Source organism: Lupinus angustifolius, chromosome LG16 (assembly GCF_001865875.1).
Source record: "Lupinus angustifolius cultivar Tanjil chromosome LG16, LupAngTanjil_v1.0, whole genome shotgun sequence".
NCBI classification, from domain to species: domain Eukaryota; kingdom Viridiplantae; phylum Streptophyta; class Magnoliopsida; order Fabales; family Fabaceae; genus Lupinus; species Lupinus angustifolius.
This window is the reverse complement of record NC_032024.1, coordinates 2,124,431-2,194,479: the sequence shown is the minus strand read 5'-3', so window position 1 is coordinate 2,194,479 and position 70,049 is coordinate 2,124,431. Positions and strand designations below refer to the sequence as shown.

General features: G+C 31.3%; 9 protein-coding genes across 21 annotated transcripts in view; 6 read left to right on the top strand and 3 right to left on the bottom strand.

Moving 5' to 3' along the window:
* LOC109330365 (ADP-ribosylation factor GTPase-activating protein AGD12-like) lies at window positions 318-4,708 on the bottom strand. 4 transcript variants are annotated; one of them, XM_019564536.1, is made up of 9 exons: window positions 4,587-4,708; window positions 4,025-4,094; window positions 3,236-3,317; window positions 2,974-3,049; window positions 2,287-2,450; window positions 1,889-2,021; window positions 1,469-1,585; window positions 1,233-1,328; window positions 318-775 (listed from the first exon to the last, which is right to left on the bottom strand). In XM_019564536.1, the coding sequence occupies exons 2-9, from the start codon at window positions 4,059-4,061 to the stop codon at window positions 494-496; spliced, it is 987 nt and encodes a 328-aa protein (XP_019420081.1). In that variant the 5' UTR covers window positions 4,062-4,094; window positions 4,587-4,708; the 3' UTR covers window positions 318-493. The 4 variants fall into 4 exon arrangements, with proteins under 4 accessions (XP_019420081.1, XP_019420083.1, XP_019420082.1 ...); XM_019564538.1 differs by having other exon boundaries at window positions 4,025-4,078; window positions 4,587-4,705; XM_019564537.1 differs by lacking the exon at window positions 4,587-4,708 and adding an exon at window positions 4,402-4,509.
* On the top strand, window positions 9,770-14,975 carry LOC109330316 (WPP domain-associated protein-like). Of its 4 annotated transcripts, none has more exons than XM_019564468.1 (6): window positions 9,773-10,167; window positions 10,270-12,627; window positions 13,312-13,438; window positions 13,626-13,727; window positions 14,429-14,504; window positions 14,710-14,975. In XM_019564468.1, the coding sequence occupies exons 2-5, from the start codon at window positions 10,358-10,360 to the stop codon at window positions 14,489-14,491; spliced, it is 2,562 nt and encodes an 853-aa protein (XP_019420013.1). In that variant the 5' UTR covers window positions 9,773-10,167; window positions 10,270-10,357; the 3' UTR covers window positions 14,492-14,504; window positions 14,710-14,975. The 4 variants fall into 4 exon arrangements, with proteins under 4 accessions (XP_019420014.1, XP_019420013.1, XP_019420011.1 ...); XM_019564466.1 differs by having other exon boundaries at window positions 14,429-14,508; window positions 14,708-14,975; XM_019564467.1 differs by having other exon boundaries at window positions 14,429-14,508; window positions 14,714-14,811.
* LOC109330254 (obg-like ATPase 1) lies at window positions 16,424-23,909 on the top strand. The gene is made up of 13 exons (XM_019564378.1): window positions 16,424-16,482; window positions 16,519-16,633; window positions 17,185-17,352; window positions 17,445-17,568; window positions 17,661-17,752; window positions 17,946-18,044; window positions 18,727-18,840; window positions 19,281-19,345; window positions 20,427-20,543; window positions 21,817-21,892; window positions 22,822-22,914; window positions 23,501-23,551; window positions 23,658-23,909. Exons 2-13 carry the CDS (start codon window positions 16,547-16,549, stop codon window positions 23,754-23,756), a joined length of 1,185 nt encoding a protein of 394 aa, XP_019419923.1. The 5' UTR covers window positions 16,424-16,482; window positions 16,519-16,546; the 3' UTR covers window positions 23,757-23,909.
* LOC109330331 (probable LRR receptor-like serine/threonine-protein kinase At4g20940) lies at window positions 25,208-30,307 on the top strand. The gene is made up of 5 exons (XM_019564496.1): window positions 25,208-25,429; window positions 25,756-27,055; window positions 27,178-28,728; window positions 29,331-29,916; window positions 30,115-30,307. Exons 2-4 carry the CDS (start codon window positions 25,993-25,995, stop codon window positions 29,912-29,914), a joined length of 3,198 nt encoding a protein of 1,065 aa, XP_019420041.1. The 5' UTR covers window positions 25,208-25,429; window positions 25,756-25,992; the 3' UTR covers window positions 29,915-29,916; window positions 30,115-30,307.
* LOC109329771 (protein KRI1 homolog) lies at window positions 31,090-34,259 on the top strand. 2 transcript variants are annotated; one of them, XM_019563582.1, is made up of 3 exons: window positions 31,090-31,226; window positions 31,722-33,777; window positions 33,961-34,259. In XM_019563582.1, exon 2 carries the CDS (start codon window positions 31,794-31,796, stop codon window positions 33,753-33,755), a length of 1,962 nt encoding a protein of 653 aa, XP_019419127.1. In that variant the 5' UTR covers window positions 31,090-31,226; window positions 31,722-31,793; the 3' UTR covers window positions 33,756-33,777; window positions 33,961-34,259. The 2 variants fall into 2 exon arrangements, with proteins under 2 accessions (XP_019419127.1, XP_019419128.1); XM_019563583.1 differs by having other exon boundaries at window positions 31,722-33,796; window positions 33,977-34,259.
* Window positions 36,811-39,361, top strand: LOC109329772. The gene is made up of 4 exons (XM_019563584.1): window positions 36,811-36,828; window positions 37,392-38,216; window positions 38,449-38,607; window positions 38,918-39,361. Exons 1-4 carry the CDS (start codon window positions 36,826-36,828, stop codon window positions 39,152-39,154), a joined length of 1,224 nt encoding a protein of 407 aa, XP_019419129.1. The 5' UTR covers window positions 36,811-36,825; the 3' UTR covers window positions 39,155-39,361.
* LOC109329770 (endoribonuclease Dicer homolog 2-like) lies at window positions 39,435-49,551 on the bottom strand. Of its 3 annotated transcripts, none has more exons than XM_019563580.1 (24): window positions 49,273-49,551; window positions 49,026-49,136; window positions 48,755-48,932; window positions 48,501-48,614; window positions 48,054-48,188; window positions 47,223-47,307; window positions 47,039-47,103; window positions 46,553-46,690; window positions 46,134-46,262; window positions 45,931-46,051; window positions 45,722-45,821; window positions 45,166-45,361; window positions 44,926-45,086; window positions 44,554-44,766; window positions 44,173-44,387; window positions 43,771-44,042; window positions 43,266-43,675; window positions 43,083-43,186; window positions 42,529-42,722; window positions 41,504-41,713; window positions 40,762-41,172; window positions 40,232-40,510; window positions 39,623-39,985; window positions 39,435-39,538 (listed from the first exon to the last, which is right to left on the bottom strand). In XM_019563580.1, exons 2-23 carry the CDS (start codon window positions 49,130-49,132, stop codon window positions 39,638-39,640), a joined length of 4,185 nt encoding a protein of 1,394 aa, XP_019419125.1. In that variant the 5' UTR covers window positions 49,133-49,136; window positions 49,273-49,551; the 3' UTR covers window positions 39,435-39,538; window positions 39,623-39,637. The 3 variants fall into 3 exon arrangements, with proteins under 3 accessions (XP_019419125.1, XP_019419126.1, XP_019419124.1); XM_019563581.1 differs by having other exon boundaries at window positions 49,299-49,363; XM_019563579.1 differs by lacking the exon at window positions 49,273-49,551 and having other exon boundaries at window positions 49,026-49,210.
* Window positions 62,069-67,441, bottom strand: LOC109330274. 4 transcript variants are annotated; one of them, XM_019564409.1, is made up of 11 exons: window positions 67,352-67,441; window positions 67,182-67,259; window positions 65,936-66,031; window positions 65,759-65,834; window positions 65,575-65,670; window positions 65,359-65,426; window positions 65,156-65,263; window positions 64,924-65,061; window positions 63,332-63,437; window positions 62,920-63,128; window positions 62,069-62,419 (listed from the first exon to the last, which is right to left on the bottom strand). In XM_019564409.1, the coding sequence occupies exons 1-11, from the start codon at window positions 67,418-67,420 to the stop codon at window positions 62,351-62,353; spliced, it is 1,113 nt and encodes a 370-aa protein (XP_019419954.1). In that variant the 5' UTR covers window positions 67,421-67,441; the 3' UTR covers window positions 62,069-62,350. The 4 variants fall into 4 exon arrangements, with proteins under 4 accessions (XP_019419954.1, XP_019419955.1, XP_019419956.1 ...); XM_019564410.1 differs by having other exon boundaries at window positions 67,188-67,259; XM_019564411.1 differs by having other exon boundaries at window positions 67,358-67,441.
* LOC109329169 (homeobox-leucine zipper protein ROC8-like) overlaps window positions 68,714-70,049 on the top strand; it is a 6,172-nt gene continuing 4,836 nt past the window's right edge. Inside the window, exons 1-2 of the mRNA XM_019562844.1 lie at window positions 68,714-68,913; window positions 69,524-69,641. Coding sequence (XP_019418389.1) covers window positions 68,795-68,913; window positions 69,524-69,641 — 237 coding nt within the window. The 5' untranslated portion in view covers window positions 68,714-68,794. The remainder of the gene's footprint in view (window positions 68,914-69,523; window positions 69,642-70,049) is intronic.

Here is a 70,049-nt window from a genome sequence, read left to right as displayed (position 1 = left end):
CATAAAGTTTCGGTATTCGTTTATGTAACTTCAGATACAACTTTAATTTAATCAAGATGCATGATTATTGATACAAAAGGGGTATTTTCATGAATACGGGTAAAATATTTATGCATTGTGAGTATACAGATTTATACATAATATAAAAAACTTACATTGTCTATACATAGTTTTTTCTCGATATAAATAGTCATTTTAATGCAAATATATTCTAAAATTAAACCATCTTATGTACACATGAAAACTGGATTTTGCACACAAAAGCAAATCTATGGTGATCTAACATATTAGCAAAGTTATATGTTCTTCTCTCTTTGTTTTCATGACAGAGAATTTACTTAAGTTTTTGTCAAATGATTTTACAGTAATAAAATTAAATATCATTTTATCATTTATTTATTCCTCTATAGGATGATGACCCAAAAGCTAAAGATAAGAAATTACAGACATTTCTTCAATAAAATGGATAGATTAACAGCAGTTAACTACTACCCTATTGATCAAGAGGAATCCATTCCAGTTCTAAGTCTAATTCTCCAGATTCGACATTCTGGAGCTTGATTGTCATCACTTGTTTAACCGCACCGTCAACGATATTGACTGTGCTATCTTCGATAAGTGCATTGTCATTAGATTTCAGCCACTTTCCTATCTGCATATTGCCAAACATTCCAGCATCTCCAAATGCTGTAGCAGATGTTATCAGAGGCTGAAGATCAATGTCTGCATCTCCCATTATATCATCAGCAGAAAACGTGTCGTGATCAAATACTTTCTGCAATGTGCAGCCAGTTCATAAGATAAAGAAGTGACGGATTCTTAAATCGAAAGGAAGAAACAATACACACATGGCTAATGCATAACTCATAAACATCCGAACACAGCTAACCTACCCCTTAACACGCCTAGAGATTTGTAACACAACTTTAACACTAAAAGATAACTAACGCGGATGAGATTTGCATTTCACAAAAGCCAGAGACGAAACAGAGGAAACGGAAAAGATGCAGTAGTGAGAATTCTCCCATTTTCCTCCGTTTCTATCTTAAACTCATTAAACATGATGTAGAGTCTAAACCTCGTAGAATTAGAATTCTACATGCAACTGTAATAACGCTTTGTTCTTGAGTCAATATGTATGCTAAATAATTTTCTTTTTCGAAATTGTGGGTCCATATAATAGGATTTGCGCAGAAGATTCTGTTATACACAACATTAAAGTTCGACCATACCAATTTAAGTGGTCCATATTGTTCGGGAACAGACAGCATATGTTCCTCATTCCAGACTGGATTCAAGTTACTCCTGATTATAGATGTCTGCACAGTCTGTCGACAATAGCGCCAAATCAGTTTCAGAAGCAAAACTAACAAATCAGTTTCAGAAGGAAAACTAACAACATTCATAAATGCACCACTACAAATAAAAGATAAAGAACAATAGTTTCTGAATAACAAGAGCAACCAACCTGTTGGCCAAGATTCAAAACAACATACGGGTCACTTGACTTGATATCTCTGATAGCCAAATTTATGCCTTTAATCACTTTCACCTTCAACATTCCGATAAATTCTACCATACCTTCCTGTTGTTACCACTAATATCAGTCACACACCAAGGAAATCACTCATGAGATAAACTGCATTGCCGTTGCAGCCAACTTAGCAAAGTTGGATGATGCAACTTGCCCATCTAATTATATTAAATTCTGTTTAGAAGACTGTCATCTAGATGCAACAATAGTTGACTCAGTAGAAATGTAGCTCACAAAAATATGCTTACTCAACATGATCAAAACTCAAAATTTCTCCACAATCATGTCATCCAACTTCGACTAAATCATAAAAGTAGTCAGAAACAGAAGGAACTAATACATAAATCAGATTACCATATTTTGTGAACTAGTACTAGTAGTTCGAAAACCATCCAGGAAACTTTTGGAAGAGCTTGATCCTATACTGCTTTTTCCGGACACAATGCGCAAACTAGGTTTCAAAAATTCTTGATGCTCATACTTTGATCTGCAGTACATAATTAAAATGGCAGTCAAGTTACTGGAACATTTACCTAACTGGATGAAAAGAACATCACAAAGTCAAGAAAATAAATGGCTAGGCAAAGGTGTCAAACAAATATCAGATGAAGAGAATCCACAGCCTACAGCATTAGGTTACTTTATGATGACAGCAGATATAAGATTTTCAAAATGAACCATGATGCAAAGAACAGAATATACATGGTTCATTGTGTAACCGTATAAACTTTGCCCGTATAAACATGTCTAACCGTATAAACTTTGCCCGGTGCTGGTGACTAGCATCTGGTCCCGGTTTGGTACATCCTTCAGGAATATAAGCCTCATAAATAGAATTAGCAGAGGAGTTTCCCCCAACTTCAATCATTGCATCTATTTCATCATCTGACCATTCATCCAATGTCACAGACAAAACCTGAAAGTAAAAAATAATAATGCCAGCTAACAAATAAATTAAGCATTCATACCGCCCTTGGCTAGTCATAAAAACTTAGTTTTTTGGTAAAAAAAATTATATTAGAAGATTACATACAGAGAAAATTTAAGGTTATTAGCTTTAAAAATGTGTTCTCATCATAAAATTTAATAGTTTAGGCTAGTCATGCTTGAGTGAAAACAAGCTTCACCCGCAATTTCTCAAGAAAAAAAATGGAGTGTTTTAATCTCTATTCTGTTTTCTCTATATCATGCCAAATCCATTTCTTACACAAGTTCTGGAGAACATATGAAGTATTTGTCTTTTAGTTTGTTGAAGCAAGAAATGACGAAGATGCTCTGTTCAAATTTCTAATACTCAGTTAGAAGGAAAATATAACTTCTTGAGTAAAGTAGATGCAATACGAAGGAAAACATATATATCAAGTTGATATGTCATGCTTAGTAAGTTGTGCTTGAGCAACTAGCAACCTTCGACAACAAGACAACCTATGAATGTTTACCTTTGATATATGAGTACCAAGGCTTCGGTGCACACCACAGCATTTTAAGCATATAAAAACTCCAATATTGGCTGACCTGAAATTCAGTTGGCAAAGTGAATTCAATTTAAAGAGTATTCTTCATTATCGCTTAAAGGATATCACATTCATTAACCATCCACGGGAAAAAAACTTATCGCTCAAAGCTCGTGTTTTTGTATGATATCGGCCATTAATATAAACCACAAACAAACATCATGAGACCAAAGGTGAGTACGCTTACGCCCATTTAGGATCTGTAGCATTACAATCGGCACAGAAGTGATTATCTTTTTGAAGCAATAAATCTTTCAATCTTCTTCTACCTGTAAAAGACTTGTCAATCATTCAACTTCTCAAGAAAAACAAATGAAAATAACCCAGCAATAACCCCCTTCTTTATATTTCAGAGATACTATTAACAGTATTAAGATTCTATGCTTAAGTTCAAGCTCTTTAAGAGCTCAATAAATTGAAAGCCGGACAGAGTATTTCCTAATAAAGTATGCAATTCTTAACCAGAGAGAGTTGAAAGTCATAACCATGTAGTCATTTTCTGGAACCCTTTCTGAACTACATGTGTTTGGGACATAAAACACCATCAGAGAGCAAAAAAAAAAGGTGCAAATATAAGGAAAGTAGTAGAGTTTTTCGCCAATTTCTTTATAGTTTAGTTAGCACGCTTATTCACTATTCGATAGATGAATGTTTCCAGCCAATTTATTTTATGCAACCACCCTTGAATCTAGTCGAATTCTATCGAAACTCTGGTCCATTTTTTCAAGCTGTATAACATTACTCAATATAAAAGGTCATCACCAGAGAGCATTGAATTGAAATAACTACTAAGTACCATATAAGAACACTGAAAATGTCTAAGCATCACAGAAACTATCATTTTTATACTATATTAAGACCAATTAAATCAAATTTTTTGAACATGCCATCAATAGAATGTGACTATTATTCTAAGGCAGATATAATGTTTGACCAAGTTGATACCTGATTAATATATATTATCACATTACATTACCTGATGCAGGCCTTCCAAGATGATTATTCACTGACATTGCTTAAAGCCTGCAACCTCTATAATATTCAACCTGAAGAGCAAGAAAGAGTTACATGTTTATGCTACCTAAAACCTCATCAAATCATCTCATTATAAAAATTCTTCGCTCAATTAACTCTTACACGAAAAATGGATGTATGCCCCGACATTGTAAGAGTTTTTTATATAATAAATCATATACCATTCATATTTAATCATAGAATTAATTATACACCCAGAGACAAAAGAAGAGTTGGATAATTATACAAAATTCAGGTGCAAAATCACATAATAATATCAAGGAAAAAACATGCATAAATAGAACAAGAGAGAGAGACAAATACATAAAATAACTCAACCTTTTGAGGTTATTTGCAGATACCCATGTTGTTTTTTCTTACATATATAAAATACTATGTTTGTACAGATTACAACAACATAAGAAACATATAAAAAAATGAAAATGTTATGAGTATGAAATCAATGATATTGAAAATAAAAATGAAGGGAGTTTAGATTTGAGATGAGAAAGAGAAGAAGTTACCTTGGTAGGGATGAAAGAAATGAAGAGGATAGAGAAATGAATAATGAATAATCAACAATATAGGCGAGGATGGTGGTAATAATAACTACAAAACTCTCCTATCTCTATGTTTTCAACGTCCAACTTGGAAAATGCATATAACAATAATTACTTACGTTTCTATAAATATGCTTATCAATGTTCGTAATAAGAATATTTTTATTTTGTTTTTCATCGTATCATTGTTATTTCTTCATTTTTATTTTTAAATAAAAAACAATTTTTTATTGTTTTTAGTAAGAGAAAAGTGGATTTTGTGGGAAAAAATAAATGTTGTGAAACCAAAATAAAAATGATGTTTATAATTGTGAAAAAAATAAATGTTGTTTTTATTTTATAAGAAGTTATAATAAATTATAAAATAATATGTTAGAATTAAATAAGAATAAGGATTTTGTTTGCTGATGGAATAATTATGGAAATAATTTTCAACTATTTGCTAAATCCATCTTTCTAATTTCTTAATGGATACTTCATCTCATTATGTCAACTACCCTTTGACTAAAATGAAAATCACACAACTATATTACATTGTTTAGAGTTTTTTATTGATTAGAATTTGGCAGCATCCTCTACAAAAATTGACAGGAGAGTTTAATATTTTAAAATTAATTTTAGAATGTGTTTCTTTTAGAGTTGGAGTTGTGAGAAGTACAACTAAGACATAAGTGGAATTGAGTTGATATATGTTTAGCTCAGGAATGATTCAAATTTGATATGAGTTTTTTTAGTTCGAATTTGACTTAATTTGAGTTTGCATACTATTTAGTATGATTCGTTAGCTTGAATTAGTTTAGTTTATTATGGAAGTTCCTGAATTGTTTAATTCAACTCATTTGCTCGATTAATTCACTTTATCAATTTAATTATTAACATTTACTTAATATGTATAAATTTAAAGATTATAATAAGTTGAAGTGGTTGATTTTGACTCGTTTATTTAACAAAATTAATTTATTATTCAATTTTAATTTGTTTGGTTTATAAAGCTAAATAAATAGTGGGGTTTCAAATAAATATTCTACTTCCTTCATTATAAGTCTGGAAGTATCATTAAGGATAACTTATTGTAATAATGCAGTTAATTGTGTAATTAGTAATCTCTTCTTAATATATTTTCAGACTTTTTATTTGTTTCAAATTATTACTATTTTAGAATTTTAAGGTTTTGTGAAATTTTTTAATTCCATTCTCAATCAACAAATATGCTTTAATCAAATTAATGATATTTTAATCAAAGCACACTAATCTTTAATGATTTTTTAATCTGTATATCAAATTTTATGAATACAAATATTTATTGGAGGAGGTAATTTTTAAGCTAATTTAATTGCTTGAAACTTAACTTAAGTATGAGTTTGGTAAACTTATACACCAAGTAATTAGAATAAACAGACTTTAAAACAGAATTATTATGAAAAATTGTATATTTAATGAATAAGAAATGTCTATTTAGTTTTTTAATACATATTTATTACTCATGTTTAATCATCTTATATGTCCATTGTATAGATTTAAAAAAAAAACTTAATACACGAGTTGAGATTTTTTAACAACATAGCTAAAATTGAAAGTTTACCAAAATTCGTTGGTTAAACAATAAATTAATTTCCTTCTCCAACAACGGGTTCAATGTGATAGTATGACCCAATAATAAAACTAAATTTGCCTTTTCCCTTATTTAGTTGAGAAATAAGTTTTGATACTATTTATTAATATACCCATAGGCCTTTTTTTTAACCCTGTGTTAACTTATGGGGAAAATATATGTTGAGAAATCAATAAAAAAACAAGTTGGTGTTGATGTTAGAAAAATGTAGAATCCAGAAGAACTCAACCCTTTGTTTCATCCTAGGTAGATGAAATTATTGTGTGCCAATATAGAAGTGTCACAAAGTGGTACTAATGATAAATTGACATTTCGAGTCATATATATCACTAGGGTGAACATGTATTAATTAAAATTTGGCTCTTATCCGATTCTAAATATTGGTTTGATTATTTTTTTGAACTTAAACCTGATGTTCGATCTTAAGTTAACTCGATCCTAAATGCTTATCAGATCAACCTTTGAACTCAAACTCCACCCTAAACTCAATTAAATATATTGTATATCATTTTCAGATAAAGTTTTCTCAATATTATGGATAATTGATTTGACATATGAAATAATATATATATATATTTTTTGATAATCATGCATAAGGGTCAAAAAGATATGATTACTATGTACCTCATTATCTCTTACCTAACCGTAAATATTTATCGAGTTTAATTGTTGAAAATGAATCTAATCCTAAACATGATGAAACTGGTCATATTTATAGGTAAACCGAGTAACTGATTGGGTCAGGTTATATTTATCCGTATGCATCATAGAGCTACCAAAAGGGCGAGGGCTAGGGCTAGCCTGCTTGGACACCAAAACATGAAATTCATGAGATCTTAATATTTTACTACGTATTTTCTTATCAAATTTGGGATAAGATGTTTTATAATTTGTATTGTTTTGGAAGGACATGTTTTCTTAGTCTTCAATTGGTACTTTAATATTGTTAGATACATAAAAGACTTGGAAAAGTGGGAGAGAAAGTCAAGACCACAATACTTAATGGGGTTAGAAGGCTTTGATTCTAGAGTCTCACTTTATTACATACGTAGAATTATGATATATAATAAAAACAAATTTTAAATGATGTGAATTTTTACTTTTTAAATTAAATATTTTATAAAACATCTTATCTCATATTTTTATTATTAGAGAGTCCGGTACTTAAGAGAAATCCATTTCTCCCTATAAACTACTACATGATGCTCAAGCATGTTTAACTACATGAGGAAAATGAGAATGTATAGTACCACTTCCACAACCAATGTTGCAGCCATATATCATATCTGCAGCCATGGATGAGTACACTCTTCTTATCTGTTTTTCGGTATAACCAAGGTTTCTGCACTTTATGGTTAACAAACTAATCTGTTTCAAGTACGTGAATGTTTTTTCTAACAAATATTATTAAAAAGGAATCAAATCTTTAACTTTTTAATCAATTTATTATTGAGTGATTGCAATTATTTGCACTTTCTTCTAACAAAACTTTGTTTGTGCTTTAATTATTAGTTCTAAACTTCTAAATTAGTTGGCATGGAAGTGGACCATTAAGCTTTAATCTAAATCTTTGAATTCATACTTTGCCAATTACTTTATTAGCCAAAGTATTATCTTAAAGATTAGTCTCACACTTATATTTATAGGGGTAACATGGTCCAATAACATTCTTTGCCCTGCCCTTTAAGTTTTCTTGAAGCATAAAGTAAAATTAATAGGACAAAGCAAAAGGGAAAGGTTTATGGAAGAACATCTAACATGCATGCAATTAAAAACTTATTGTATTATTATTTTCTAGATTAAAAAAAATACAAACATGTATTAAACTAAATCCACTTGAGCCTACACTCCAATTTTTTTATACTGGCTACACTCTAATTTATTGTAACAGCGGTTGTGACTATTAACATTTTGAATTGTGTAGACACTCTCTATTTATCAAAGAAAACATCAAATACTAACATGTGTTAGTTAAAGTGTTACATACTTGATTTCGCTTAAACAAAGTTTCGGGTTCGAGATTTGTAGATCAAAAAATATCCGTTGAGAAAATTATCCTCACATACATGTAGATATTCCGACTCGGACAAGATTACCTCCAATACTTATTGAAAAAAAAACAAAACATCAAATATTTTTTGTAAACATTATACTTCAACATCAAAAACTACTTCATTTATATTTACAAAAAGACGGAGCATAGTATGTATTCTTATGTTTGGAACTGTATTTTTATATTTTCATATATTAATTTTATATTTTTTTCACCGATAAGAATGATCAACTACATGAAATGATATACATATTGGAATAGAAAATGTGATCTAAAAAACACATCGTCACAAATATTTGATTTATATTAATTCCATGATAACTTATTATCTTATGGGAGAACCTCTTTAATGGATATAACTACTTTTATAGGTGCTCTATGAGTCATGGATGCACCCTATTTTTAATTAGCCCCCGGATTTAACTTACTTAAATTTTATTCAATAAAAAATTATGAAAAATTAAATACAAGATAATCTTTAATTGAATTCCAAACTTTGCAAAAGATGAAATTATTGAAAGAGAAGTCAAAAGGCAAAGAAGACATAGGACCTTGGTTATCATGAACATGATTGCTAAACAAATAAATGATGTGGGGGCAATTAGTTCCTTGGTGAATTTTTTAATTGCTATATAATATTATTTTCCTTCTAATGTTTTAACTATATAAGTGATATGTCATACCTTTTTTGTTGTTGAAGAGAATAAGTTACACCTTCAATTAAGAGAGCTTTTATTAGATAATTTTTATCACAATCAAATAATTATAAACACTATTATATAATTAGTTATAATAATATTATATCATGTTTACTTATGTATTAGTGTTAGGATATTGTATTATAACAATTCTTCTGTTAAGATCTACAAAAACACTTCTCATGGCTATAACATTCTAAAATTATTTCAAGATAACATTAGTATTGATTGATGCACATATTGATCTAATCACAACACATAATTTTCTTGTTTGCTAACTTAATTAACTAATAAAAAACTATTTAGTGTACTAAATATCTTATTTCCTAAACTAACATTGTTAAGTGTATTAAATAAAGTAAACTTACAACTTTTTAAGTTTTTTTGTACTACGAAGGATATCTTATCACCATTTTGGGTAAGGTACTAATCCCTTTCAGGGTTGTAGATGCCCCTCCCAACAAGTGTCGTTCACAAAAATCGAACTATTTATCTTTTGATCAATCATCTTAGGGATATAGTAAAATATTACACCACTAGACTAACACTTTGTTGGTTTTTTCACTTGTTTAGCCCCAGGCTAACATTTTTATATTTTATAAACTAATATGTTAAATATTAATTCATGGGGTTAAAGTTAATTCCTAATTAAAATCAATAGCTTTTGGGGCAATATTATAGTTAGTTAATTTAATTTAATTTAATCAATAAATCCGTAAAGGGTGCTCCGGTAATTTTGTTCCCCCTCTCCCGCTCACACCGAATCTCTCTCACTCTTTTCATGTTCTCTTCTGCTAAACCCTAAAAATCACATTTTTAACATTAATTTATCAGAAAAATTCAAATTCAAATTCAAAGATTCGTATGTTCCTGATGCAGTTTAAATTAGCATTTTTCTTTTAAGGTTTTGAAGTTATTGTTGAAGCTTCAATCTTCATTGGAACTTCAACTATATCGCCTTCAACTTCCTTTCAAGCTTGAATTTTTAGACCCTCCTTTGCATTTCAGCTCATTAGTCACTCTTCTACTAAACAAAGTTGTTAGGAAGGGAAAAAAGTTAAAGGGTTTGTTCAATTATGTTGATTTCCGCTTCAATGATTTTTTGGAAGTGAACAAAGTGGAAGCACATAGTAAAGTTTGGAACTTTTTTCTTTTTAGCCTAACCCCTTTTGTTTAATTCAGGTATTGTAGTGAATTTGAATAGTGCAACTATGTTTTTTGTTTTTGTTTGGCTATATTGGTTTTTTCTGTCAAGTTCTGATATTTTTGTTTCTAATTCTGTAGTGTGCTGTGTTTGAGGATTTTGACCTTGTGTTCTAATTCTTGAATGGTTTCAAACTGCTGATTCTTGTTTATAAAAGAGGAACTGGTAATGGAGAAGTTTATTCTTAATATGGATGGTCGTGAGTGTTATCGTGATAATGGTAATGAAAATGAGAGTTTGGGTGATCATATACTCGAGGAAATGGAATCCATTTGGCTAGATATTGATGAGAGGTTAACAATTTTAAGGATGGTTAGTGACTCTGTCATAAAGGGTGTGGTTAGTGCTGTCGAGGAACAAGCGGCTGAGAGAATTGCTCAGAAAGAATTGGAGGTTGTCGGGCTAAAGAAAATGCTACACAGTTTTGAAGAGGGTTCGGATACTAAAACATTGGGGCCTTCGGTACCTAATCGTGAACTCCATGAATCTGCTACACATCATATTTCAGATACGGTTTTAGAGAATGGTGGGCTTTTTGGGTCTGATAGTCTAGAAGTTGCTGTCACTGAGCAGTTAAAGCAACTCAAGAAAGAGATAAATAAAATAAGAGGGTCTAGTTCTATCAAAGGATTCTGTTCAGGTTCTGATTTGGTGGGTTTAGGTGGTATTCTGCAAGAGAATGTACCGGAAAGATGGACATATGTTGATAAATCTTTCGAAAGTCTAAATGATACTCTAGACGCTTTGTGCAGAAGGGTAGAAATTATGGATCGGTCATTGAAAGCATCGCTTTGGCATGAGGAGCTGGAGTTTCGGTCAGAAATTGAACGCATCGTGATTAGCAACTGTATCTGGGGTTTGCAGCAAGAGTTTGAAGAGAAACTATGGGATCTTTATGATTTTGAGAGTAGAAATTGTTTTGACCAACATAAAGAGATCTCAAATTTGCGCCTGGAATTGGATTCAATATTTAAGGCACTCTCTTTTTCTGAAACGGGGCTGCTTATTTCTCATGGATCCTTGGAGAATGGCGAGGAATGGTGTCATAGTAAAAGGCCTGACCATTTCCACTGGAAGCTTCCAACGAGTCTTTCATTGCCTTTAACTTTGGAGGAAAATGGCAAACAGGAAAACTCGAAGAATAGCAAGCATGAGAATTTGGATCCTTCCTTACTAAAGCTCGAGTCTAGAGAAGAATTGATTACCTATTTTAATTCTGAGATAACTAAGATGAGAAGAAACCATGAATGTCAGTTGCAAGAGATGACTGAAGAAAATTTCCGTCTTAAGCGGGAAGTATTGAATTTGAAAGAAAGAGGCTCTCCTTTGCTATTAAAGAAGGACAAAGACTTTGATTTGTTGAAGAAAAAAATCCCTCATGTCATCTCAAAGCTCGACAAAATCCTTGTTGGAAATGGGAAAGTGAATCAGTTCACTGAAAACATTGAATCTCTTAGTAGTTTAAAGGATAGATTGGATTTCTTACTCTCTGAGAATCATCAACTGAAGGACACCCTAACGGATAAGAAAAAGGAAATTAAGAGTCTTTCTTCTCAGCTTTCTGACGTTGTAGAGAAATTGTCGCTGCAACAAGTGACCGAGAAGAATTTGTTACAGAACATTCGGAAGCTTGAGGGTGATATAGGGGATGCACATACTGAAGTTTCAGTTATTCAAGATGTGCATAAATGCCTGTTTGAAGATATTACAAGTGAATTCAGATCCACCAGTGAAGAATTACATCTGAAGAACAGTATAATGGAAGAAATATATGAAATAATTTTAAAAGAAACTGCTCACAGCCCTCAAGCTTCGTGGGAGCTGGAAATCGAGGTAGCACATATGAAGTCATCTATAATGCAAGGGCTATTGGATATTAATCAAATTATATTTAAAGAAGCTTTGGTGGATGCGAACAAAGCATTAAAATCGGAAGGTTCTGAGAAGGAGGAACTGAAACAAAAAGTACTTACGTTGACATCAATGGTGGAAGAAAGAGAGAAACTAGCACAAGAAGCAGCAGATGCGTTGGTACAACAGAAGCAAAAGATGGAGCTGGCCTATGAACAGATTAACAGTTTGCAAACTCATACTCTTCGGCAACAGGGATTCATTACCGAGACCAATAAAGAGTTGGATGCCACTAAAGGTGACCTTGTTGCAGCTTTGAATGAGATTGAACAATACAAGGGGCAAATGCGCAAGTTGCATCAAAATCTTGAATGTAGAATGAATGAGCTTAGAGAAGCTGATGATGAAAGAAAGTTGCTTTCTTCTGTTGCACAAAAGCGGCAAGATGCATTAACATTGGTTGAGGCAAAAGAAAGGGAGACCAGGAAGCAAATGGAACCAACCATTGATCTCATCCATAAATTGTCGACAATGGTTACTGATTTTGAAGCTAGAGTAAATGGAGATATGTCAAAAAATTGTTTGAGGTATGCAATAATTGTTTGAAGGCCCTTCTTTTCTAACTTAATGTCACGTTAAATTGTTGTTTATCTGCTTTAAACCATTTTATGTGGTCTTCCATCAATAATTAAGTGCTTAAGCTTATGCAAATTAGAAAGTTTATCAGGTGTGCAATTACCTTTTGATTTTTCTGATTGTGGTTTGCTTCTAATTTTATGAAGAACTAGTTGGGGAATTAACTTAATTATTTTGTTTTTAAACCTTTATTGATTTTTTTTAACTTGTCGGGGAATTACCTTGTTAATCTGTTAACAGCCTAGAAATTTCTATTTTGGTTCTTTCAGTCGAGGTGGTTAAATAAGTTTTTAGGTGCTCAGTTAGAGGAATCGAGATTTGAGATCTCAGAAATCCGGTATTGCATTTTCTGATTTACTGGAAACAACTAGATAGTAAGGGAACATAATCATTAATTCATGCTTCTTAAAATGAATTAAAAAACTAGATTTTTGAAGTATTCTATACTCTAGAACAGACTATGCTCGAGTATTTATGACATGCAACTGAGCTTGATTTCAACTATTTTGCTTCAAATTCACATCCTTATATTTAACAAGCGGTTTTAAATCGTATTTTACTATTTTAAAATTCAATTTAGATTTCTTCTGGCAGTTATGGCCATAGCTAAATCACATATATGTGCTTCTTTTCAGGATTGAAAACATGAAATCGGAATTCCGTTACATTAATAACAAAACAAATATACTTAAAACCACTGGGTTGGTGTACAAGCAAAGACTAGAAACAAAATGTTCTGATCTCACAAAGGCTGAAGCAGAGGTATGTAATTAGAAAATAGAAACATTATGTTATCTTTATTGCTTTCGTTAAGATCGAAAATGTTACACAAGTTTTTCTGAATCTTACTTGATGTTATAACCTCATAATATTTTAATACACAAGCCTAGTAATTAACCTTATATATGTTTAACCTAGTGCTTACATTGTATATAACCTTGAGTTTCAGGTTGATCTTTTGGGGGATGAGGTAGATACTCTTCTTAACCTGCTTGAAAAAATCTACATTGCACTTGATCATTATTCACCCATATTGCAGCATTACCCCGGGGTAAGAATCTTTCCCCCTTTGTTCATCTTTTTAATGTTTATACTGGATTGAAGTTTGCATAATGTTAATAGATATGATATTCTTATGAAGAGTCTATTATCTTGTGTATTCTTATCAAGTCGACCTCACCTAGTGAGATTAAGACTTGGTTGTTGTTTTTGTTGTAATGGACAAATATTTTAGTGTTGGGGAAATTGAAAGCTATGCTATGAGACCTGTAATGTTATATGAGACTGAATTATGAGTGGTAAAATGTTAACAAGAGAATAAACTTAATGCAACAAAGATGAGAATGTTGCATCGAATGAGTGAGAACATACTAGACAATATATAATTATGAATGAATGTATTAAAGAGAAAGTTGGAGTAGCCCCTATTGTAGAAAAATGGTAGAATTGCGCCTTAGATGGCTTGTGCATGTGGAGGAGACCATTAGAAGCATCGGTAAGAAGAATAGATCAATTGGAGGTTAGTCCAATTTCTAAAGCCAGGGGAAGGCCAAGAAGATTTACAAAATCAATACTTTGTCAATGAACATGATTTATGATACAGCATTATGACGTTCAGTCCATGTAGCCGACCATACCTAGTGAGATAAAGGCTTAGTTGTTATTGTTGAAAATATTGTGTTCTGCATTACTGCTTGATCTCCAGAAGTTTCTGTAAGGAACTGTTTCCATAACTAGTCATTGATTTTGCAGGTCATTGAGATTCTGGAGCTTATAAGAAGAGAACTAAATGGAGAGTCTAGAAAACTTGTTTAATAATTTAATCTGACAAGGTAAATCTGTCTTTTAAGCATCACATTGGTTGTTTTGTTTTCATCTTTGGATACAGAAATGCTATTATGTTAGTTGCACTTTCTTTTTCATGTCTAACAAGGGCATCACTATAGTATAGTATAAATTATTTACTCCATGATTATATTGAGGGGTACTATGTGCTAACTTGGTCCATTTCTTGCTTAAATCTTGTAATGGATACAGGTGACAAAGTTGTACAGTTTGTTCACAAAAGTTGCACAAAACTAGGAGCTAGTTGATTGTAGCTGCTGGATTTTTGTTCCCTTAAAACATATTTTGAGGAAAACAGTGACTAGAAAAGAATGTAACAGCTTATGAAGTAGCCAACACAAAACCTTTGTTTTTGCCATACACAAATGTTCTATAATCATTTAGGATACATACTATGTTTCCTTTGCTTCACAAATTTGCCTTTTCTCTTTGTAATGCATAGTTTTTTGTTTTCTGTGTTGGCTTAATAGCATTTCTACATGTTCTTTGGTAGAATAAATATGTAATGAGTTTTTAGATTAATTATTTAAAGTTTTGTAATGTTAGCATAAGCCTATTAATTTTTTGTTGTTGCAATTTTCAAATTAAGTGATTATTAACTGATTTTTAATCCTAACCATCTATGATTGGTTGTAAGACCCAAATTTATTCGAATTAGCATTCAGGTTTACTGTTGGGTTCAAGTTTAAAGAAATAACCCGACTAACACTTAAGATTGGGTAAAAGACAAACGTTACTTGTCCCAACCCGTCCCACACTTACACCTACATATTAGGCTTAACTAGTTGTCTATTTAAATATATTAATATTATATTATTTTAGTATAACTAATATATTATTATATATGAATTTTTAATATAAAAAATATAATTTAATTGTTGGTTCCTTGCAAGTATCACTTAATTGAATATTATTATATGACCTTGTACAGTATATTTGGATTTAACTTTGTATAACTAGTAGACCAATTTTTTGCTGATAGTAATTTCTATATTTTGATTGCATATTTTTTCTCTAACATCCATCAAAATATATCTTCTTTGGGTTGCACTACAGTTCCGAAAATAAATAGGGAAAAAGATATATATACCGACATTGTAAATGTTTTTTACATTGTGACTACATCATCCACTATTGATTTTTAGTTATTATTTATTTTTAAAATAAAAGTATTGCAAATGAACGCTGAATGATGTACTGACTGTGTATAAATTTTCACACTGTCAATGCATACATTTTACACTCAAATAAATATATAGGTACATTTAGTTTTTTCTCAAAATATAGAGTTACTCAACTCCTAAAAAACACACCAATATATTAGTATATAAAAAACAAAATTAATTATAACAAAAAAAACTTAAACAAGGTTCTTTACCAGGAGCAACTCCAAATTACAAATTGAGAAAAACTTGTATAAACTATATATAAAGACATATATAATTTGTCATATAAATATAAATATATATATATAGATATAGATATAGACATGTATTTATATTCTTTTCTACTCTCATTAGTGATAAAGTTTTAATTAAAATTAAATATTTAACTTTTTTCAATTACTAAATGGGAATATATCTAACAACTAAATTGGAGTCCCGGAAAATAAAATAAAATAAAGAGTTTAAAATTTATGTATCGTCGGTATAAATATTTTTACATTGTCAAGTTTATCCACTATTGATTTATATTACTTTTGTTTAAGATTAAAAAATGATTAATATATAAATGATGAACAATTTGCTTATTGTGTAAAAAAATACTTATCCTGTTCGGTCTATATATATATATATATATATATATATATATATTAAATCCTAAAATAAAAAACCTAATTGAGCATAAAAATGAAATAAAACCCTAATTGAAATTATGAGTAAGTTGTAACTAGTGGTGCAGTAACAAAAACTGACACACTATAAAACCCTACAACCTTCATTGTCTATCCCTTTTCTCATTTCTCACCTCTGAGACACACTCTTATTCATTCATCATCCCAATCACAAACCTTAACCTTTGAAAATGCCTCCAAAAGCATCAAAATCCAAGGAAGCACCAGCTGAACGACCCGTCTTTGGTCGTTTCTCTTCTCATCTCAAGATTGGCATTGTATTCTCTCTCTCTCTCTCTCTCTCTCCCTCACTTAATCTCTATGTTAACCAATTTTTGATTTTGACACTACCCCATAGCCCGTTTTTTCAATCTCACTAATGGGTATTTCTTATACTAACTTTATATATATGTTTTCAAGTTGCAATTTTTCGTGATTTTATATGATTGGGTCAGATTAGAATCATCAATCATTGTATACTGTAACTAGAAGGACTAAGTTGATATTTATTTGTTTAATTACTTGATTGAGTTGGTGAAATGAAATTATGGGGATGTTTGGGAGATTTCATACAGATCTTATTAGGGTTTATGAGAACCGTTCATGAAAATGACTTGTGAAAATAGCTTCTGATATTTCTTTAAGCTCTTTTTAGCTCATTTCAATATGTTTGTAAGTTCATTAAAGTAAACTTGTTTTAGCTTATTGCAAAATAGCTTATTGAGTAAACGCTTACTTTGGTTGTTTACTAAAAAACACCCTTGTTTATTACAAAAATGTTTTTTTGTGTGGTTTTAATGTTAATTTCTCCTCCCTTGTTCTTGTTCAGGTGGGGTTGCCAAATGTTGGAAAGTCTACTCTTTTTAATACACTCACCAAGATGGCAATACCTGCTGAGAATTTCCCTTTTTGCACCATTGAGCCCAATGAGGCACGAGTCAATGTGCCTGATGAGCGATTTGAGTGGCTTCTCGAATTGTTCAAGCCTAAAAGTGAAGTATGTAACTCATACCGTTTACACATGACGAATATGTGTTCATGTCACTTGGTTGAAATATTGATGGATCAATCTGTCCTGTTGTAATACAGGTCTCAGCTTTCTTAGAAATCCATGATATTGCTGGATTGGTCCGGGGTGCTCATGAAGGACAAGGCTTGGGCAATAGTTTTTTATCTCACATCCGTGCTGTCGATGGCATTTTTCATGTTCTACGTAAAATGCCTGGCTAATCTTCTTTGCATGTCATTTTTGTTAGTGCTGCATCGCTCGGGAGTTACTAACCTATAGTCTTTTCTGTTTGTTAGGTGCTTTTGAGGATCCTGATATTATCCATGTAGATGATACTGTTGACCCAGTGAGGGACTTAGAAATTATTTCTGAAGAATTAAGGCTGAAGGTATGCTTGATTACTACCTTTTTATTATAAAGAGTGGCTTTAAGACCAACAATCACTTTTTTGTTGATTGATTAAACATGAATTTTTAATCATAGGTTGTAAAGCACATCACTGTTTTATACCTGCTGGTTTTGTATGTGTTGTGTGGACTGTCATATAATTGCTAACCCGTGCTCTTTGCATAACATTCTAGGATGTTGAATTCATCGAAAGGAAGATAGAAGATATTGAAAAGAGTATGAAGAGGAGCAATGACAAGCAGTTAAAAATCGAGCTTGAATGTTGTCAAAAGGTTTGAGTTTAGATGGTGACCATTATCTGATTCATTTAAAAAAATTCACTAACACAGAGAGGGTATGAATAAGAACTTATTTTGGTATTAAGTTCTGCAGTAGACTTTATTACATTTGCAGTGTAAAATGTTATTCTTCCTGAGAGGAGAAATTGCATCTTTGCCTCTTTGGTTGTTGTTAATCAAAAGGCTTTCTGTAAATGGTTTAAGAACTAGTTGAAACATGATGCATCCTATTATGTAACTAAATGTTTTTTGTTTCTACTGTATTTGTACTTGAGGGTGGGTGGTTACTTGTCTGAAGATTTTCGTGATATCTGTTTGAACTTTGGATTAGCAGTTGCTTCCTGTTCATTTCACTTTTCATTCGGTGTTTTATGTCTGGATTTGAACATCTCACACTATTATCCTGTTAATGTGCAATTGTCCTGGTACTGTATAAATACAACATATGCAGTTAACTTGAAGCTTGTTTCTAATGGGGATAACTTATTTTAGCTCACGACAAAGCATGGAAATTGTGTCCGTCTTTATCTTATGCTGCACAATCTCATAATTTTAATTCTATCACTTAACTGTAACTGACATGTTACTTGCCTCTTCTCATATGTTCTATTTGTACACAAAAATGCATGGATCCATAGCAGATGAAAATTATTGTGGTGTTTTTTCATGTCTGCAGGTCAAGGCATTGCTTGAGGAAGGAAAAGATGTACGGCTTGGGGATTGGAAAGCTGCTGATATTGAGATTTTAAATTCCTTCCAATTGCTAACTGCCAAGCCTGTTGTATACTTGGTAACATCTTTCACTTTTTTTATTCTTTTGACTAGGAAACTGTTTGTCTTTGGAGCGCATGAGTCCTTTTTTATTAGATATGAGTTAGCAATGCTTGTTGGATATTGTTTTCAAATCAATATTTAATCAGTGATATACAATACTTCTTGTACTGCTTCTTTGGTTATTCCTCTAACTATTTTACTCAAATCTTATGACTTTGATGTTTATCTTAGTAGGCATGAAACTGGAAGCATGATAGTAAGTTAGTAAAGGGCTTGCTTTCTGTTCTTTCCGTATTTTGCATTATGCATATCACATATCTATATATGTTAGTGCCCTTAAATATTTCCTTAGCAAGTGAGCATTTAAGTCAAAGTCCAAATTTAATTCAATGTTATGTACTTCAGATTTATTATGAATGAAATTTCTGCCATGTAATACCTACATTTCATTCACAGGTTAATATGACTGAAAAGGATTACCAAAGAAAAAAGAACAAGTTTCTTCCTAAAATTCATGCATGGTATGTAGATACGTTTGCCTTTTGTTTTTAATGCTTTCTACATCCTTTTGTTCCTATGTATCATTTAATTTAGGTCTTGTCTCGCTCAATGACTACCTCTCGTGGGTATGAAGGATGTTAAAAACATGTGCGGACTGCAGAGCATTAAGATATATTTGCACACTTGAGTGGCTCCACCTCTGATTTTCGCGGCATTGTAATTTTGTTGTCCTTTCAAAATTTTGCCTGTAAGAAGAATTTGTTATGTGTTTAAGGGTGCGTTTGGAAAGATAAAAATGATGAGATGGTAGAGAAGGGTGAAAGCTCACAATTTATTTGTACATGATGACATCATTTGTACTTTCTGCCTTGATGCACTAATGATACCCAATTCCTCATTTTGACCCATATCAGGAACACCCTAGATAACAAGAGCATGTACGAAAGTGTATCACATGTGCTAAATCAAACACTATTAAAAAAACTTTAAAGTAAATATATACACACATACCCTTTTGTAGTATTAGTCATTCTTAAGCTTTAGGCATCATAGTTCCTTTTATAAAATATAATTGTTGAAAAAGAAAATGGATTGCTTATTTGTTTTAAAGAAAAGCTAAACCATCGATTCCTAATTCAAATAACTGGTGGTCAGCAGTGTGTGAAAAGAATTGGTCTTATAGATTCAGTCCTAGAACCTCCCGTGTGCAAGTTGATCCACACATGCTTTTGAAGTAGGAATCTACACATGATTGTAGAATAGTGAGAGACTATCCATTAGAATCCACTGTCTATAGTTGCATGACATTGAATAGTTTAGCTATTTTGTTTTCTTAAGATTATAGTATCATTTCTGTTTGAAATTAGAATGTTAATTCATGCTGGTTTTCCAAGAAAGCAATGTACCCTCCACCCACTCACCCCACACAGAAAAGAAAAGCATAGTTGATTTGTCCCATCAAATTGTTTCTTGTTTATTTTTGAATTAGTTTGATGAAACCGAAAATCGGGGTAATTCGTTTTTCTCCATGATTCTCTCGGTACTCAGTGTTTCTAATTTTGAAGAAAAAAGTCAATTAAATTAGTTTCCTCTGTTGTCCAGGGTCCAGGAGCATGGTGGTGAGCAAATTATTCCTTTCAGCGGTGCCTTAGAGAGGAATCTTGCTGATTTGCCTCCAGATGAAGCAGCTAAGTATAGTGAGGAGAACAAAATTCAAAGGTCTGTTCAAAATACTTTCCTTACTACTAAAACAATTAGTTGTTTGATTGCTAAGTTATTATGCAAGTATTGGAAAGACATGGAGGATTTACTTTAGTAAACATAAAGATAAGTATGTTAATATATTATATTTGTACTACTAAAAGTTCCATTTTGTTGGAAAATGATTGCCATGATAGCTAACTTACCACTTCCAAAGACCATATATTAGGTTAGCTTCATGTTGGCCATTTCCATCAAAATTTCCATGGGTCCAAACAGAATTCACAGAATTACCTAACATTCTTTTGTCTACTATTAAATACATACAATACTTTTGTACATTACTGTAAAAAGTAAAAAAAACTTTAAGGGCAGATAGGGGTTGGCACTATCCATTTTAAATCCTTGCTGAGTTGGTAGTCTTTACAGGCCTTGCACTGAGGCATGTCGTCCCCTAATCTGAACTTTTATTTTACCCCGAAAAAATATATTTAGGGAAGGTGTGTGATACCCACCTATTATTGTGTACATTAGAAATAAATTACACGAGTAACAGTACCAGCACGGATCAGCTCCTCAAGTAAGCATGACTAGCAAGTGGAGTAACTAACATCTTATATATATATATATATAAATATAAATATATATTATATATAAATATAAATGATTCAAACATACATTTATGCAGCCTTTTTAAGCTGTCACACATGACCTTTAAGTAACTGTTAGTCTTGACCATCCATGTATGACAGATTGACTGTATGGTTAAGATTCACGATTTTCACCACCCTCATAAAAAAGACCCTTCTCACTAAATAAGCACTACATCTACATCTATATACATATATTATAATTTGATCACAGGTTTTGTATCGGTCCCTTTGCAGTTCTATGAGCTGTTAAGTTTTCACAACTTTGGTCAGCAAAAGTGCAAATTGACCAAGTGGGTAACTGTTGATGGAAAATCTAATGATTTAAGTTTTAATAAAATTCTAGTCATATATGAGCCTGTTCCTATAACTTTCATTTTGCTGCCATGCCATACCACTTTATCACGCACCACCCGTCTATCCTTTTGAACTTTTAATACAAATTGAACAGAATTATCTTTCTAATCTATATTATGGTAACTACATCAAGGGTTTATAACGTTTGTTTCACTATTTGCTGTTAGTTATTCCCCCCTCTCCTTGTTGTATACAAATTTTAGTTGAATTATCTCCGTATTTATTTGAAGAGTTTATATATAACTTTTATGCCACTAAAATTGCTACATTCTTAATGACAACAGTGCTCTTCCCAAGATAATAAAGACTGGATTTGCAGCTATTAATCTCATTTACTTTTTCACAGCAGGACCTGATGAGGTAAACATCCTCATATCTCATCTAATACTACTAAAAGTTATCTTTTGAACTTTTATTAATCTGATCCATGGTATTTATATCACAACTTCGCCAATTTTTAATTTTAGTTGTTTCTCAATCCCCAAGTCATTGACAATATTGTGTACACCAGTACAAGTATAAAAGTTTCCGTGACCATTGTCTGTTACTATAAGTGCGACTCCTAGTGATAGTATTATCACATATTCTCCTGAGAAGATGTTAGAGGAATGCCAGCAACACACTCTTGTGACATATTTTATTACACTCTTATTTGGTCACATCTTATACTCTCTTATTTTTAGATCATATTTTAAAAATAGGAGATGTGACCCAATAAGAGTGTGAATGTTAAAAGAGTGTTGTTAGCAGCACTCCTAGAAATACTATCATGCTAAGTTAAAGTAATTCACTTTGTTATGATATAATTATAACAAATGGTAAAGCAGAATAGTTCTTTCATGATTTCATTTTGCAAACATAACATTAGCTATAGTCCTTTCGGATAATGCATTTATAACACTGATAAATTTGGCCATTAGTATATATACAGCATGTTGTGCCCAACTCTTAGTTGTGTTAAGGTCTCAGACTCTAAATAACAAAAAGTTTACTCATTTTGGAAACAAGCATCCTGAAGGAATCTCATTGATTGCTAAATACAAAGACCATGATAAGAGCGGTCACGTAACAATTATGCTGTGAGAAAGTAACTAATATGTTTTACAGTTCCAATATTACAACAACAACCAAACCTTAATCCCACTAGGTGGGGTTGGTTACCTGAATCGAAAGATGCCATAATACTCTATCATAGTTTGAAAGTTAATTTGTAAGGAAGGTTTTAAAAGTTCATTTGTTGCCGTAAATTAATTAAATATTTTGTTGAGGGTATAATTTGCTTCTTTCAGGTCAAGTGTTGGCAAATTAGGCGCCATACAAAGGCTCCTCAGGCTGCAGGGGCTATCCATACTGATTTTGAAAGAGGATTCATTTGTGCTGAGGTTATTCCCTGCTCACTGATTTTCAACATTTCTTAATTCTATTAATTAATTCTCTTGTATGGAACTAGAAGTCATGGTTTCGTGTTGAGTCTATGACTATGGATTCTACAGCTAAGCCCTAAACTCTCCTTTTAACCCAGTGAACTATGAACTCTTAAGATTTTGAAACCTTTTTAAGAAGAATTTGTTAATGAATGAGGAGTTATGTTTATACCATATCTATGTTGGAGTGATTTTTGCACGTCAACTGGAAGACATTCTATACTATTATTCACTATTAGATCATGCATTGAGATTAGTTCTGCAATCATCGGGCAAAAGTGTATATTATTCCTAACTTGGCAGAGGTACCACAGAGTCCTGTCATTTGAAATACAAATTAATGGTTTTTGCATCACTTGTTAAAGCAACTTGATACTATCTTGACCCCTGCTATTTGGTATAGCCATTTTTGTCTGAATATTTTCTCTTCACTGGCTATGTAGTTTAACTGGTCATAACCGATCCATTTTTGTAGCCAGCAAACTTAAATTAAGAAACACATCTTTCAATAACTGAACTTGGCATTTTATGAATGTTGCTTTAGGTAATGAAGTTCGAGGATCTAAAGGAACTTGGTAGTGAGGGTGCTGTGAAGGTATGTGCTTATTCTTTAGATTTGAGTACAAGTGTTGTAGGTAAAAAGCGGCGTGAGATTATTATTTTCCTAACCATTTCTTAAACTTCATTGTATTGTGTATTAGGCTGCTGGAAAGTATAAGCAAGAGGGGAAAACATATGTAGTCCAAGATGGAGACATTATATTTTTCAAGTTCAATGTTTCTGGTGGGGGAAAAAAGTGAAACCAGAAATTCTCCACATGTTGTAGCAGCTGTTTGTTCCTTCATCATATTGTTTACCATATAAAAACTTGAAAATGTAACTTTTGGGTCATGTTCAAAATTATCTACTTCTAATTGTGGAGGCTAAATATTTGTCTTGGATTTTGATTCAAACTGCTTCTTGGTCTTTTCCAAGATTGCAATATGTTATGCTAGATCTTGTAGCAGTTTTGAATATAAATTATTGTTAGTACTTTGAGGTACACTTTACTTAATCTGTGGTTCATTACTGTTGCATATCATATACAAAGCATGATTTGGTTATCATATTTGTTGAGTATGTTATATATGAGTAATCTATTCTTTCAATGACCAAGATAAAATAAATTCTAAAAAATAGTAATCTTTTAAGGCACATAGTGAACTCTTAAATTGTTGTTTTGGTTCATGGGGGCACACTCTCCTACACTTACACATTAGAAAATGTCACTATGAAATTGAATTGACAAGAAATTGGAAATGAAAGTGCTTTTTGTAGGGACCAATTTTATGTATTGTAATTAGCTTATAGGCCATGGTTTAGGGCATAGGGTCCTTAGCTCATGGCACCATCCCCTTAACCCAACAACATTTTGTATTAAAAATGTATGTATATAAAGACAACTAATAAAATCTTGACAATATATTAAACATTTATTTTTAATTACAATTTAGTTATTAATAATAGGACAAAAAACAAAAGTATACTTATCTCTAAATATAACATGTTATATATATATATATATTTTATGGAAGTTTTTCTTGAATATGTTGTTAAAACAATAAACCCTAGTCAAAGGAGCAATGATGGGTCACATGTCCTACATGGCACACTGTTGTCACAACTTCCAATTCAACCTCTCTTACACAAAAATCTTTAACTCCATTTCATAAAATCTTTTCACGTCCACTAGGATAGTGAGAGATTCTCTACTTATTTTGGCGGGTAAATCCCTAAATTTGCTGATTAATTATAAAAAAATCCCATAAAATAAAACAACCCTAAAATTTATTGCTTTACTTTCTCTCTGTTGCCTCTATGGCATTTGCATTGGAGAATGCAGACACCATAAAACCTCAAAAGGATGAAATAAAACAAAAAAAGATAACTTTATCTTAAAACCTTTCACAAAGTAACAATTAGGGTTTTTGTTTAAAGGTTATTCATTCTCACATGCTAGCTAAAAGACACACTTAAAGGGACAAGGGTACTTTTTTATTGTCACCCTGCATTAAAGTATACATTAGCTTATTTATTTTGTTGTATCATAATCTATTTACTATCTTTTTTATTGTCACCCTGCATTAAAGTATACAACTGTTCATTTTTAATCATTATTGACTTAAAAAAATGTAAATGAACCGTATAAATTTTATACTGATGAGGTATAAATATTAGATTCTTGAAAAAAAGATCTCCATCTTTTCAGAACAAAAAAATAATTTCTGGGTCCCTTTCCCTTCATTGCACCATGGATGTCAAATTTGTACTCATTTCCCTTGTGTAGCTACATTGCTGCTATTCTCTCTTTCACAACTGGAGTTTCTAAAGTTCTAATCTTTGTGTCAAGCTTCCACCTTCTGCTTATAAAGTTTGATACTTGGTGGTAGTGGTTTCTGCTTAAGTATACATTGTGCTAAAGGAAGTGGTTTTGGTAAGAAAGTTTTTTTTTTTTTTTTATGTGTTCATATCTCTGAAACCTCACTCTTTTTTTTTCTGGTTCATTTCAGTACATTGATGTTTTTACTTACTCTCTGCTTAAGCAGCATTGCATTTCATTACTATTTTTTGTGCATAAAAAAATAATTTCTTGCAGAGTCTGGTTTTCCATCATTTGGTGGTTGTAAAAAACTAAATTTCTTGCATGTAAATTTGTTTACTTTGTGAAAATTTTGTTTTTTAATAATATTTTTGATATTTTGTTTTGAGTTGATCATTTCATATGACATGCTGCCTTTGTTTTTTCTTTCTTTCATGAAGGGTAGGTTACTCATTAAGGATTATAGACCTGAATTCTCTTTTTTGTGTGGAGATTGAGCTTGATTCTACTATAAATTTGGTGCTTTCTTTTACAAGACTCAAGGGTATCTTGTCATCTATCTTGTACTTTTTTGAATGGTAGTTGCTATCCTTTTGAACTAGAAGAGTGAAAGTTCCTTTTCTGTCTTCAGTTTGTGAACCACACATAGCTAAACATTCATTTGTTCATAGAAGACCATGAAGTTCTTCAGCATTTTAGTATTATCCTTATCTTTCTTCTCAGTTATGGGGCAGCTACCTTCCCAGGATATCTTAGCATTGCTGGAATTTAAGAAAGGCATAAGGCTTGACCCTACTGGTTATGTCCTTAGTTCCTGGAATGAGGAATCCATCGACTTTGACGGATGCCCGTCTTCATGGAATGGAGTTCTGTGTAATGGTGGTAATGTTGCTGGTGTTGTCCTTGATAATCTAGGTCTCTCTGCTGACGCCGATTTGAGTGTTTTTTCAAACCTCACAAAGCTTGTGAAACTCTCCATGTCCAACAATTCCATATCGGGAAAACTACCTGACAACATTGGTGATTTCAAAAGCCTTCAATTCCTGGACATCTCCAATAACCTCTTTTCTTCATCGTTACCATCGGGAATTGGTAACTTAGGTAGCTTGCAGAATCTGTCATTGGCTGGGAATAACTTCTCTGGCCTAATTCCAGACACTATTTCAAAAATGGTTTCTATCCAGTCTTTGGATTTGAGCCGAAATTCCTTTTCCGGAGCACTGCCAGCATCATTGACTAAGCTGAAAAGCTTGGTATCTCTTAGCTTGTCTAATAATGGTTTCACTGGAAAAATTCCCAAAGGTTTTGAGCTGATGCCTTCTCTTGAAAAACTTGACTTGCATGGGAATATGCTCGAAGGTCACTTAGATGCCGAATTTATTCTTTTATCAAGTGCGAGCTACGTAGATTTCAGCGATAATAGGCTAATAAGTTCTGACTCTCAGAGGCAGAAATTTCTACCGCGAATATCTGAAAGTATTAAGCATCTAAACCTAAGCCATAACCTGCTTACTGGGACATTGGTTAGTGGAGCTGAGCAAGCAATTTTTGAAAACCTGAAGGTGTTGGACCTCAGCTACAATAATTTGGGCGGAGAATTGCCTGGATTTGATTTTGTTTATGATCTTCAGGTCCTTAAGCTTAGCAACAACATGTTTTCAGGATTTATTCCTGACGGCCTACTAAAAGGAGACTCTTTGGTTTTAACTGAACTGGATTTTAGTGCCAACAATCTTTCAGGTAGAAAGCCACTTGCGCGTTTTCTTTTCCTCGAAATAAAGAACTTATCGTATTTTACTAGCCCTTACTCCTTAGCCTCAGTTGTTGTTTATCTAATAATATTCAAATTGTCTGCGTTTCAGGGCCACTAAGTATAATTACTTCAACAACACTGCATTTTCTTAATCTCTCGTCAAATGGATTCACTGGTGAGCTGCCACTACTGACTGGAAGCTGTACCGTACTTGATCTGTCGAACAACAACTTCGAAGGAAATTTAACCAGGATGGTGAAATGGGGGAACATAGAATATCTTGATCTTAGTGTGAATCGTTTGACTGGGAGCATCCCTGAGGCAACTCCTCAATTTTTGAGATTGAATTATTTGAATCTATCTCATAACTCTCTTAGCAACTTCCTGCCGAGAGTCTTAACACAGTATCCAAAGCTTAGAGTGCTTGACATTAGTTCCAACCAGTTAGATGGATTACTTCTAGCTGATCTGCTCGCAATGCCGACTTTGCAAGAGCTCCATCTTGAAAATAATATGATCTCTGGCAGCATTAATTTATCATCTTCTACTGGTCATTCCGATCTTCGGATTCTTGATCTTTCTCACAACTGGTTTAACGGGTATTTTCCTGATCAGTTTGGGTCATTACATGGCATGAAAGTTCTCAACATTGCTGGTAATAACTTTTCTGGTTCTCTTCCAACTGCCATTTCTAACATGATTTCTCTAGAATCCTTGGATATATCAGAGAATCACTTCACTGGCCCTCTACCAAATAACATGCCGGAGGGGCTCAATAACTTTAATGCTTCTCAAAATGATCTGTCTGGAGTTGTTCCAGAAGATCTTAGAAAGTTCCCTACTTCTTCTTTCTTTCCGGGGAATGCTAAGCTACATTTTCCAAATGTTCCTCCTGGAAAAACCGCTTCACCACCTGAAAGTTCCAAGAAGAAGCATATGAACACTATTGTTAAAGTAATAATTATAGTGTCATGTGTAGTTGCTCTCTTTATATTAATTTTGCTTGCTATCTTTATACACTACATACGTATATCAAGATCTTCACCAGAATACGATACAAGTAAGGATATCCACGGGCGTGCTCAACCAATCATCTCTGGCCCTGTCCCCGTTTGTACATCAGAAAGGGGTGGTGCTTTGGTTGTATCAGCTGAGGAGCTTGTAACCTTACGTAAAGGATCACCGATTGAGGCCATCAGCCCTGATGAAAAAATGGCAGCTGTAACTGGTTTCTCCCCATCTAAAGCCAGCCACTTTTCATGGTCACCAGAATTTGGTGATTCATTCACTGCAGAAAATCTTGCAAGGCTCGACACAAGATCCCCGGATAGGTTGATTGGAGAGCTGCATTTTCTTGATGATATAATAGCATTGACACCTGAGGAGCTGTCAAGGGCTCCAGCCGAAGTTTTGGGCAGAAGCAGTCATGGTACTTCTTACAAAGCAACTCTGGACAATGGTTTATTATTGAGAGTGAAGTGGTTGAGAGAAGGAGTAGCGAAACAGAGAAAAGAATTTGTTAAAGAGATTAAAAAGTTTGCAAACATCAGGCATCCTAATGTTGTCGGACTGAGAGGATATTATTGGGGCCCTACGCAGCACGAGAAGCTTATTCTTTCAGATTATATCTCACTAGGAAGTCTTGCAAGTTTTCTATATGGTAATATGTTGACATTTTCTTTTTGCTATCACCAAACTTCCTTTCTTAAATTTGAATGTTAGTTAAACGAAGGGAAACACCCTAGGAGTCGAGTTTTTTGGCCTGTTGGATAAGCGAGAAACAATGAATAATAGGATTTAGGGGGTATGAAAGAGGAGATAATGTAGTAGACTAAGTATAGTTAAAACCTTACATAGTAGGCCACAAATATGATAATTAGAAAATCGATGTAACTAAATGCCATGGCAATTTCTTCTACACATGTCTACTAATATACTTTACCTAACATATGTATCGAATGAAGGCCTTTTATAAGTTTTATTACCTAAATTATTATATTTCCTTCATATCATATCAACGATGCGCTAGGTGGTAGAACAGATTTTGGTTGCCACCGTCTTTTTAATATAATCACAAGATTGTCACTCAAGTACAAGTAGATTATATGCATGTTTCTTCTAATGTGTGTGCATTAGGTCTAATGCATATCATATTGTCCTGGTGCAGCTAATAAATGTTTCTGAACTATAATCCATTATATCTATTGGAGATGTTCATTATTTGTTGATAATTGAACTTTACAAAATTTTAATAATTATCAGATCGACCAGGAAGAAACGGTCCACCATTAACATGGGCGCAGAGGCTAAAAATAGCAGTTGATGTAGCACGTGGCCTGAACTATCTTCATTTTGATCGCGCTGTTCCTCACGGGAACCTCAAAGCTACAAATGTGTTGCTCGATACCGCTGACATGAATGCACGTGTTGCTGATTACTGCCTTCATCGACTTATGACTCAAGCTGGTACTATGGAACAGATTCTTGATGCAGGGGTGTTAGGTTATCGTTCACCCGAGTTAGCTGCGTCGAAGAAGCCAACACCCTCCTTCAAGTCAGATGTTTATGCTTTTGGAGTGATACTTTTGGAACTTTTAACCGGAAGGTGTGCTGGTGATGTGATATTTGGTGATGAGGGAGGTGTTGATCTGACAGATTGGATAAGGTTGCGTGTATCCGAAGGTCGAGGCTCGGAATGTTTTGATGCTACATTGATGCCAGAAATTAGTAACACTATTGTAGAAAAGGGAATGAAGGAAGTCCTAGGAATAGGCATTAGATGCATTAGGCCTGTTTCTGAAAGGCCAGGAATAAAGACTATATATGAAGATCTTTCTTCTATATAGCTGCCCATGCTTCTAGGGTACACATCTGCCGTTCTACGGTTTGTACCACTCCATGTTTCATAGGGGGTTTGTGATTGGTCAGAAAAAATATATTTAAGTTAAAATTTAATTATTAAGTATTTTTCTAACCAATTACAAATTCATGATACATGAAGTGACACAAACTGTGAGACAACAGATGTGTTTCCATGCTTCATACTTCTAACTTGTTTGAATATTAACACATTGTGGGAATTAATGTCTCATTGGTATCCCATATATATGTTGAAAGGTTGTCTTTTTAACATGTTTTGTAGAACACATGTTTCTTAGTCACTAATTTTTCTTGATGAAAACTAAGTACAAAAATGATGTAAAATCATTAATATAGAAACATGATCACTCTTTTAATCATGGGGTGGGTTATTAACACTTTCATTTCCAACTTATAACACTATTTTCTAAGCAATCATCATGTGTTTTCTTATTTTCAAATTTGTGGTGGATTGATAAAGAGTGTGTATAGGTAATTTCTAACCAATCACCTGGTTAGCTGCATAATGTTACAAATTTATTACTAATACATTTTTATAGAAGAAGATCTTCTAATTGGTAAGAAAAATATTTAATAATTAAACTTTTAACTTAAATATATTTTTTTAACGAATAGCAACTAATAGTATGTAAAGTGGCACAAAATGCGAGACAAAAAATGTGCTCTCAATTTTCACATGTTAAGATATCTCACCCAAATTGTCTTATGAACACTAAAGTCTAAATGTATTTTTATATATAAATAAAAAGATAAGTGACTTGTACAATTGTGTTAAGATAACTCATAAATTTTATGTTATGTGAAAACATAATTCATCCTTTAGAGATTTTAGTATAATTAGATTAACTTGGCTAAAGTCTTCCTGAAAATTAGATGATTGTAAAGTATAATTGAATTTCATAAGAAAAATTATAAAATGGAAAGGAGATTTGAAGTTGAAATGTTATTGAGCTTAAAGGAGAAAAAGTGACACAAATGGAAAATAGAAAAGTGAAAACTAATTATGTCATGTTACTTTTACAAATTTGAAATTCACAAGAACAAGTTACTATCCATAAGGGCATAATGGTAAAAATCCGGTTTATTTTTTCAGTTTAGAATTCAAAATAAAAACATTGTGAAATTGAAGTTGGGTTTTCTTTCTAGATTGTTCAGACATTTGGGGGTTGAGTTAGGGTTTACTCTTTACACACACGCCGTTGCTAACAGTTGACACAACAAATCGATTCCTCTTTCCCTTTGAACATTCTCACTCTGAAATTCTATTCTTATTCCCAGGTAAGATTATGTTAAAGTTTTGTTTTTTTGTGTTTATAGGTTAATTATTTTTTATGGGTTGATGGAGATGTTGTCCTTTAACCAATAATCGTAGATTCTTCTAACTAGTTTCATTTTAATTATTGTTTTGATTTTTATTTTGATATTTTCACTCTATGCGATGTGTATTCAAACTCTGTACCGTATCAACATAATTTGTATTGAATTGCATGATTGTGTTTTCAAACAATGTACTGTATTTTGTTTAAGGCAAAGAAACAGAATGTGTTGAATTACAATGCTTAAGGAGTGTGCATGTGTGTGTTTGAAATTATGCACTGAATAAGTGTGACTTGTGTTTATTTAAAGAAACATAATTTGTAAAATTGCACTGCTTAAGGATTGTTTGTTTGGAACTATGCACTGAATAAGTGGATTTGATATCAGTTTTAGGTATATATATATTTGTAGTTTTTGAAGTTTTTTAAATTTACCTTTTTAACCTAATTTTTTCAGGAAATCTGTGTTTTAGAGTATTACAGCCGTGTTGGAAGTTTATAGCAGCTAGTGTCCTCGCTTGTGTAAAAAATGCCTATAGAACTTTTTGATGGTAGTGATTCAGACAATGATGACATCTCAAAAATCAAAATAAATGAGGAATATGCCCGTAGGTTTGAGCACAACAAAAAGCGGGAGGATCTTCATCGTTTTGAAGAGTTAAAAAAGAAGGGTGTTATCTCTTCAACTTCATCCCTACATTCTGATGGTGATGAATCTGAGTCGGACTCATCTGATGATGATGATTACACTGAACTTCTCAATTCTAGGGGTGACAAGGAATTTTTTGATGCCTTGATTAAGGTGAAGAAGCAGGACCCTGTTCTTAAGGAAAAAGATGTTAAGCTTTTTATGTCGGATCATAGCAGTGATGAGGAAAGCGATGGAAAGGAGAAAAACAAAGCAAAGGGTAAGAAGGACGAAAAGCCAATGTATTTGAAGGATGTGATGGCAAAGCATTTGATTGAGGAGGGACCAGATTTTGGTGATGAAGAGGAAGAAATAAATGAAAAGAAGAAAGGTAAATCAGTGATTCGGGAGAGGGAAGAGTTTGTGAATAAAGATGGGAAGAAGACTTATGGTGATGAGCAAGAGGAGTTGAAAAGGGCTTTTCAGGATGCTGTAGGGAGGGAAGGTTTGGAAGATGGCGAAGAGGGTTTTTTCACTGTGAAGGAGAAGGCAGGGGAGGACAAAATAGACAGTGAGGACAAGGAATTTGAGGAGAAACTGGATGAGTATTTTGGTGGAGATGTAGAATTGAATGAGAATTCCAAGTTTCTAAAAAACTATTTCATGAACAAGATGTGGCTTGACAAGAATGTGGATAATTTAAATGTCGGAGAGGAGGATTTGGAAGAGATTTCAGAGGATGAGATGGAAATTGAGAGACAGGAAGAATATGAGTATAGGTTTCAGGAAAATCCAGGAGATAGAGTGTTGGGTCATGCTCGGAAGGTGGAGGGATCAGTGAGGAAGAAGACAAATACAAGGAAAGAGCAGAGGAAGAGCAAAGAGGAGAGAATGGCAGCAGCACAAAAGGAGAGGGAGGAAGAGTTGAAACATTTAAAGAATTTGAAGAAGCAGGAGATACAGGAGAAGGTTAAAAAGATAATGAAGACAGCTGGGATCGATAACGATGATCTCATCCCACTCTCAGCTGCTGAAATAGAAAATGAATTTGACCCTGAGGAGTATGATAGAATGATGAAGAAGGCATTTGATGATAAATATTATAATGCGGAGGATGCTGATCCTGGTTTTTGTAGTGATGATGATGACATGGAGAAGCCAGATTTTGAAAAGGAGGATGAACTGCTTGGACTTCCTAAAGGCTGGGATGAAGGTGGATCTGGTGATGGGTTTTTGGCTGCAAGGGAAAAAGTGTTGAAAGAAAAGATTGAGAATACTAGTGATGATGATCTCCAAGAAACAGAAGATGAAAACGAAGAGAAAATTCCAGAGGAAGGTAGTCGGAAGAGGAAGCGTAAAACAGCTCTTCTGGAGAAAGCAAGACAGGCAATGATGGATGAGTACTATAAGTTAGATTACGAGGACACAATTGGGGACCTGAAGACAAGATTCAAGTACGCGAAAACTAAGCCAAGCAGATTTGGAATGAGTGCTCCAGAGATACTACTGATGGATGACAAGGAATTGAATCAATATGTTTCTTTGAAAAAGCTTGCTCCTTATAGGGAGGAGGAATGGAAGTTGAGCAAATTAAAAAGATACCAGCTGAAGATGCGGACTAAGGAGCTCCTTCGTGAAGCTAGTTTGAACAAGAAAAATAAGAAGTCAAAGAATAGTTCTAGCAAGTTAAGTTCATCAAATAATGTTTGGGAGAACGGAAAAGCAAACACAGAAGAATTAAATGTTAATACGGAAAATCTATCAAGGAAAGCCAAAAGGCGACAAGGAGCTAAATTACCAGAGTCGAGGCTTAAAGCATACGGGAAGATACCCGATAAATCTAAGCATGGAGGAAAGCACTAAAAGCTAGCAAATATTTGGGCAGGTAATTCCTTTATTGCAAGGTTCATTATGAAATGTCCCCTGCTACTGTTAAAAAATGATTGGTTTTTATCAACTTTTCCTTTCTGCCTAACAAGGTAGTTTATTTTATTTTAATGTGATTCAAATTCAGTCACAGCTCCTTTTTATTGTATAAAGAGTTTTTCTTTGTAACTTCTTTTTGCAGCCTGCTTGTAATGTAGAAGAGGATTGGAGCTTAACATTGCAAAATGACAGAGGGGGTGTCTTGACCAGAAGTTGTGTGCAGAGAAGATTTGCTTGTCTTTTAGTTTTCTCAATTTTATGTATTAGTCTATGGAATTTCAGTCCCAACTAAACTGTCATTGGGATTAGCAATTCAGTTTTGACCAAAAGTTGCATCTGTCTTTTCTGTTTTTATTACTTAATTTTACAATTTAGACCTACCCCATTCATTATGTACTTCTATTTGAAAACAGAAATAAGAACAAAGTGTTTGCACCTTCATTGCATCCAATTGATCATCTTTCCATACAGGAAAACTATTACTCTAGTTACAGCAGTTTCATCTCCTTCTCTCTCTCTCTCTATATATATAAAGTGGGGATCTATTTACTCCAAGAGTAAGTTTTTTAAACTTAGTCACTAATTCAAACCATTGAAATTTTCTAGAATTGATGGCTAGGATGAGGAGTAACTCGATCTCAAAGCACCAGCACTGCAGAGACATAGTTCATTAATAAACAAACATGTGATTCTTGTTTATTACACTAGGTTCAGTGTCTGCACTTTGCTTTTGGATAATTATTGACATTCTTATACTGGGTGAACTGTGACAAGCTGAGTTAGATGTAAAGTTGTAAACTTCAGTTGACATTTGTGCTTTATACTATCCTGTCATAGGGTCACAGTACATGATTGAAAATTTGTGTTCAGGTTAAATGTACTGAATAAAGACTATAGCCTTATGTTAATGTTTTTTCCCTCTCTTTTTCAAATATTCTATTTTAGTTATTGTGATTTGCAGACTAACTCAGACTCATTTCTCATATTGGATTGATACCAGTCTTATTTCATATTTGGACATATCATAAAGAAAACCAGGGAAATTATTATTTCCTTTGAGTTTGGACGATTACACTTTAAATAAAAAAGACAAAAGGTTAATACATGTTTTTATTTTAATATTTTATAGTATTTCCCTCTCCAGTGATGAAGGGGAGTTTCACTCATTCCGAATAGGTTACCACGGTAGAGAAAAACTTGTATGGAGATACATGTAACACGTCGTATTTAAAGACAAATATATTTTATGATTTTTGATGTTATTATTTAAGATTAAATTTAATTAGAATTAATATATTAATGTGTTGTCAATATTTTATTGATTGTATCTGCATGGTTTCGTCTTCACACAAGCCTTTCTCACATCGTGTTAGAGGTGGACATGGTGTGATGGTCTTAGTGGTGGGGTTGAGGTGATGGAGTGGGGATGGTTGTTGCAATGACAGTGATAATTATGATTGGAAGATTAAATCTTTTTAACTAAAAATTGAAATGATAAAATATATATTTTTTGGTATGAAAATTGAATTCAAACCACTTTGCTAAAACATTTCAAACCAAATTTGTCAAACAAAATTTGTTTAGGAAATACAATTTCTAAAGCAAAGATGAGAAACTAGGTAGCATCCAGTTCAGACAGGATCTAAAGAACAGAAAATTACATGTTAATTTGTCAATGAACAATGAGAGTACTTAGAAGACTATGGAACACATAATTAGTTGTAAGATGAATACTTTGTTTTTCAATGGTTGATATGTTCTCTCTTCATCTATTTTTATATACTAAAATGATATATAACAAAGCATATTATCTTATATCAATCTTTATGACATGAGCACTCACATCAAAATTCAACATAAACATGGATGTCTATGGAAGCAAGGAAAAAGTAACACATATTTCAGTAGCATTGCTGATCATAGCAAAGAGATTTATAGTTATTTTTCCATATGTTAGATAATTAAATACATCAACACCCAATATAAATATTATAACTAGACTAAGATTTATTTGACTCACAACATTTTTATTTCTATTTGCTCTTTAAAACAATAAATCACAACTTCTTGAGGAGATTTAAGGGGTAAAATTGTATGGAGTTGGATTAAAAATACCTTATAACAATGACTAGAGGGATTATATAACATTTTTTAGACCCAAAGTTGGATACAGTACAATTCCATTTATTTAAATGTATGTTGAGAAAATGTGTATAAAGAAAATAAAAGTAATTGAAAAATATAGATAAATTGTATGAAATCATCAAAATTTGAGTGTAGATATAAATAAGGTACTTTTTTGTTGTTGACAATGTCCTTTCCTTGGAATGCAAGTTAGGCCAATGTTGAACACGCATATGTTGAAAGAGAAGAAGTTGCCTAGAAACTAATTCCCAACATAATCAGAGAAATGAAGAAAGTGACTAGAAAATGCACTGCAATAAAATACTATATCAATTATCAACAACAAAAAATACAGTTTGAATTACTTAGTCTATTCTTCATTCTAAAAGGAACCTCCTCCATATATATATATATATAATCTTTTTTTTGTTGCTTTATTTCATTTTCATATAAATGTGTTTTTGTTATTGTGTTTTGTTTTTCAAGGTTGTGTAATTTATCTTCATTCTTATTACTTGATATAGTTAATTAAATACAATAATAATTTACTTATAAGTTTATAACTCACAATGTATCAGTAATATAATGATATTTAAATGATTTTCAATGATGAGGTGAACTATTACTATAATTTAGAAAAACAATATAACAAACAGTTATATATTATCTAAAATATGTTTGACCTTTCATTATAATTATTTTATTAATCACTCCAATTTGATTAAAATCATTCAAAGTAAACACACTTAAAATTATTATCCACATAAAATCATTCAAAGTAAACACAATTGGAACAAGTTATTGCACTTCTATATAAATGTGTGTAGTTCAACTCTTAAAGTTAACACTTGAACCATATCACCAATTCACATAAAGTTTAAGCATGGTATGCTATTTCATCTTCCTTCACCATTATTTTCCTCTAACTCCTTCATACTTACTATCATTCTTTTCTTTCATAATTCTCATAAGCATGCATATATCTCATGAATATGTTTTCTTCTTCTACTACTAGTAATGGTTAAGAAAATTTGTCCATTAAACTCTATATTTTTTCCTACAAGTTGTTGATTTTGAACCACTCAAAAACCAAACACTGGTTTGATCCAACTGTTTTACTTTTTCTTATGAATGTATATTATTCATTAGTTTAATGTCAACCAGTTTTCAGAACAATGCTATTATATATGTATATATATATTAATGTATTTGTTAATATTTGTTTCTTTCTCATCTCATTAAACCACAAAACTAAGAAGGGTGTCTCAGATAATGTCTACTCCAATATTGCAGCTATAAACTTTTGCTGTATATAATACCTATTCTGTTTTCTTCCATGTCAAATAGTGAATTTCATTTTTGTTTTTTGGAAGATATATAATGCCTTGTTTACAATATGGTTCTGTCTATTTCTTTTTCAATTATTACTAATAAAGATTATGGTAGCAGATGAAGATTTGTTTTGTATCTCAAGTTTGGTTGATTTCATGGGCAATACTACTAGTACCTCACTCAATAGGTGCTTTTGGAGAGACCAAAAATAATGTTATATCATCAATTTTCCTATCTCCTAAGTTTGAACTAGGTCCAGGATCAGTTGCAAATAAAGAATTCTTTGATGTTGATTTTCCAAGAGGCCATGTTGCAATTAAGAGTTTCAATGCTGAAGTAGTTGATGAACTAGGAAATCCTGTTCCTCTATATGAAACTTATCTCCACCATTGGATTGTTCAAAAATATTATCAACCTAAAAATATTACTTACCAATATGAAAACATTTCTTGGGCTAGAAACAGTGGCATGTGTCAGGATAATATTCTTGTACAATACTATGGGCTAGGATCTGAAACAAGAAAAACAGATACACTTATTCCAGACCCTTTTGGAGTAGAAATAGGTAACCCTGCATATATTCCAAAAGGGTATGATGAGAAGTGGTTTTTCAATGTTCATGCTATTGATACAAGGGGTGTAAAACATAGGGTAGGGTGCACTGAATGTAGGTGTAAACTGTATAATATTACAAAAGATGGAGATGGAAATCCTTTGAGTTCAGATTATGGAGGAGGTTTGGCATGTTGTCCTGATGAAGCAAAGTGCAAGTTAAGGAATGGTTTTCAGGGTCCAAAAAGAAGTCTCTACCTAAGATACACAATAAAATGGATCAAGTGGAACCACTTTGTAGTGCCTATTAATATTTATATATTTGATGTCACTGATACTTTGATTACATCAAATAAGTCTAAAGGAATCAGTCCAAAGCATAATTGTCAGGTAAGTGAAATATGTCATTACAAATATATTATGCTCAATCTATATTTAATGCATAACATATACTATTGTGTATAACATCAATCTCATTTTCCAATCAAAACTACTATATCTTTCTGTTTCTTAAGGAATCAGGTAAGAGTAATAGTTAGCAAAATTAACAACAATGATAATAATACTAGTAAATGTATCATTTCATTGGATGTATGTGAGTAATAGAGATTTTTTGGTACAGATTGAGTATCAAGTTAAACCTTGTATCAAAGACCATAAGAATGGTAGTGGCTGCATTTATGTGAATAGAACAAGCACCCCAATGCAAAAGGGTGGTTATGTCATATATGGTGTTGCTCATCAGCATATAGGTGGAGTTGGATCAACTCTATATGGACAGGTAATATTAAACAATCATTACAATCACTTTTAGTTTCTAGCTTTTCTGTTATAGCTTTTTTTATAAATATGGAACTTGGGTATCTCAACCTATAGAGTTTGATACAACAGTTCAAGATACTGCATTAAATTTCTAGTGATATGTATATGTACAAAAACCAAACATATAAAAGGGTAGAACTATGTCCTATGAAACAATTAGATATAGATGTAACTTTTTTATTATGTTTCAGCCCATATATCATGTAACTACTTGATTAAATATTGTAGTGTAACTTAAAATCTAAAAATTATGCATATGATAATTTCAGGATGGGAGGGTTATATGTTCTTCAATACCAAGATATGGAAGAGGAAAGGAGGTAGGAAATGAGAAAGGGTATGTTGTAGGAATGTCCACTTGTTACCCAAAACCAGGTTCTATTAAGATATTTGATGGTGAAACCATAACTCTTGAGGTTAACTATAGCAATAGCAGAAGACATACTGGAGTTATGGGACTTTTTTATCTCTTGGTAGCAGAACATCTTCCACATCAAAATTTGTAACATTCCTCTTCATATTAAAATGGATGTAGCCTTTTCTATGATATTTGATTGTGTTGTGATAAAAATAAGGCCACAGAACTTGGACATGTAATGTGAGCCTATGAGATGTGCTATTTTGAATGAGTTTCTATACTCATAGAATGTAAAAATAAATAAAAATATACATTTATGTGTGTATCAATGTTTTCATATTTCTCAAAATTTGTGTATATATTTTTTACAAATGATTATCTTGAATGGAAATTCTTTACATGCACCAGAAGGGTAAAATAGATTAAGAATTGTCTACCAGAAGCAGCATCTTTTAAAATGAATCTCCTTTCATCATTAGCTTTTATTCTTAGCATCATGATATATGCAAACTATAAATCACATAAACATGATGATATTTGCATTTTATTAATATAATATATAATATCTGTCACATATAAGGCCTCAATTACAAGTACCAATAACAAGAGATACAAAACTATAGAATGTGCATCATTTGCCATCTGTGTTCTGCATGGACTTCAAAATTTCCTTGCAGGCTAACTTCTTGGCTGTGTTCTTATCCACACAACCATTGTACTCATATTGGTGTATGACTCCATTCGCATCCACCTCAACTCTAGCACAACTAACACCATCCTTGCTAGAAATGGTAATGTTCGGAGTGTAACCTTCTCTTTGGCATAGTTCGGTTAACTCTCGAACCGGGTGTAGCTTCAATGTTTCAGGTGTGATAAGGGGTTCCAAAAGTGGCCTTATGCTTTGCCACACAACATCCTTGTTGTATCCTGAATCAACAAGAATTGCTCCAGCTAGGGACTCTATAATGTCTCCAAGTACCTGCCAAACAATGGGAGCAATCTTGTAACAACAATTTACGCATTCCGTTGATTATCGAAGTAACAAAATTCAAATACACTGCAAAAGTTTATATAGCAACATTACATCTTATACTATGTCAAAGAACTAATGACCCTAAAGAAGTAGACCATGTGATTACATGTTTGAAAGTTTCATCAATAATTGGGCAAGCATATTATTTTAATAAAAAATACTCAAAGGGTAAGTTTGTAACAACGAACTAACCTTGGGAAACGATGTCTCGGATTCCCATCCAAAAGTTGTAAATGAAGACAACTTTTGAATGGTACTAAGCGTGTTGAATATGTGCTTGTGTAATTCCTGTGAGGCATGGAGTATGTGTTTGTGCAAGCCGGCCTTAATGGCAGACCATGCATAACAATCATTGTTTACAGAAGCAGATCTCATATCAGTTAATTGCCCCGGTGACAAGCCAGGATATTTCTCATATAAATGCATGGTAATAAGATAATCCAATATCGAGTCTCCAAGAAATTCCAGTCGCTGCAAGGCAAGGAGTATTTCGTTCAAATTGTGATAAAAGAGAAACACAAACCACAACATAAAGAAAACCTGATTAATTGATCATGAAGAAGAAGAATATTTAGAACTACTATTATATGGGTTCCATCGAGCCTTGGAAAAAGATCGAAGGTCGCATATGGAGTCACCGAAAGCTCTATCTTTCATAGACACATACATGATAACGCAATAATGCTACGTTTCAATATGATGAATATAACAACAGTAAGTACCTGATAGCAACTAGGAATTTCAGGAAGCATGTAAGAACCATGAGTCAGAGCTTCAACTAAAAGAGAACGGTCACGGAATTTATATTTTAATAAAGATTCTAGAAAGCTGACATTTAGAAGCTTCTCTGGTTGAATGCTTAAGTGCCTCTCATAAGGCATAGTGTCAAAATTCACTTTGATGCCTACCCAATCCATAAACAACAATGCAGCCTTTTCACCACCACTAGTAAGGAAGGCACCAATTAGAGCCTCGACAACATCAGCAATAATCTTACGTTTTAATTTCCGTTTTCCACTAACATAAATTGTTGTCCCCTTGGAATCCGACTCCTCTTTTAATTTAAAACTTTCTGATTTATCACCAGGAATAAGCCAGGTATGGGGATCAAAAGGCGCATTTCGTATGAAGCCCTGCAACTCAAAAGAACATCGATTCAATTAAAATATTATCAGCAAATACAAATCAAGTACTGCTTAAACATGAAAATGCAGAATTCTGAAAACAGCAATTCAGAAGAGAATGTATCAAATGATACTTATGCAACACAATCCAACCCTCATTGCGCATGCATTACACTTTATAGAACATGTCACTTTATATCACATTATATTCTTCTAATATACCAGAATTAAACATAAAATAAAAACATGCTATAAGGTGAGATCTCAGCGGAAATATGAAAAATGTTGAACGACAGCAACAAATATAAGTGTATGTGTGAGAAAGAGAGAGTGTATGTACCGGAAGTCCACTATTGCATCCAAACTTGCAGAGGGCAGCATTAGAAATTATCTTCGTCCTCTTCACGCTAAGTAGACCTTCATGAAGATTTTGGTAGGATTTAAACAGCTCCTTACTGGCGGCGTATTTTAGAAAAGAATCTCCAAGAGTCTCTAGAGACTCATAATTAAAGGGATCTTTGCATCTTTTAGTAGTGATTGCTTCCAAGAGCTTCAATGAAAAATGTAGATACCATCATGTTTAAAATGTTTCAAGACAAGTAGACAGCCGAAAAAATAAGAAATAAATAGACTAAAGGAAAATATAATTTACGCATAAACAACAGAAAGATGAAAACCTTCACTAATCATTATAAAAACAAAGATTAAGTGCATAAAGAATCCACTCATTTAGAGAATACCATGACCAATTAACTAAAATATAATAACATAGAAAGTTTCAAATTGATCAGTTTCAAAACAAAATCTATTCAGAACTAACCAAAATAATCCACTCAGTATCCCTATTGTGTATTGACTGAGGTGGTGAAGGGAAAATGGGAACACAAGTAATTGTTACTTTCATTATCAAGAGTCCCTTGGTAGTTGGTATTTCTTTTGGAATTACTATATTTATAAATTTATAAGATAAGCTTAAATATGTTTTTAGTACATGAAAACATAGACCCTTTTTACTTTTAGTCCACAAATTGTTCCTCAGTTTTTAGTCCATACTTCAGTTGAATGTTTTGGTTTTAGTCCCGGTCAATGAGTATGACATGTTTTACATGTTGGTTTTAGCTACATCATTACTAAGGGCTAAAAGAAAAGTTTTGGAATATATAAGGACCAAAACAAAAAAATTATAGGAGCTAAAATCAAAATTCAGCATATTTTCGAGAACCAGAATGTCTGTTTTTCTACACCTTTTTTTGGCTGTTACGAACAATCAAAGAGAAATAATAGTCTACTGTGGGAAAAACTTGGGGAAAAAATTCTCCACATTATAGTGAACAACAATATTCTAAGATTGCAATAGTAGCTTACCTTGGCAATTTGAATCTCATCTTGGATGCAACGTTTCAAATACGTCTTTTTTAAGTTATAAGCTCCAAGCAATGACTCAAGGTGATGCATTATTGAAGGAACAAATGAGAAGGAATAAATCGTACTAATCGATATCGGTGACATGATTATGCAACACAACTCAGGAGGTAGTTCAACAAATTTATTTCCTGCTTCTGAAAAATGACCAACATAAAGTTAGGATTCAGATTGGATTTCCTACTAGTAGTCTTGAACACAAATATAACTGCTAACTAAACTCTAGTCAATAGTTGTGGTAACTACTAATACAAACCCCTTTTGTAATAAGGAAGCAAATATAGAGTAAGAACTAAGAATGGCAAAGTTCTGTGCCTCACACAAAGGGATACAAAAAAATTGTCTAAAAGAAATAAACAACCTAACAAACCATTTCCTTTCAAATGATACGTCCTCGCATTTATGGTAAATGTTAAGAGTTTTTGTATGACTTGTCTTAACTCACAATGAAATATTAAGAAACAAAAAGAACAAATACAAAGAATAAAAGGTTAAACCTATATCCTTCTCTTGTCTGCGTCCATGAGAGTAATTTTTAACAACAAAAATCCGCCTTGCATTAAGCAGCTGTTGGTGTTCGAAACTCAATTGAGTGCCATGCCTAAAATTTGGAAGACATAAAAATAACGCACACGAGTAGAAAAGTTAAATAGAGAATAAACATCTAGAAGAAATATTACTTTTCTTCATAGTATTTCTTGTACGTAGTAACTCCACCATCCCTTAGTTCCAGAGGTGAGTTCCCGTCCAATTCCATTACACTTGTGGTGATATAAACATGACCGTTATGAGGAGTATAAACCAAAGATTCTTGTAGTATGCAAGGGCAAACTAGACCGTTTTTCGTCCATACTTTTGGAGAATGCTTCTCACATGTAATTTTAGATGGATTGACAGAGGTAATGGATAGCCAATCAATTACGGTAGGTCTATTTTGTATAGCAGTGGCTGGTAGCAGAAGATAATCAATCTCGAGATCATCATCCAAATTGAATTTATCTAATGATTCTAGACTAGCTGCCAACTTATCCATATTATGATCTACAAGAATCTTGAGGATAGTGACTTGGAATGTTTTACACAAAAGAACCTGGAAAATCAAAACAAATCAACAGTAACTACATTGATTTTTCCTAATATCTGCTAGTAGACGATATACAATTAAAGGAGAACTGGACAACATACCTCATTCGGGGAAAGATGAAGTGTGCCGATGTATCTCATGTTTACTGACAGGCTACCCCTGTCAAAGCACATCTGAAATTGTGTGCTTCCAATTTCTGGATCTAGCTCATTTCTCGTCGCAAGCACAATATCACACACAGAGATGTCATAGCTGAAGTTTTGCTTCAACTCAATTAAATAACAGTGGTACATTGTCTTATCATTTTTGGATATGCGATTGACCAATTGATGTGGTACATATCGTGGTTGCTCCTCATTGTAGGGTTCATTCTCTGGAAAAATTCGATCGATGTTGAAGTTAGTCAGAATTAAATGGAAAATCAGAATTTCACTTTCCAAGTAATAATATTTAGAATGAAAGGCAGCAACATAATGAGAAATTAAAATAAGAAATGAACTTACCAAATTCATCCACCTCTGCTTCTTGCACAACAATATCAGGAACAAGATTATCAGTCAAAGCTCCAATCTTATGAAGCTGTTTGCATGCTTCAAGGCATGCAATATTCTTGAAGAATTTTTTTTCACCTTCTACCTGAATCGGCTGAAGAGGACAGCTCTTGGGAAGATACAATGTTGCATTCTCTTTGTCCCATCTCGGAGATGGTTTAAAGTACCTGAGAGTTAAATCCAAAAGCGATAACTAATAGAGAACATGATAAAACAAACCGAAATAACCAAATTGATGCAGAATACATTAGCATCAACGAAGTATATTTTAGCTTCATACGAACGAAAAAAGAAAACGAAAATTGTAATAGGGGCAGCAATGAACTAACTAACCCATCTGAAGGGAGCCATGAGCAATACAAGTATATCAAAGTAATGCTAGAACTAAGATTAACAATGGCTCCAGTGCTTTCAACACGATACACTTCCTCCGGGAGTTGTTCAAAAGAACCACAAGGAATCGCAGACTGACGCATGGACTCATTCCTCATAATATCCACACTTGCAAGGTATTTCTCTAGTCTTGAATGTGTATCTGAATCTCCACTGTAAATTTTGGAACAAATAAGGAAGTTTAGGGAAATTTTAATCGAATTGGCAAAATGCAAAATTTGATGTTAAAATTTAATCTATTGCAACATGTTAATTAGCATTTGTCTAAGTGCTAGGGTAATCAACGACGAAAGTAATATATGAAAGAATTACCTCTTAACCATTAATAAGTAATCTGAATTTTGCCTTCTGGCACGACCACGGGACTGTATGAAACTGCATACTGTGGGACATGGGTCAAATCTAATAACCAAATTGCAACTTTGGACATCTAAACCCTCTTCGAGAATCGACGTTGCAACAATGATGTTGACCTACATATTAAAACATTTCATTAATCAGAAATTATATTTGGTCATAACAATGCAATGGTTTAAACAAAAACCAACATACCAATCCATCACGAAATTCTTCGACAATTTGATTTTGCTTTTTCCTTGTTTGATTTTTCAATCCAGAATTGTGTCCTGCTATGAATTTAGTCTTCCAGCTATTGTATTTCGGAAGCAAGGCATTCAAAAGAATCTCAAGAACAACTGCTGTAATGACCCTCTCAACGAAAACTATACATCTCATATTATTCAAATCCCTGCAAATATGGTATACATATCAGATTCATAAAAGTATATTTAATAACAAATATAATGAGATAGACAGATAACTACATACAATCAAAACTCGGATAAATTATTGATTTAATTAAATAAAAACAAGTTTTATTAAGTGGGTTGAAAATGAAATATAAAATATATAAAACATTGGAGTTTCATATATTTGTTAGTTTCAATAACAGCTGAAGCATAAATAGCACAACCAATAAAAGAGAAACACTTAACCAGTTAACCTTAAATGAAAGTCTAATGCCAGACCTACCCGTGATTATAACCGAAAAACATCATTTCAAGACCAAGTTTTAGATATTTCATAAGAAAAGTATCATGATGATAACCTGTACTCGAGCAGAGATTCGACGAGGCAGTAAACTTTGGAGGTTAACAGTCCTATATCCATATCAGATTTAACATTATCACCAAAAGACCACTCAGGACCTGAGTAAGAAAATGTTTGTTTTCAAAATTAATAGAAAGGTAAACAATGTAGGGAAAACATTTATATATAAATTTTCAGCAGTCCTCTCAATAATTGTACGGTCATTACCAGATGGTAAGTAACTTGTAAGATAATGAACCGTAGCAAGACTAAAACTTTTAACAAATCTATCCCCGGAGTTGCCGCGTGAAATTGATTCAGATTCATTGGAAGATAAGGACTCCGCAGCCTGTCAAGTAAAAAAATTGATTGAACTCATTATGCAACCATGACCAAAATGATAAAACCACAGCAGAAGGGAAAATAAGAACCTTCAAAGCCAACCAAATACCAAGCTCATCCAAGCAAAACATTAAAGCGTACAAAATCTTTTCGATTCTCTTCTGTGCAGAATCTATAGCGGATTGTGTGAAATCTGAATTTATGAGGGCGTCTTCATGCTGTCGGAATGGAATATCCATAGTCAATAATCTCAAGGAAATAATCAACTATCATATTATCAAAAAATTCTCAACTTGGAAAGTGCCACTAAATAGAAAAGAAATTGGTTCTGACTAATAAACATTGGAACTTGACATCATTGACAATCTAACATTGAATCAAACACAATACGTCACTCGGTAAAACAAATGACTTGGACGCTTATTACTACTCTTAGCACCTTAGGAAATTTTTCTCTCTCAATCATTTCAGGGCATACATTGAAAATTGAACTCGTAAATGTACACACCTGCTCTTTCAACATCTTGAGCTTAACAGCTAACTCTTCAGATACCGTAAATGGAATTACGTCTTCCCTGTAAAACTTGAATTTTGGGGTTGATAGTGGAATGTACTCTGCAATAGTGTCACTTGCACAAGTATATACCTTCAATTTAAAAAACCTATATGTCAAACAATACATAACAAGACCAAATGGTCATGCAAAATTGCACTTTAACACAAAAAAAGTATAGCCACATACAAATAAGTTATTCTAACCACATTATCAAATATGAACTTTCCATCATATGCATAAGTTCCGATACTTATAGACATGTTAACATTCACAGCATAGGCCGTAGCAATAGCTTCATTAATGTATCTAAGCATCGTAAACTTCAGAACACGTATTTTATACAATTATACCAAGAAGACAAGGGGATAACTATTGCCACATAAAACAATAACATGTATACTTGTGTAGACAAAGGGGGTGGGGGGTATAAAAGGCAACCTTTGAATGCATTAGAGTCATTAATTTGCGAATATTTTCTGCCAAGGTCCATTCAGAATTTCCGACTGGATAAAACAGAGGGAAATAGGATATCAATGTCGGAGTAACTGACAATACTAAAGAGAGTAGGACAAAAAATTAGCAATAAAATAGATAAATAGAAACTGTGTTTAGGTATGTATACCTTTTGACTTAATTGGAGATGCAGTCATCCCGAAAATCCGAGGTAGATCAGAGACACCAGATTGTAGTTGGTCATGATAAAACTCCTACAAGCAATCAAATATTACAAAAGTGGTCATTACTTGCAAAGCACAAACTAAAATGAGTGTTGCCATAAGTTGACTGGCATTTGTATGACAGCACACTGCAGCCAAGTCTAGAATGGACCGAGAAGTCTTTTTCATTCCGTAGTTTCTGGAGATAAGTGCGCATACGGACGACCAGTCTTTTGTTATTATTAATTGCACAGCAATGAATAAGTAAAATATTTTAATGTCACTAATGAGTGACAGCTCTTGTTGCACCTGACCTATGCTTTTGACTAGCCTGATTCAATTCCTCAACTTTGTCCCTTTTCCTAGTTCTTATGAGTTAGGACCTTGTTCTTGTTGTATTACCCGAACAAAAAATATTTTAAGTAAATGACTTAAAGAATATTAACTTGAGCAAAACTATAGTTGCAGAACAAGTGACGTGCACGGTAGATATGAATAAACAATTACATTCAATTAATGAAGAACTTAACATAAATACACGATCACAACAAGAATTATAAGTAAATTCAAAGACACAAACCAGTTGAAAGAAAACTTTTTTTTATAAGAAAGTGAATTTCATTAGAATGAGTACTAGGCATATTCGACCCAAAATTACAAAGAAAGCACTTAAGGCGCCATATGGTTGATACAAGAATATGGGTTCAGAAGCCAATCTGAAAAGGATGTGTTTAAACCACTTAGCCCAACAAACCATTGCGGTTAAGAGAAAAATATGGACAAGATATAAGACTTACCCTCATGATGCAAGCGTAAGGATCTCTTCCCCTAGCATGATGGCATTCGTCCATTATTAGAACCTTTATCATGTTCAATTTGAGAAAGCTATGCCTCAAGCTCCTAAGCAATATTGCGGGAGTCATAACCAAAACCTGTACATTCAAAAGTGTTATTAACAGTAACTACCTGCTATCGTATGCAACATAAAAAGGTAAATTTCAGAAGCATTGTACTAAAAACAAAAGATTTTAGCTAGAAATCACATAGAAGTATAACTAGAAGTGTTAACTGAGTACAAACATTGCATGTGAACAGAAAAAGACTTTTTAGGCCATAAACAAATGTAATGGAAACTGAAAACAACAAAACGAACACATGCCGGATATGGTTCGATACAGAATATGAATACGGAAACATATAATTAATAAGTCTTTTAGTTAAGATACAAATGCATAAGCACTCACCTCATATTTCTCAATTTCTTTTTTCCAGGTGCCAGCATCCCAGTAATCAACTCCCATTTCACCCCAATACATTCCCACTTTTAAATCGGTGAGAGCTTTCACAGATTCAGCTTGCTGAAATTAACAAGAACATAACACACAAGGAATAAAAGTACTGATCCATTACATGGTTCCACAATAAGCACATTGCAATTAAGACTATATAATCTCAAATTTTCAAAAACATAAAGAGAGAAAACAATGAAATGGCATACTTGAGACACCAACACAACTTTGGGAACCAAAAACACAGCAATGTAAGGAGAAGGCTTTCGCAGTAGATACGCATAACTGCGAAGAAGCATAATGGCTATCAATGTCTTTCCTGAACCAGTCTCCAAAAACACTATGGTGTTTTCCTTGATAGCTTTCTCCAATGCTTCAAGTTGATAGCTGCATGAAAAATCAAACATCCATCAATATGAGAAAAAAGTGATGATACAGTTAACACTATATAAAAACCTGATATTGCACATAAAAAATCACCTTCTAGCAAATGGAAGAGCGTGAGGAGAAAGTTCCTGCTTCTGCAACTGATCACAGGTATTTGTTTCAATTGTCACTTCATCCATGGTTTCTCTGATTCTTTTCATGTAGCTACATAATATAGAAAAAACCATAAATGCAAAACACTTAAAAATTATATTTTTGTCATGGGGGAGATGAAAGGTTAAAAATTTAAAAACAAAACAGAAAAAGAAGAACACTGAGAGGAAAAAAAACAAGTTTTTACGATGATAGATTGAAACGTTTGGTTACCCAGATGAAAAATTATAGAGAGAGTGAGAGTGATGAAAAGGGTTGATAGAAAAGGTGATAAAGATTCGAACTTTTTTGATCGAGAGAAAGACAAAGACAGTGGTTGATGATTCGAAATTCAACAGTTCTTCCTGGTTAAGGAATATTGAGAGAAAAGGACAAGCGTGTGTGTGTGGTGTTCAGTTTCAGTTTCAGTTTCTTACATAGTGACACTGTTTTATATTGTCGTTTTATCATCGGAATTTTCGATTTTCCCTTTCATGACGATTGCGTTGACCACGTTTCAAAGAATTTCAAGAATGTTTATATTATTATGTTCTCTTTCCTCATCAAATTCTAGGGGACCAGGTGCATATTTGCAATAAGTTTTATATTCATATATGATTACAATCAATTATGTCTTAGTCATCTAGAATCTCTACATATAGTTATAGTAAATAAAAAAAGTTGTATATATTAATAATACATGAGTTTTTTATATTGTTATTGGATAAATAATCATTTATATCATATTTAATCATTGTTGATTTCAAAAGATATAAGTAATATAAATGAATGATAAATGATTGACTTACTGTAAATAAATTTTTATACTAGTAATATATAGATAACAAACTCAATATTAGGTAAGTACGATAATAAGGAGAATTGGCTTGAATTTGTGTTTTTCTAAACCTGAGATTTCATACTTGAATCCAAATGCAATAGGGCTAAAAAATAGACTATCATTCTCGCTCGTTCGGTTTTAGGTAACCTGAACGCGTATCAAGCTCAACTAAACATGACTATTATTTGTCTTTGCTATATAAGTTGGGTTTTGATCGGGATCACATAAGCTCTTTATAGATTGTGCTCTCATTAGGTTGACTAATTAGGTAGATATCAACTTAGTATCTCAAATTTTTTTGGCGCCAAATCAATACGCGAAAAGATTGGATGAATATCATTCACATTCGTCCACGTAACTCGTTTTAGAAAATTCTCATTATTAACAAAATATTAATATTTAACTTTATAAATTATATAATACAAATTAAAACTTAATATAACTAGGTAATAAATTTATAGAAAATAAAAATACATATAAAATATTATTGGAATAAAACTTATTTTAGAGCTTGAGAGAATACTCCTTTTTAACCTTTATTATTGCTCGTGAGAAACTCTCATAAACCAAAAACATTATAAAATTTTAAGTTATAGCTTATAGATAATATATTTTAAAATAAAATTAATATCAATATATATAATAGAAGAGAAACTAATATATGTATGAATAACGTAAGAGTTTTTTACACTATCAGTACATCAAATATCATTAATATTTAATTATTATTGACTTTTAAATATAAGAATTGACATTAATACATTGTCTATCTATAAATATTTATACTGCTTATACATATTACATTCATAAAAAAAATGTTTCCTTTCATCTTTAAAGTGAAGTTAGGGAGAGAAATATGAACGAAATATATAGACGATTATAATAATATAAATCATAGCTTATAGATGATATATTTTTTTAAATAAAATTAACATGAATATATAATAAATATATATATATATATATATATATTCATAATGTAAGAGTTTTTTACTCTACATTCTCTATTATTCATATTTAATCATAATTTTTTTAAATATAAGTAATACAAATGAATGATAGATAATGTATTATCTATATACAATATTTAGAGTGATAGTGTATAAATATTACATCCATAATAAAAATATTTTATTACATTTTAGTTAAAGTTTAAAGAGGTTAGAGAGAGAAGAAAGAAATATGTAGATGCTATTGATCATGTGATAACAAAGAAATAGAGGTGAATTAAAATGTAAATGAGGTAAGAGAAAGGGTGATATAATGGTTGATATATTGATTTACCATATAAAAAGTTATAATTAAATTAAATAAAAATACATAGATGAAATAAATTTTATATTATCTCTAATACAAACGCACCAAAATCTTACTTTTAATCCCCAGACTTGGATTTCAAGAGAAAATTGCATTTGCAAAGAGCACAATCAAAAGAAAAAATCAAGTTGAAAAGTGACCAAACACAACTTTGAGTTTGTCCAACTATATAAAAAACACACACTTAGCAAATATTAAACCTTAATACTTATAAGTAATAAATAAATATCAGACATTGTGAGCAATAAGTTGTAGTTAAAGTGATGAGGATTCTAAAAATAATATGAAGATGAACCATAGTTGATTTAGAATAGGAGTATCGTGTTTTTTTATGTAATCAAATTTGGTATACAATAACATATTAATCTCATGATATACCAAAACCTCATAAGTTTTATAATATGATAATAGAAAAGGAAAAGACCATGAAACTATATACCTGCTTTTGTTTTGCATAGGTTTTGAGCTTGAACAAGACAGAGAAACTAATCTTTATATATATATATATTAGGTGGATATCTATACAAAATAAAATAATAAAAACATATTTTTAGATTTCTAAACCTTTGGGTCGGATAATGGTTAAGGTAAAATTCTCAGATATTCTATGTTGGTCATTAGAGTAAAATCTTTCCAAAAATGATATCATGATATAATCCCTTGATAATACGTGTAAAGTTTGTTGAGTGATATTATCCATTCAAATTGCGACCAAGTGTCTAAATCCTCATAAATCCACTCATATTATTTTTTGTCCGTAAATGTTTGTGCCCTCATGTTCTAATTCAATCAAATATCACTAAATAACATAAATAAATTATTTTTTTATTTTTCCTTTTTAAGTATATGTCATGTTTTAATTGATTTGAGACACAATGAGACATGAAAAGTGAGACAAGTGATCTCCCTTCATTACTACAGACCACTCTTACGTGTCTAAATCTACTCACATTGAGACCAACCACTCTTGTGTGTCTGAACTAACTTACAGAATAATATTACATGTTTAGTTGAGTGATTTATAGTATGAAATCGATGCAATTTGATTCAGTTAAAAATTTCTAAAATAACAGAAAACGAAGCATTATAGGTAATTTTCTTAGCTCACTACCAAACCCATATGCATATAGTTTTCATGAAATAATTACACATATTGATTCACTTACATTTAATATTAGTAATGTACAGTAAAACTAGTTATGTATGAAAAATAGCTAAAAAGTGCATACAATATTTTATTTCTAATTGGACATGCAATATTTGATTTTTTTTATTTTGATTTTTTGTCTCCAATATATTTTTTCTATAAAATGCAATACAACTTTTTTGTCTCCGATTTATAGTATTCTTTCAGTGTTGACACTATACACCATTTAAAAGATATATGGAAATCATTTATACATTCATCTAACAATCAATTGCAAGAATAATATATGCATCACAAAAAATAATATATACATCATAAAAATAATATGATTTTTAGTTGGAAATAATTAAAGTAATTTTTAAATTTTGAAGAGTAATATTAAAAATATAATTCTCGAAAGTTCTTTTCATTACTTCAAGTAGCTTTCAAATGCAACAAGCTTATTTTTTTTAAAAAAAATTACAAACTACCTTCTATTTTTTTGTTTAAAGAATGACTCTAATAATTATTGATTAAGTCAAAAAGATATGAACTATTTAAAAAGTTACAAGTTCATGTTGCCCAATAATATCATTATAGTTTTAATTTGGGTTTTGTGACAAATTATTTATCATGAGTCATTCAAGTTTGTTCAAGAAAGCAAAGTCTGTAATGCTATTCTAAATTTATTTTTTCATTAATTGCATTATGTGAGGAACATATTTAATTTTAAATTTGAAGTAAAAAACTTATGATTTCCATGTTTTTAATTTTAGAACAAGGCAAACAAATAAATAATTCAACATAATTTCCATTCAATTCAGTTTTTACATCTTCAAAAAGTAGAAATTAAACTAAATAGAACAAACAGATTTTGTTCAGTTTGATTTTTTATCATTCTCTACAGCAAAAACCATCACACATATATATATATATATATATATATTTTGTTGTACCTAATTTTCTATTATACGACATATTTAAAATGTTATTATCTTTTTTTGTGTTTAAAAATTAAAAAACTCTCTTTTATACCTAAATTAGGTAAAATAGTTTTTAAACATGAATTCTAATTAGGGATATATATATATATATTTTGTCACAATTTTTTATCACACAACTTATTGAAGTTGTCACATTTTTGTTTTGCGTTTAAAAGGTATAAAACTCTCTTTTATCTCCAAGTTACATAAATAATATTTAAATAAGAGTTTCTGAGCTCGAGAGTCAGTTACAGATGAAAGAATATATTAACATTTTATCTATCCATAATTGAGTGTTATCCTAACTAATTATATGGATTAAATATACCATTGGTTTATTTTATTAAAAAATAAATTGTTAAAACAAATATCTTTTAAAAAATAAATGAATTTTGATACTTATTCCTTTTAATTTTAGATATAAAATAAAATCTCCAAAAGTTTAATTTTCAATCAAAGTGTTTTTTGTATACTTTTTAGCTTTATATTTTTTTATTATTAAAAAAATAGGTTGCACAAAATTAGATGTTAATATATATATATATATATAAGAGAGAGAATTAGATCCTCTCCCCGAGGGTGTATTATCCATTTGAGATTGTCACATGTGTCATAGTTTTTTTTTAATGATTACTAGTGTGTATAAGCATTTCGTACCTGTCGGCAAATATTGTGTGATACTACATATTCAATTTTTATATATTTTATTTTTTTGAATTAAAATGTATTTTTGTGTTCGGTGTACTTTATATTATATTTTTTTGTGTTTACGATAATGTTTAATTTAAGGTGAGATATGTGGTTAATTAATATATTGGTGATAGTTGCTTAGGATTATATAGTTTTTTTTTGTAAAAATTAAATAATGTTAAGGGCAATATAGGAAATGAAAATTATATCATAGAGAAGTTATTTCAAGTTTTGGCTTTATATAGATATATAGATATATAGTATAGATGGTTTTAAATTAAATTATTCTTTAATCAATTTTTCAAAACTTCACAAAATCTGCTTTCTCTTCACATTCAAGTAGTTGACTCAAGGGTACTAAAATGGATTTGAAGTCATATATACTAGTGAATACTCATGCCTTCCCACAGATTACTCCGTATTTTTTCTATTGAAGTCAAATCGGTACGATGCAAAGACATAAAACAATTCAGATGGAACAATTCAGATGGAACAATTTGAAGTGATAAAATTGTATAACATAACCAACATTTTTATGTTTAATCTCATTATTAATAATAATTTTATTATCAATCAATAAATTGATGTGCAATTTTTTGAAGAATCTTGTGGATGTTGTTGTCTGCCATGACAGTTAGGCTTAATATTGATACAATGAATAAAGACTAAACATGTAGAAAGTTATCGGAAGAAGGAAAAGTTTACGTGTGAAAAATTGAAATAGAGAAGTTGAGGAAGATAGACAAAATATTATCGTGACAAAAAATGTGTGAGCATAGGGAAAGACTGTCAGAAAAATAAAATAATATATGTGAGTTCGTGAAAACTAGACAGAGAAATTGTGAAATAGGTAGATTGAAAAAATACTTTTAGATGTTAAATAAAATATGTATTAATTACACATTTGAAATTTACTTGCTAAATTATATAACAAATTATTTTAAAAATATCATCAATTTAGCAATTATTTCCTTTAAAATGTTATCAACTATTCCTTTCCTTTTTATTGTAACATTGTTAAGTTTAGTGATTGGATGAAATTATTTCCCTTAAAAATATTATCAATTATTGATTTATTTCTTTCCTTTTTATCTATTATTATTATCACTCCATCAAACACAAATCAATACAAAAGAGAAAAAATAATTAAATAGATATTAATAATATAATCTTCTCAAAATAGGTAAAAGCATGAATAAATATAAATTACAATTAATAATAGAATCATGTCAAAATAGGTTAAAATATTACCAACTACATGATTGAATACAATTCTTTCCCTTAAAAAAATTATCAATTATTTCTTTCATTTTATTGGAACGTTATCAATTTATATGATTAAGTGCAATTTTTTTCCTTAAAAATGTTACCAGTAATTTATTTATTTTTTAATGTAATGTCATCAATTCACATGATTAAATGCAATACTTTTCCTTAAGAATGTTTTCAGTTATTTTCCTTTTTATTGTATTTATTAGTTGTGATTACGAAATAAAATGATTCCTTCATTCTATTTTTTCTATATCATAGTTGATTTTGTTTCAAATTGAATCATGTAGTAGAATTTACTTTGAAATTGAAACATGCATAGATATCGGAGACACAATTGTGACATTGGAGTCATAGTTGTGCAAATAATTCAATTTTGAATTAAAGTTGTTTTACTTTTTAATAATTACATAACACATCAAAGTAACTTCAACAAGCCTATTTTTAAATAAAATCATGACCTGGCCTTTTTGTATTGTCTCGGCACTTTCAAGATGATTTCTAATCTTTTTTGGCTTTCTTTGTACATTGGTGTTTGATATGTGTGAACACCAAATTTTGTCCAGCCCAGAAAAAGTCTAAATTTTTTTTAAGTAAAAAGAGTAAATTAAATTCATTTTACGTATTTTGATATTTTCCAAAATTTTAATATTTGATGAATAAAAATAATTAAAATATTTTTATGAATCTTTTATAATTATTTAAATAAAATAAAATCAAGCTCCTAAATCTAATGATTAGGTTAACTAAAAGTTCGAAAAATAATAAATAAGTGAAGTTCCTAAAAATCCAAACGATTAGATTAACCGAAAATTAAGAATAATAGTAAATTGATGCTGATAGGGTTCCTGAATCTAAGTTGTAAGGTTAATCAAAGGCACAAAACTAAAATAAATTAAGAAAACAATTTTAGGAAATAAAAATTTTGAATTAGGAATATGTTGCTATGAACTCATACTCTTTTTCCAAAAAGAGAAAGAAAAAATGTTTTATTATTTATTTATTTATTTTAATTTTTCGAAATTTTTAATATTAAATGTATATGAAATAATTAATTTTATTTTTGTTCATATTTTATAAAAAAATCGAAATAATTAAATATACTAACAACCTAATTTAAATTTGAAAAAAATTATTAAAATAATATGAAAAGATAGAGTGAAACCAATCTGTTAAGATCCCTAAAATTAAGAAATTAAATTTATTTGAATTCAAAAATTTTGTTAACTGAAATGTTAGGATTCGGTGGTTAAAAGTTCACTATGAGAAAACAAAAAAGAGTCACAGTGGGATAGAAAAAGTGAGGGTGGTGGAATCCAGTGTAGATGGGAACACACTAGTCCCATGCACTTGCGATCATCCTACACATACTTGCTTTACATTGACTTGAATAAAGAATTAAATTATTTATATATATTTTTTGAATACTTTCATTAATTAGTTTATACAAGAGTATAATATTTACAATAATGAATAATTATTAAGTAATATGTTACGAGGAATAGTAACAACAAAAAGTGATAAAAATCATTTTAATATTGCTAACAATTAACAAACTTTTTTATGACTTTTTAGCAATTAATTAAATTATTTACTTTCTGTAAATAATTAAAATTATGATTAACAAATATTTGAACATTTTTTTAAAAACAAGTAAAATATGACATTATCATAAACACTTTTTAAAAGATAAAATAATTTTGAGAATTAATCAAATATGGAGAGAAGGTCGCTCTAGAGGCCTCTTTCTTCTTAGATCATCTTCGAAAGGTCGCTCTATGCCGCTTCTTTTCAATCGATTAAATCTCAAAATCAATTTATTCCATTTTTTAAATGACAAAATAAAAAAACCTTTTTTACAATAAACAAGACTTGCAAAATATATATTTTCGACTAAAAAATATATTTTCTTTAATTAAAATACATCCAACCAATAAACCATTTTCTACTTAAAGAACTACGTAAGCCTTGAACCTCTTAATAGGAGTACATAGGACCAAAGTCAATCTTGTGAGACATAATAATAAAAAAACTATTTTTTCTTCTTAATAATTGATTAATTAATCATAAAATTTAGTAATAATAATAATAATGTCATATATTTTAATGAAGGGTACCGCTTAAGGTGGGTGGGTAGAGTGCTAATACATTCCCTACCTTGTAACCGACTCCCGAACTTGGATATCAAAAATCCAAAAGCCCAAGGTAATTGGGCTTAAAATATTTTACTACATTTTTAACTATAAAATGTAGTGGCGACTCTAAACGAAGTCGTGCAGCAAAAAATCGAGGCGCGACATCTGGCGACTCTGCTGGGGACTTTTTTGTGAAAGTCCGGCCCATAATCAATAAAATATGTGACTGTTTATTTACCATTATTATTATTATATTTTTATTTTGTTGATTAGTTAATTTCCAATTATATTGCATGCTTAATTATTAGTTATGTGTGTAAATATGAATTATATGCTTAATTTTAATTGTATGTATAAATATGAAATTGCATGTTTAATTATTAATTATATGTATAAATCTGAAAATTGCATGTTTAATTATTAATTGTATGTAAAAATATGAAAATTGCATGCTTAATTATTAGTTATGTGCTATAAGTATAAAAATTGTATACTTAATTAGTAGTTGTATGTATAAATATGAATTATATGCTTAATTTTAGTTGTATATATAAATATGAATTACATGCTTAATTTTAAATTATATGTTATAAATATGAAAATTGCATGTTTAATTAGTAGTTGTAAGAATTACATACTTAATTATTAATTGTACGTAGAGATATTTGTTACATGCTTAATTATTAATTGTATAAATTGCATGCTTAATTATTAATTGTATAAATTGCATGCTTAATTATTAATTGTATAAATTGCATGCTCAATTATTAATTGCATGAATTGCATGCTTAATTAGTAATTATATGTTGCGTATATATGAATTATATGTGCATGTGTGTATGTTTTTGTTATTATGTGATATATAATATACACATTTTAGGCACACATATATGCCCTACACCCAGGTATCAGTGATACCTTTTTGATAGAATGGACAATAGCTTCACTGGTCGCGTTCTTTGTCGTTTCTAAGTGTTGGTGATGTGGACCACTCATATTGTTACATTTTATTATGAGTTAGCCGCTCGAGCTGGTCTCCTGTTTCTAACATCGTAATATTTGAGTTTCTCTATTCGAAGAGATGCAATATGAGAACCTATATTTATAGAGAGTCTAGAACTTGCCAAGGGCGTCCATTGTATGTTAGAACCTTGTCATAGGATGTTATACTTGTTGTGAATTTTGTAATGTGTGTATTATAACATATTGTTTGGAATTTTGTCGTATAAAATAAAAATCATGTAAAATATCGAACCCTTGAGGGGAATTCATAAAAAATACATGCTCAAACATTCATTCATTTATCTATTTATTTATGCCTTCAAAAATAAAATTCTTCATTGATTAATTTATGCATTCAAAAAGAAATTTTTTATTGATTGACTTATACGTACATTCATACATGCATATATATATATATATATATATATGAAAATTCATCAGCTACTACTTATGCATGCATTTATTCATTCATCAAAATACATATATAAAAAACATACGTTCAAAATTTTTTTTCCATCCATGCATATGCTAACTAGAAAAAATTATCATTGACAATAATTCACTCATACATGCATACATATATGTACTTTAAAAAAATAAAAAATTAAATCATTCATACATTCTCTTATTATTTCAGATATTCATCCATTCACTTATGCATCAGAAAAATAATAATTTATACATTCATTCATGCAAAAACAATATACAAATAACTCAAACTTTTATTCCCTTGTCGAATCATTCATCATTCATGCATTCAAAATAAATAAAAAATAAAAATACATCATTTAAATATTCATCTACTTTTACCTTCATATATTCATAAAAAAGTATATTAATTGCACATTCATTCATACAATCAAAAATAAAAACTCATTCATTCATTTAACCATACATTCAACAATAAAAAATTTGATTGAGTTATTCATTCATTCATCACATTAAATAAATAACAATTTTCATTGAGTCACTTATGCATTTATTTATTCATTCAATTATTCATGCATACATTATTCATACACTCATCTACTCATTCATTAATTCATGCATACATACATTTTAAAAAACAAATCATACATTCACTAAAGAAAATAAAAAATATAATGATCATATATTCATCTAATTTTATTCATTCAGTCAATCATTCTAAAAAAAATGCATTCATGTATTCAAAAAGAAAAGTAATCAATCATTGACTTAGACATTCATTCATGCATAAAAAATTATTAAGCATTCATTCACTCACGTATACATGCAATTTAAAAAAATAAACACATTACTCATACATACATTCACTTATGCTTACATTCATCAAAAAATAATAAATAAATAAATAATACATTCATTCATACATTCATCAAAAAAATGAAAATAAATTATTCAAAAAGAGAAAAAATTCATCATTCATTCATGAAAAGTACATCATTCATTCATGAAAAGTACATCATTCATACACATATTTATTTATGCATTCACTCATGTGTAAATTCATAAAAAAAACTTCATTCAAAGATTGAATTATTTCAATAACCATTTTTATATCTTCATTCATTATCATAAAAATAAAAAATAAAAAATGTCAAACATCTTCCTATATATCATAAACCTCATGTATTCAATGTCGTACATATCATAAATTGCGTTTTTTAGCAGTCTCGTTCATTCAAGAAAAATAAAATTAAATGCATTCTCACATCTCATGCATCATACGGAAGAGTGCACACTCATCTATGTGCACTCTCCCTTTCCTCCAACTGGAAAATGCCACATGTCCAGGGGGCCTAACTTGCAACACTACATCCAATCACATGCTGCCACGTGTCTTATAGTCTACCAAACCTCAACATACTATTCTTACTACCATTAATTAAAATTTCTATATTTCAAAGGCTTTTTATTTATTTATTTCTTTTATTAGTTCAACAATATAATATTAGTTAATAAATAAAGAATTAAATTATTTATATATAATTTTTGAATACTTTCATTAATTAGTTTATACAAGAGTATAATATTTACAATAATGAATAATTATTAAGTAATATGTTATGAGGAATAGTAACAACAAAAAGTGATAAAAATCATTTTAATATTGCTAACAATTAACGAACTTTTTATGACTTTTTAGCAATTAATTAAATTTTTTACTTTTTGTAAATAATTAAAATTATGATTAACAAATATGTGAACATTTTTTAAAAACAAGTAAAATATAACATTATCATAAACACTTTTTAAAAGATAAAATAATTTTGAGAATTAATCAAATATGGAGAGAAGGTCGCCCTGGAGGCCTCTTTCTTCTCAGATCATCTTCGAAAGGTCGCGCTACGCCGCTTCTTTTCAATCGATTAAATCTCAAAATCAATTTATTCCATTTTTTAAATGACAAAATAAAAAAACTTTTTTACAATAAACAAAACTTGTAAAATATATATTTTTGACTAGAAATTATATTTTCTTTAATTAAAATACATCTAACCAATAAACCATTTTCTACTTAAAGAACTACATAAGACTTGATCTTCTTAATAGGGGTACGTATGACAAAAGTCAATCTTGTCAGACATAATAATAAAAAACTATTTTTTTCTTCTTAATAATTGATTAATTAATCATAAAATTTAGTAATAATAATAATAATAAAGTCATATTTTAATGAAGGGTAACGCTTAAGGCGGGCGGGTAGAGTGCTAATACCTTCCTTACCTTGTAACCGACTCCTGAACCTGGATATCAAAAATCTAAAAGCCCAAGGTAATTGGGCTTAAAAGATTTTTCTACATTTTTAACTATAAAATGTAGTGCAAACTCTAAACAAAGTCGTTCAGCCAAAGATCGGGGCGCGAGAATATGCACCTAATTTATGTTTTTGAGGCTGAGCATGCCCCAGAAAGGAATTACCAAAGCAAAGCTAAAGACATGTGCTCTTTAGATCTACCACATAACACCATGGTCACTAGAATGACATTACATTAAATTAGTGAGAATCAAGCAAACAGATAGCTGTACAAAACAAATCTACTTCGCAATCAGAGGATCCCACAGCTGGGTTAGTTGCTGGTTTTTCCAATAGGAAAGATTGAAAATGAAAATAGATAATGGGAGCACATCTACTATACCACAAAGTGTTCCACTCCATTTGTCACTGCTTGTGATTGGTTGAAAAAATATATAAAAATTAAAATTTTAATAGTTAATTATTTTTCTTACCAATTACAAGCAGTGACACATGGAGTGACACACTTTGTGGTACAACAGATATCCACCCCAACAGAATTGGTTGATTTTTTTGTTGGTATTACTAAAGTATCTGCTCAATTTTTAGGATACAGAATTAATCTCTTTCAGGGTTTGTGACTATCTCTCCAATAAGTATCTAAGAATCATACCCTTGACCTTTTGGTTATTTGGGGATCTAGCTGAGTCTTACACTACTAGACAACGCCTTATTGGTAGTTGGTTGGTTGATTTGAATGATGAAAAATTAAGTTTAGGGGATTAATAATAAAATTTATCTACAAGAGACTACACTGATCAAGAGTATATCTTCTGAGGGCCAAAATGAGATTTTACATGCTACACACAGATTCGCAGAGTGTAAGAAATGTCATTATATTATTACAATATCATCTGAATAATTTCAATCAAAATCAAAATGTCAATATATTATTGCAAATGGCTGGAACAATCACATAAGTATCCAAGTTGGATTATGCATGTGTAACATTTAAACACCTTCAATATGACAAAATGCATACAATTGGCCACACCAATCACTAATGCTATAATCACAATAGTCTAATCATATAATCATACACAGATTGGAGGCCTCTAGGGAAAAAAGCTCAATCCACAAGGTTCAATGGCAGCCTGGTCCTCCCTAGTTGGTGGAAAAGATATGTGTTGGTATGCTTCCATGACTAATCAAGTTTGACATTGGAATAGAGAAGTGTGTCCCTTGTGATTGGCATATACAATAGGTAATATATCTGCCAGCAAACAAATAAATTAGTATATATAATATTTATGGTCATACAGCAAATGCCAACACTAATTATCACTATTATAACATTATCGATGGATCCTAAAGAACTATCCAACTGATACTCCTACTAGGTCATTTCTTCCAAGCTTGGGTGGCTCGATATACGAGGCTATCACCTGGTGAGCTCTCTGAACGGTAAATATACACAGTCTTGCTATTTATAGGATTTAAACCTGTAACCTACTACAGGTTACAAGGCAACAACCTTCCATTGTGCCAAGGTCACCCAGTACCACTATCACAGCTCCAATCAAAACACAGAAGGAAAAAATGTTAAAGTGAGAAAACAGATTGATGGAAAATACTCGTCTTCCAACATTTAGCTAGAGCTTCATGACCAATAATTCTAAGACTCTAATCAAAGAGAAAAGGGTTTTCTTTCTATCAAATTTCTACTTTTTAATTGATTTATATTATGAGTACAAGTAGTTCAGTGATGCTTACCCCTATAAGAGTTGAAATGAGCAAAATTATTCCTGTAACCCAAGCAAGGGTTGTCCTAACCAGCAACACTTCTGCAATTTTTGTTACATCCAGAGCTTCTGATTCTGCCAACAACCGAGCAGCATGTTGAGGAGCAAAGTTCACATCAAACTTGTTGCTCAACTCTTGAAGAGTGGCCTCATGACTGTAGATAACTCCAACAATTTGACCTGCTCAATGATCGATAATTAAGAGGTTAAGTGAAAGCAAATGAATTCTTCAAACCAATAAAAATCGACATATGATGAACAACCAACCAGCTGAGAGTTTGCTACAGTCCTTTGAGTAGGTATTTTATTCTAAAGCAGGACCAATGAAATCGTAACACTACTTCTAATCATACAATAATTATTTAAGCCTGACAAAAATTTACCTTTGTATGCTTCTTGCAGTGAACTAAATATCTTTGTCAAAGTTGCAAGTAGCAATTCAACTTCATGTTGAGCAATACTTTCAGCTTCATATTGCTCTTGCAAAACCTGCACCATGTTAGTCAAAAAGGCAACTTAACTACATGTATTTGGCATCAACACACTGCATGAAAACTTAACAAAAACATGAATTGAACTACAACAAACACGTTTATGCTTTACATGTCATTGGTTGTATTCATAAACTGTATAAATGACTAATGTTTATTTAGTGATCAACTCTATGCAGTAAAGCAGCAATGAACATATACATACCAAGAGGGGCAGAAATAATTAGAGATTAGAGATATACTGACTCTAAGATAGAAGTTGACAAATATAATGTCTCACAAGACACATCAGTAATAAACGTAAATCGAGAAAAAACATCACAAAGAGAATTTTGTTATAAACTAATTAATCATATCAACAATATTGCATATTCAAAGGGCCAGTTCTCTTAAGACTTCTTTTTCAAAATTTTATTCACAGATACACTAATAATCTTGCTGTGTTATACATTAAATAATAGCAGTGTATTAATCAAATATTGTATTTTCTGAAAAGCAGGACTTCTGATACAAAATTTCTCAGGTAGCACAGTTTAAATTGAAAAGGAACAAGGACTATTTAGCACATTGGATACTAGATAGTGTTAAGGTCAGGAAATCGTATCAGTGAAACGTAATCACACCATGAATTGCGGGATTCATGGTCACCTGTGATTCATAACATGACACAAATCATTGGCTTATGGACTTGTATTGAATCACGAATCATGAGATCTTAACAACTGTGGCCATCATAGTTTAAGAAAATTTCCCTCCACAAAAGGAAAATGTATCTTCTCATAGCTGTCTTTCATTTTTTCAAGTCATTTCAATTTTCCCTTTGCAGTGACAGATACCATTTTCATGTCTATAGAAAGAGAAATAACATTACAAGGAAAAGAAGGGAAGAACAACTCCGGGAGAAAAAAATATTGTCCAACCATAAGTGAAATGAAATGCACACAACAGTAATAGTGTCCCCTAGCCCTTAAATTTACTTCAGGATGGAGTTATGTTCTTAGCCTCTCTCTGGTGTTCTTTGAAAGGTTGTTTTTAAGGGAGTATCTCGAGACGCAAAGGGACTGTGCAGACTTGCTGAATTCTTAGTTTGCCTTTTTAATTTAATATTGTTCTATTTTCCCCCCAGCTCTTGTGATACATTATCTTTGCATTTGTAGCACTTGCTTAGTTCTAATAATACTTCTTTTTTCTACAAACAAAAGAAAGACATTGGGAGGCAGTGAAAGAAAAAAGAAAACAACAAAAGAAACAAAGAGAACCAAGAATGCAGCAAGGTTGTCAAATCTCTCTTTGAATCAGAAATAGAAGCACCTTTGAAATATACATAAGATCATTTGACTAATAAAATTCCGATTTTAAATATGCTTTCACTATCATAAAGAAACTTCTGCAACATTATCATGTAAAAAACAATTGGACAGTCTTCTCATCTTTTTAAAAAGCAAATAAAAATAAGAAAACGAGGCAGGAAAAACATTGCACACCTTAATGCTATTGAACTGTCCTATTAACACCTCGGCTGGACTTGGTCTGTCCTGCGATAATTCTTCATGCATCTGAATTGCCCCTTTGACATTACGAATCAGAGATAGAAGGCCTACGATGAACTTCCTTTCTGATTTCTGCAAATATAAACGTGTACACCTCCCAGTCAGTCTCAACAAATACACATATAAGTACCAAAATATGCCTTAAAAACCAGATGAATGATGATACCTTAGACATATGGAGACTCACTGAGGCACCATTTGCCAATGGAATGGTTAGCTCTCCATTTAATGGCTCTAGGGCATCTGGAGCATATGATCCACCAATGAATGATGCCTAAGAAAACAAAGAAGAAAGTCACTTTCACAATCATGATCATCCAATAATATGTAAATGGCTGATTGGCATATCTAATATGAATGAAAACTGACAAATTCACTTATTTCTTTGTCAGTGCAGTCTTCTGATATGCCATCCAAAGAAGCCACAGATACACCATCTGCATGAATTGAAGAAAATGATGAAAAAGAAAGGGCTTAAGCCTCTCACAAAAAAGTTTCTGATAAAATCATCTCAACAGTGCTTATCACCATTTTCATTTTATTCTCTTTCTTTTCCAGACCCATGAATTTTACAAAGTCTCTCACCTGAAACTTGAATGTCAACTTTATCTGAACCAGAAAAATCTGTACTCCAAAATGAATTGCCGAACATTGCATTATCTTGGATAACTTTTTCAAGACCTGCATTCATAACGCATTTGTTATTACTATTTATGAAAAAGAGAGGATATTGTAGAAATCAATCAAACTTAAAATCATGGCCAGAGACCAGTAATTCCATTCACTTCAAGCAAAAACACAGCATGGGGCCTATTGAAAGGATTAGGACTCAGAACCTCATTTAACTGCAGAAAAAGCATCACATTATCATCAATCAAACTTATAGCAAAAGCATGATGTAATATAAATAAGGTAGTGAACAATGAACACTAATTATTTCAAGGACCTTGGATGAGCTGGCAGCGGAGAGGGTGGAAGGAGGGGCAAAACCAAGCAAGACAGATACAGCAGCACCAACTTCCTGAAGCGACATTGAAGGATGCTGCAAAGTGAAATAATACCATCAAGTGAGGTCATTATCATTTTACTGATTTTAACCATTGCATCTGAGTACCGTTATCTCCTTCGGGGAAATAAGGAGAAAATGGAAAGCATTTTTTGCCACATATCATCTCATTCGAGAAACTAAGGTTTTTGTGCAAAAAGTTTACTTCATCCCTCTTAAGTGCTGTTCTTTTAAGTTACATTTTCTTCTTTTCCAGATTTATATCAAATATCTGCTCATTTCTCTTATCCAAATTGCTAGCACATCTTTTCTAATCTCAAAATTTGTATGAAGTTACTAATCAACACTACTTAAAAACCAAAAAAAAAATCCAGTTCTCCAACTCTTGTTTTATTAAATTCACAGACTTAAAAACAAAGCCTACCCTGACAGCTTGACCAAAAAAGTAGCTCCCTAACCCCTTTTATCATCTCTACTACTAGTATACTACCCAATTCAAAATAGAGAATAATGTATATCCTCGTATCAGGAGATAAGTTATCACCTCGGTCCACTAAAAATGTGACATTTGTCCTATTTGTTCTTTCATCAAACATCATATATGTTCTTTTATTAAAATATTGCTGATGACTCAACCTATTCTAAGTGGACATGACCTAACTTATCTTCTTATACTAGGAAATATTTCATCATCTTCAAAATATAATATATTCATGTATAATAACTCTGACAGCTCGGTTGCTCTAAACCTCAGTCATAATAGCCAAAAACATGGGCAATGTTTTGACAATCCGATCAAGTTCTTAGTAAATCATTTAATTTATGGATCTTATTTTTCCCCTTTAAGTTAAGGAGAAGAATTTGCTTTATTGACAAAAATAAATTTGTAAATGAAGAGCTATTCCATAGTATCAAAACTCATCCCATCAACACATCTAAAGGGCTAAAATTTTGCAATTTAATTCACAAACCTATTAAAAGTACTTATTCATTCTTCATTGTCACTTCCCTAACGTTCAAAGTCCAAACACAAACTTCTAAGCCGAATGCTCGTGTAGCATTATTTACTCATGCGGTTTCAAAATGAATTTTATTAATTTGTAATTTCGCAACTAAATATCATATCACAAACAAATTCAACCAAAGAACTGAAATTCGAATTGATCGGAAGACAGAAGAAACACACCTCGACCTCAATGATAGACGATCTATGACGAAGGAAATTGGAACCATCGATGAAGAAAACGGAACCAGAAGCCTCACCCTGAGCAAACACGATAAAATATAACAAAGGAAATTGTTAGATCGAAATCGCATCAAATGCAAAATTGATATAGATAGAGAGAATCCACGAACCCTAACATGAAGAGAGAGGATAGCGAAGATAACAAGCAGGCTACATATGAAGGATACGCGAAACTCCATTGTTGAAACTTGAGAGAGAGAGAGAGAGATAGAGAGAGAGAGAGAGATTCCACTTCAGCTATGGCTTTAGTTGTTTTTATTTCTCACAATATTCAATCGCGTTCTGAAGATGTTCAATCGGGCTTTCTCATTTCATAGGCCCAATTGATATGATTTAAGAATATATATAACTTTTTTAACTTTATTTTTTCATAAATTATATTATATTCATATGTGAATATAAAAACTATATATAATAATTTTACTCAATTATATATAATAAACATAAAAATTATGTGTTATAAATATAGTATAATAATCAAATTAGTTTACAACTTCAATAAATTGAATTATATTTGGCTCGAGTTAAATCGATATTTAAGAAGTATATTTTTCATTCATTTTTTCATAAGTCAAATTTATTAATTATTCAATGTTCATACTAAATTTCGAGTTGTTGATTTCACATTCATAATCTTACTAGAATCCACCTTTCGATATTTAAGAAGTACATTTGTCATTCATTTTTTCATAAGTCAAATTTATTAATTATTCAATGTTCATACTAATTTTGAGTTGTTGATTTCACATTCATAATCTTACTAGAATCCGCCTTTCGATATTTAAGAAGTACATTTGTCATTCATTTTTTCATAAGTCAAATTTATTAATTATTCAATGTTCATACTAATTTCGAGTTGTTGATTTCACATTCATAATCTTACTAGAATCCACCATTCTTACACAAAGCCAGCTGGCACAAAACAAATTACTTTTTAAAAAGTTATTTTTATACTTTCTTTCTTTATTGATTACAAATATAATGAATTGATTGTCATATATGTAGAATTTCCTTTTAAAAGGTATGTTCAAATCATATATATTATGTATGCATTTGTTCATTTTTGATAACTTTTTTTTTCTTTTGTAAAATAATCTAGGTGCATGAATCACTTCAACAACCTTCCATTAAATTAATCATTTTTCCTAAATAACTTGTTTTTTGGATATGTATTTTAACATAAACATTCCATTTTCATAATTTTCTTACCATATTAGTTATTTATAGATAATTGATGATTCATATGTATGTTTTTATATATGGAAATGATTAAAAATCTGTTTCATTTTGCCTCTAATAGAATAATCCATGTTAAAGGAAACAAATTTAAATAAGGATTAATTTAAAAAAATGCTTTATTCTTTCCTTTTTCTTTTTTAATTAACCAATGAGGGCTAAGACATATGTAAAAACTATACTAAAGGTGTCATGTAGAATTATTTACCATTTAACATATATAAATAAGTCAAGGATGCACAAATGTTAGACACAAAACTAGTGAAAAGAACAAAAAATATAGCATTTGGAATTCCATTCAATTCTCAAGGTTGAAAATGGATTCTTCAAATGGAGGTGCTAATGGTTGTGGTAATAAAGACAACCAAATCTCATTGAGGAGAGAAAGACCTTCCTACAAACGTCTTAGTCCAAAACAAGTAGACATACTTGAAAAGTAAGAAAACCCTTTTCTTTTTTATACTAATCATTTTCTTCTAACATTTACATTTGCATTATTATCATGAAAAAGCTGCTAATTTATATCAATTCAACAAAGCAATAGATATTGAGATTGTCTATTGTTAATAAACATGGGAATATGTCAATTCACTTTACATTCTATTGCTAAAAAAATGAGATGGGGTTAGCCCCATGTTTTAAATGAGGCCACAAAATATTAGCACCATGTCCTAAAGTTTGCAACTAAAACATGTTCAACTGTATTTTTTATATAAATTCCATTTTTTGTTGATGTATTTATTTAAAAATATGCATCAAACTCTTCCTTATTGTTGGTCATTAAAATGATTAGACTTAACTCAACCAGAAAAGGTACCTAGTTTATGGGTGAAAATTGTCAAAACTTTATATATATATATATATTCACTCGGCCATATTATTTGATACTTTATGGATTTTTTTTCATTTTTGGTTTTCATATCAAGGGTAAGTTGTCTATTTTGTGTTTTACATATGATGAGTAATTTCCTCTATAATGATAATATATAAATTAATCTCATTCTTAATGATCCTCTCAACTAATTGGGATTATTATTTCTTAAAAGATTCATGAAGGAGTGCCCTCACCCAGACGAAAGCCAACGACTTCAATTAGCTGCTGAAGTTGGAATTGAACCCAAGCAAATCAAGTTTTGGTTCCAAAATAAGAGAACCCAAATGAAGGTTATTCATTTTCTTTAATATGTTGGACGTAAATGAGTTGAATCGAGTTGAACCAGAATTTAACTTAATAAAAATTTGCTCTGTTTGAAACTCGATTCGAGTTATTTTTTTAACTAGATTTCGGCTCGGTTAAAATTCACGAACTGTTCGATATAACTCAAATTTCTTCATTTTGACAACTCAAATAATTAATTCATTTAAATATAAATATACCATTGTTTTTATATATATAATAATAATAAACATAAAAAAAAATAATGCATGAGTCATGATATAATAACAATAAACATAAAAAAACTAGTATATATATATATATATCAAATGAGTTCATGAACCTAATGAATAGAATTGTGTACAATTCATGTTCGGTTCATTTATTTAAGAAACTCAATTTTTCAGTTCAAGTTT

What these genes read in the sequence shown, in the direction of transcription:
- LOC109330365 (XM_019564536.1), bottom strand. Translation starts at nt 4,061, where the DNA reads ATGTCAGTGAATAATCATCTTGGAAGGCCTGCATCAG. An exon ending in CACCGGGCAAAGTTTATACG is followed by an intron (nt 2,022 to 2,286) that starts GTTAGACATGTT and finishes TATGTACTGCAG; the next exon opens with ATCAAAGTATGAGCATCAAG. An exon ending in GTACTAGTTCACAAAATATG is followed by an intron (nt 1,586 to 1,888) that starts GTAATCTGATTT and finishes TGGTAACAACAG; the next exon opens with GAAGGTATGGTAGAATTTAT.
- LOC109330316 (XM_019564468.1), top strand. Translation starts at nt 10,358, where the DNA reads ATGGAGAAGTTTATTCTTAATATGGATGGTCGTGAGTGTTATCGTGAT. An exon ending in ATGTCAAAAAATTGTTTGAG is followed by an intron (nt 12,628 to 13,311) that starts GTATGCAATAAT and finishes GCTTCTTTTCAG; the next exon opens with GATTGAAAACATGAAATCGG. An exon ending in TATTGCAGCATTACCCCGGG is followed by an intron (nt 13,728 to 14,428) that starts GTAAGAATCTTT and finishes TTGATTTTGCAG; the next exon opens with GTCATTGAGATTCTGGAGCT.
- LOC109330254 (XM_019564378.1), top strand. Translation starts at nt 16,547, where the DNA reads ATGCCTCCAAAAGCATCAAAATCCAAGGAAGCACCAGCTGAACGACCC. An exon ending in TGTTCAAGCCTAAAAGTGAA is followed by an intron (nt 17,353 to 17,444) that starts GTATGTAACTCA and finishes GTTGTAATACAG; the next exon opens with GTCTCAGCTTTCTTAGAAAT. An exon ending in GAGGAGAACAAAATTCAAAG is followed by an intron (nt 20,544 to 21,816) that starts GTCTGTTCAAAA and finishes TAATGACAACAG; the next exon opens with TGCTCTTCCCAAGATAATAA.
- LOC109330331 (XM_019564496.1), top strand. Translation starts at nt 25,993, where the DNA reads ATGAAGTTCTTCAGCATTTTAGTATTATCCTTATCTTTCTTCTCAGTT. An exon ending in TAGTGCCAACAATCTTTCAG is followed by an intron (nt 27,056 to 27,177) that starts GTAGAAAGCCAC and finishes TCTGCGTTTCAG; the next exon opens with GGCCACTAAGTATAATTACT. An exon ending in TCTTGCAAGTTTTCTATATG is followed by an intron (nt 28,729 to 29,330) that starts GTAATATGTTGA and finishes AATAATTATCAG; the next exon opens with ATCGACCAGGAAGAAACGGT.
- LOC109329771 (XM_019563582.1), top strand. Translation starts at nt 31,794, where the DNA reads ATGCCTATAGAACTTTTTGATGGTAGTGATTCAGACAATGATGACATC.
- LOC109329772 (XM_019563584.1), top strand. An exon ending in GTCCAAAGCATAATTGTCAG is followed by an intron (nt 38,217 to 38,448) that starts GTAAGTGAAATA and finishes TTTTTGGTACAG; the next exon opens with ATTGAGTATCAAGTTAAACC. An exon ending in GATCAACTCTATATGGACAG is followed by an intron (nt 38,608 to 38,917) that starts GTAATATTAAAC and finishes TGATAATTTCAG; the next exon opens with GATGGGAGGGTTATATGTTC.
- LOC109329770 (XM_019563579.1), bottom strand. Translation starts at nt 49,159, where the DNA reads ATGGTTTTTTCTATATTATGTAGCTACATGAAAAGAATCAGAGAAACC. An exon ending in TTCATCTTTCCCCGAATGAG is followed by an intron (nt 43,676 to 43,770) that starts GTATGTTGTCCA and finishes TTGATTTTCCAG; the next exon opens with GTTCTTTTGTGTAAAACATT. An exon ending in AAGAAATACTATGAAGAAAA is followed by an intron (nt 43,187 to 43,265) that starts GTAATATTTCTT and finishes TCCAAATTTTAG; the next exon opens with GCATGGCACTCAATTGAGTT.
- LOC109330274 (XM_019564409.1), bottom strand. Translation starts at nt 67,420, where the DNA reads ATGGAGTTTCGCGTATCCTTCATATGTAGCCTGCTTGTTATCTTCGCT. An exon ending in TGAAGTGAATGGAATTACTG is followed by an intron (nt 65,671 to 65,758) that starts GTCTCTGGCCAT and finishes TTATGAATGCAG; the next exon opens with GTCTTGAAAAAGTTATCCAA. An exon ending in ACAAAGAAATAAGTGAATTT is followed by an intron (nt 65,264 to 65,358) that starts GTCAGTTTTCAT and finishes TTGTTTTCTTAG; the next exon opens with GCATCATTCATTGGTGGATC.